At 39.5% G+C, this 71,468-nt stretch overlaps 5 protein-coding genes across 7 annotated transcripts in view; all 5 read left to right on the forward strand.

Moving 5' to 3' along the window:
* The first annotated feature begins 3,381 nt into the window (after positions 1-3,381).
* entpd2b (ectonucleoside triphosphate diphosphohydrolase 2b) lies at positions 3,382-18,217 on the forward strand. Its single transcript, XM_084382806.1, has 9 exons — positions 3,382-4,046; positions 8,092-8,209; positions 10,058-10,208; positions 12,118-12,277; positions 12,741-12,968; positions 14,277-14,546; positions 15,426-15,545; positions 16,245-16,379; positions 16,500-18,217. The coding sequence occupies exons 1-9, from the start codon at positions 3,930-3,932 to the stop codon at positions 16,713-16,715; spliced, it is 1,515 nt and encodes a 504-aa protein (XP_084238932.1). The 5' UTR covers positions 3,382-3,929; the 3' UTR covers positions 16,716-18,217.
* A 707-nt stretch (positions 18,218-18,924) lies between these two features.
* On the forward strand, positions 18,925-21,837 carry phpt1 (phosphohistidine phosphatase 1). Its single transcript, XM_084383138.1, has 3 exons — positions 18,925-19,292; positions 20,953-21,080; positions 21,333-21,837. Exons 1-3 carry the CDS (start codon positions 19,127-19,129, stop codon positions 21,423-21,425), a joined length of 387 nt encoding a protein of 128 aa, XP_084239264.1. The 5' UTR covers positions 18,925-19,126; the 3' UTR covers positions 21,426-21,837.
* Positions 21,838-23,352: 1,515 nt separating this feature from the next.
* On the forward strand, positions 23,353-40,811 carry mamdc4 (MAM domain containing 4). 3 transcript variants are annotated; one of them, XM_084382808.1, is made up of 28 exons: positions 23,353-23,740; positions 26,696-26,788; positions 26,920-27,081; positions 28,247-28,372; positions 28,666-28,899; positions 29,038-29,163; positions 29,824-29,979; positions 30,172-30,275; positions 30,523-30,678; positions 31,690-31,780; positions 31,891-32,004; positions 34,098-34,190; positions 34,293-34,430; positions 34,515-34,654; positions 35,035-35,143; positions 35,240-35,344; positions 35,652-35,786; positions 36,037-36,164; positions 36,385-36,601; positions 36,704-36,841; positions 36,911-37,038; positions 37,538-37,628; positions 37,879-38,040; positions 38,282-38,407; positions 38,559-38,686; positions 38,784-38,889; positions 40,000-40,196; positions 40,704-40,811. In XM_084382808.1, exons 1-28 carry the CDS (start codon positions 23,683-23,685, stop codon positions 40,797-40,799), a joined length of 3,657 nt encoding a protein of 1,218 aa, XP_084238934.1. In that variant the 5' UTR covers positions 23,353-23,682; the 3' UTR covers positions 40,800-40,811. The 3 variants fall into 3 exon arrangements, with proteins under 3 accessions (XP_084238934.1, XP_084238935.1, XP_084238936.1); XM_084382809.1 differs by having other exon boundaries at positions 40,707-40,811; XM_084382810.1 differs by lacking the exon at positions 40,704-40,811 and having other exon boundaries at positions 38,797-38,889; positions 40,000-40,084.
* An 8,341-nt stretch (positions 40,812-49,152) lies between these two features.
* Positions 49,153-55,400, forward strand: LOC311274973 (glutamine synthetase-like). The gene is made up of 7 exons (XM_084383055.1): positions 49,153-49,296; positions 50,499-50,673; positions 51,758-51,919; positions 52,022-52,168; positions 53,618-53,745; positions 53,875-54,074; positions 54,617-55,400. Exons 2-7 carry the CDS (start codon positions 50,505-50,507, stop codon positions 54,924-54,926), a joined length of 1,116 nt encoding a protein of 371 aa, XP_084239181.1. The 5' UTR covers positions 49,153-49,296; positions 50,499-50,504; the 3' UTR covers positions 54,927-55,400.
* Positions 55,401-58,902: 3,502 nt separating this feature from the next.
* Positions 58,903-71,468, forward strand: part of arrdc1b (arrestin domain containing 1b) — a 38,658-nt gene continuing 26,092 nt past the window's right edge. Inside the window, exon 1 of the mRNA XM_084383342.1 lies at positions 58,903-59,056. Coding sequence (XP_084239468.1) covers positions 58,939-59,056 — 118 coding nt within the window. The 5' untranslated portion in view covers positions 58,903-58,938. The remainder of the gene's footprint in view (positions 59,057-71,468) is intronic.

The raw sequence follows: 71,468 nt of genomic DNA on the forward strand, positions 1-71,468 counted from the left end.
TCCCCAAACTAGACATGGAGAAGCAGCGTTCAGTTATTATGCGTCACACATCTGGAACAAACTCCCTGAAAACTGCAAGTCTGCTCCAACTCTCACCTCTTTTAAATCAAGGCTGAAGACCTTTCTGTTTGCCACAGCCTTTCACTGAAGCAATTTCACTTTTATTCTTTAGTCCTGTCTCTCTTTAAAGTGCGTGTAAAGCAGCAAAAAAATTGTGTTATGAGTTTGTCACACCACAGTAACATGTATCATTGACCACTGAGCCAAATTTGAAAGATTAAAAAAATTGCTAAGTATATAAAATTAGGTCTCAAAATCATGGAAAAACAAGCACTTCTCTCTGCTGTGAAACGCTGGGGGCGTGTCAGTAAGAGGCGCTGGAACCACGCCCACGCGGGGGAGGGGAGCCCTCTGTGTACTGCACAAGGACTAGCCTAGCAACAATGGAAGCTAGTGCTAGCAGCATTGTCTGAAGGACCCAGCACTACCTGTTTGAGCCATCAGAGCCAGAAACTGACTCTGAGTCCGACACTGATAGTGCTCAGCCTCGTTCCTCACAGTCTCCATCAGAATGGTAATTTATTTCCCAGTAATTTAAACCCCAGTCTACATATAATTCCTTGTCATAGCTATATTGGTGCACATAAAATATTACCTGTGGATTATCATTGTGCTGTCAGATGGACTCGCTCAGGGAATCAGGCCAAATCATGTCATGATTAAATGCAATAACATTTGCTAACATTACATGGGCACGATGTAAAATCACTTTCAGGATTTGCACCTTCAGCAAAATGCATTTATTTAAACGAATACAATATTTATAACATAAGCACACACTTACACTGGCGGGCACGTAATGCCGGTGGCGGAGATGAGAGCACCTACTGTCGGCGGGACAGAGAGGATCGGTGGCGGGCACCATCATGTGCCCGCCACCGATCTTCTCCGTCCCCGGCTTGCATCCTCCCGTCCCGCCGACAGCGGCTGCTACCATCACGGCCACCGGCATTATGTGCCCGCCACCGGAGATGAGAGCACCTGCTGTCGGTGGCGGGCACGTAATGCCGGTGGCCGTGATGGTAGCAGCCGCTGTCGGCAGGAAGGGAGGCTGCAAGCCGGGGACGGAGAAGATCGTGGTGGGCACGTAGTGCCGGTGGCCATGATGGTGGCAGCCGCTGTCGGCAGGACGGGAGGCTGCAAGCCGGGGACGGAGAAGATCGGTGGCGGGCACATGATGGTGCCCGCCACCGATCCTCTCTGGAAATACATTTATAACCTATTTAATGTGTTTAGAAGAAAATGGCTGAATTTGCTTTACCGGCATTACGTGCCCGCCACCGATGCACCAATGTCGGCGGACGGAGAGGCTCGGTGGCGGGCACGTAATGCCGGTGGCCGTGATGGTAGCAGCCGCTGTCGGCGGACGGAGAGGCTTGGTGGCGGGCACATAATGCCGGTGGCCGTGCTGTAACTATCGGGGGTAAAGTGGACACTGCAGAGATGGGTGTTGGTGGTGATTTTGAACTCTCCACAGTAGCTCCTCTTGACAACATCGATCCACCATTTCCTTACGTTGTCTCGGTAGGAGACTTAAATAGGCTAACTGAGCCGTTACCCTGGCCTGCACACTGTGGCATCCAGGAAAGATGCATGAGCTACGTGGAGGAGACATGACTGGTTAGCTAGCTGCAAACTATCATAAGCGATGCTATCCGAGACTCGAGCTAGCGGAAAACCACCGAAGCTAATGCACTGAACGTATTTATACTGCTTCCGCAGCAGGGCGGGGTTTATGCTAATCCGCGGCTATGATTTCTGACCCGCCCATTAAATCCTGAACACAGAAATGTTGAAATACAGTTTGGCAGCCTAGCTCCATAACTAAATTATAAATGGCTGAATGGCTTTTTACATGTTTTAAGGAAATACATTTATAACCTATTTAATGTGTTTAGAAGAAAATGGCTGAATTTGCTTTACACGGACTTTAACCTCTTCTATTTTAGCTTACGTTCCTATTTCTTAACTTGTTTTAATGTTTTGTTTCTTGTCTTCCCACTTGTTTTTAATGTCTTTTAATGTAATTTTATGCCCCTGTAAAGCACTTTGAGTTGCCTCATGTCTGAATTTTGCTATACAAATAAACTTGCCTTGTCTTGCCTTGCTTAATAATAACAACAGTTTGTGTATCTGCAGATAGGTATTTCCTTTTGCATGAGCACAAAGGAAATACCTCTGCTGGCGACTGAAGTCTTTGCAGCTTTTTGGCCGAGACACCAGAGATGTGAGGTCTTTTTAAAAAAAAAACAACTTTTTATCAAAAGAAAAGAAAAATCTATCTCTTGTCAGTCTCCAAACTACATGCAGTTAACAAGATCAGGCCTTTTAAACTACTTTTAATAGTAGGATTTCTCTCTGCTTAAACAGCGTGGGTCTGTGCTTGGCAACAGACATAACTAAGGAATGGGCCAATTAGCCCACTAATAAAATGATCAAAGGGCCAGAGTGAGATAGTTAAAGGGCCGCATTTGGCCCCCGGGCAGCCAGTTGAAAGGGTCTGAACTAGAGTACCAGTTTAAAAATTGACAGTTTATTCTTGAATCTCTTGAATCTTCTTAAAAAAAAAAGATTAAAAAGGATTCTAATGAAGACCATTTGATATAGGTGTAAGCTCTGGAACAATAAGTCGCCCTTACTCTAGTTGAGATTGTTTTGTTTGCCCCATAGTCATGTCAATTTTATGTATTTCATAAATTCATGGGATCTTTTCATGGCAGGATCTCTTCTATGATCCATGTTTCTCTTATCACTGCTTCCTCTTTTATGCCATTAATCATTAACACTTCCTCCTCTCTGTGAAGTTTACATATAGTCACATTTCCATTGCCAGCTGCTCCCTCACTGTATTTTTGAACCACATGGGAAAGCCAACACCTGAACGACATAAAACATTAACATGTCTGTTGATTCAGTGTAATATCGAATAAATCTGTCAACTCTGTTGACATTCAGTCATTGGACGTGACATCAGACTGTAATTTATCAGTGTGATGATGACGTTTGTATTGAAGAGCTTCGGCTACTTCACCTCTCTTCCAGAAGGTCTTAGATAGTTATACTAATGGTAATTTATTTATTTAAAACAATAATGAGCATATAATCAATGACACACAAATAAAAAATAGTGCGCTGAGTTACAACATGAACGGCTCACTTGCAATATTCAGACGCTCCTTCAAAATAACTCATTATACATTCTGCTATATTTAGACCTTGTCAGAACAAGATTTCAGCAAGAATAGACATGTACAAAGAAAAGCATAGGCCTTTAGTGAAAACTTCCCTTTCATGTTTTACCCAAGCATTCAAATGAGGGTGACATTTGCAAGTCAGGTTTTAAGCTGCAACCATTCATATGCAAATAGTGAAGAAACAACAAGCAGCTCTGGGTCTCTTCAGTCCAGCACTCTACAATCTGGATCACTGCCAGCTCAGGCAACACCTTGTTTCCTCTCTGATGGTGAATAAGTGAATCATGTGATTTTCCTACTCTCTCTTCTATAGGTGGAGATTAATGAATGAGAACGAGCAGCACCAGCTCTGGCCATAATAAAAACATTTTTCCCTCCATGGCACCAGTAGCCTTGGAGCTGCTCTCATTCATTCAGTGGCCGAGGAGGGAAGGGTTTCAGGCGCATGGAGGGGCTCTGGGCTGCGTCGGGGACATAAATTCAGGTCAGGCTTTGCTAGCTCAAGTGAAATGTAAAACAGGAGGCAGGCAGCAGGTGAAGCGTGAACCACAGGCGGGTTGTGATAACGCCCGGCCAGCGGGAAGCCGTCAGCCACTTCTCCCACTTGGCCGCTATTAGGTCGACGCTCAGATATCCAGCGGGCTGCAGACAGACTGAGCTTCTCGCTTTCACTTCATGGCTCAGCGCGCCGCTCATCCTGTCGTCCCCATCGCGCTGCTGGTGTTCGGACTTGTTGCCATCCTGCTCCTGACTGTCCCCACTGAAGACGTCCAGGAGGCTCCGGGGTTCATGGTAAGGTCGGTTACGCAGGGTATTTTTGGATCCGTGTTTGCCAGCGCGTTAAGACGGTGTAACCAAAGCTCTGCCGTGCACGGCCCAGAAAAGGTGTTACGCACAGCAATCTGTGGCGCTAAGACTAGAGGAGTGTGTGACAGGAGCACTTAACTCTGGCTGCTGGTCTTAGTTTGTTCTTAGGTTTAACATCTGTAGCATGTCCTGGTGATAGAGTTAGTTTAATAGTCTCTGCTCAGCTGGTGAACTTTAGTCGATGGAAGTCCAGGAGTGCCAATGTTAAATAAAAAAATTAACAAATAAAATGATTAATTTTATTGTTTAATTTTGTCTTTTATATGTCAATTACTACAGAGTCCAGAGGTAAAAACAAACAAACAAAAAACTTAATTAATTTATGTTCACGATTTAATAATTTCTGGTCTGATTTAGCATCATTTGTCAACATCATGCTATCATGTCTTTATACTTCCTCTATGGATTAGGGCTGCACAGTTTCAAATATCTTCAAAATCGCAATATGACCAAGTGTAATATCCAAAAGACGCTTCAATTGTCTGATAAAGGTTAAAATGCTGCAGCGCTGCAGGGTGTCCTGGACCATAAAGCTCTCTAATTGTTTTCTAATTGCTTTTCAGTGACAAAAGGAACATTTTGATTCAAAAAATGATCATTACCACTAATCATAAATCATATCACAGTCGTAATATAGCAATATGATTTAAAAACTTTTTTTTTCTTTACCATAGCGTGCAGACCGTTTTTGTTACCATAAGACTACGTATGCCAATCAGAAGCTTGCCAAACAAAGGAGAAAAACCCTGGTTTTCCTGTCTACACCTAAACACTGAAAACTAAGCCTGAAACGCTGTTTACGTGTGTACGGAAGGCCAAAATGCATAGAAAAGGCTTTGTTTTAAGAAATACCCATGTGCATGTGTTCAGGGCCTAAGAAATGTGGATATAAACAACCTAGAGGTATTTGCTATTAAAGGTACAATTCACCCAAAATGAAAATATGTACATCTACTCTCTTCCATGCCAATTTAAAGTCATGTTAAGTTCTGTAGTCCACAAAACATTTTTGGAGAAACTTAGCAGAAAATGTTGCAGCATTCTCCTAAACAACTGAAGCAGATGAAGCTTGTTTTAAAATATAAACCATAAAATGGCTCCATACAGCTAGTTTGGCGTACGTGTCCGGAAGCCCCAAGATCCCAAATTGATTTGAAAATCCTTTATTTACACCCTTGACGGGTGGTTAAAAACATGCATCCACTTCATCTGGGCTGTGCTTTCAGTTCAGCGGCCACAGTGAAAACTTTGGCTTCTGTTTTTGTAGTTTATTGTGAATGTTTGGTTCTCGCTCACTGCTTTAATGCGACTCATCCCTCTGTTGATGAAGATCAGCTGAGGACAGTGTGTTGTTTGCTTATCACAAGGCTATAAGCAGTAAGATTATGATCAATATGCACCCAGGTGACCTTGTGACTAAAATACTGATAAACTGTATAGTTTAATTCTCTCATTCGGTGAAAGACTCTACCTGTGGAGCACTGTGTTGATTAAAGAGACTACCTTTCAGTCAGAGCAGAGATCACAGGTTTAAAGATGGAGAAAGACAGTTGATTTGTTTTCTACTGTTGAGTTTTGTTGTGTATTACTTATATAATCTTATATCTAAAACTTGCAAAATAACCCAGCTGAAACACATAAAAGACTTGAAACTGTAGCGCAGCACTGTTTTGGCATTTAGATCAGGATTACTGCACGGGTTAACTGAACCTTCTGTTCCCTCTGCTCTCTCGTTTTTGTGTTACCAGCTAAATACCCCATGGTTCCTTTTTTGGTATAAAGTAGCCACCCTTTCACTCAGTAACAATGCCGTCGAAAAAAGGAGATGGGTGCAACAGTTCTGCCAGTTTATCAAATGAAAGGACAAAGCAGGTCATTACAGATCCTCTGTGCTTTTGGCAAGTGTTGGAGCGAGTCCTCACAACTGACTGCACAGCAGTAATGAGAAAATATTACGAGTGAACGCTAACACATGATGTTACTGTTGAACCTGCTGTACTGATATGAGAAGTTGTGTGTTTTTGAAATACCTCAGCTCGGCAGGATGAGCATGTGTATCTATTTCTGCACATTAATGTCGTCTGTGTGTGTGTGTGTGGTCCTTGTCCTTTTGCTCGTCACCCACATACCTTCTTGCATGGTTGGATTTATACACATTCTGAGTGTTTCCTTTCAGACATCAAAGTTGCTCTAACATAATATTCTACATTGCAGTGAAAGTGGAAGCCCTATCAGGGCCACAGTATTTTCATCAGAGCGAGCGGACCGTGTCATTTGAGGAAGTTTCTATATGCTTCAGTTACGCTGAATTGTGGGAAATTATCTCTAGGATATAAAGCTCTCCATTCAGTTATGACTGTTATCTTCATAAAACGTTAAGGAATAAGTACCATCTCTTATCATTCTTCTTTTAATGCCTCTGTACATTCAACATTCGACAATCTTGTCTCCAAATCATGACAAAAAAGTAGAAATAGAGCTAAATGTCCTATGATTTGTAGGAAAAGGGTTGTCGAAGCTGTCTTCCTCTCTGTAATGGGTTACAGTGATGTGATATATAGGCATGTCTCTGCCTCCACCCTTGGATGCATTATCATTTAACTCTTAGGTTTATTTAGCTTGCACGAAAACATTTGGTGGTCTTCTCTGTCTGTGAGACGTGATATGCATCTGTATTTGATTACCCAGAAGATCCATATTGAGAAGTTGCAGTCCTCAAACTCATCGCCCACTCAATTCCCTCAAGTTGTAGGCCTACTGAATTTGGAAAATCTGCTTTTATTTGTATTGACTTGAATGGCAGGATGATGTTATGCAGCTGTGTTGCAGGTCGTATAAATGTAGGGAATCGACAAATTGTTATAATTTCATCACATACCAGTCGACGACTGACGAGTTGAAAATCTGGAGGGAAATTAGGCCATATTTTGAGGTAAAACAACACATTTGATATGCTAACATTAGCATTCAACCATTTCCTAGCTAACATTACCATTTGATTACATCCAGTAATCATCCACTTGGGTTGATATATTAGAAGTAATTCATGCCTTTACTTTCGTATCATGTAACACTATCAAACAGTAATGCTAGCTAGGAAGTGGTTGAACGCTAATGTTAGCAGTTGTATAACAGAAGATAATGGGTTATCAAATATGATGTTTTAGCTTGAAAAATGGCCGATGTCCCTCCGAATTTTCACTATCCATTGTTTTGTCAGTTGCTGATCAATGTCGACGCAGTGAAATGATGACGATTTGTCAGATTGCCTACATTTGTACAGCCTGCAGTTGAGCTTTGGCAAAAAATTAAGATGAGAATGGGGCCTAAATCAAATAGTTTAGCCTCTGCAAATTAGCCCTTTACGGACTTAGCAAAACATTGCTAGAATTTCTTGTCAACTTTATCAACCTAGCTGTTTTTAATTTAGCTATACTTCGCAATAATTCATATTGCGGCTGCCACATACATACTGTTTAAAGGAAGTCACTGTGTGTAAGTTAAATTCCTTTAACATGTTCTTGTACACCCCCAAAAAGCCATAGCCATAACAATTATATTTGGATAATAACATTTTGTCCCTTATTTTCTTATTTCTTCTTTTTGTTTCTCATAAGTCAATTTATAAAACACAAAGATGAAGGTGTAAAATGATGTTATGTCTAACAGTCCACAGTGTTTATAGACGGAGTAAGAATGCAGTGCAATCAGCATCTGGCCACCACATATTATATGTGTCTTGTGTAATATAACACCCAGAAGGCTGTCTTTGAAGACTGACATTAAGAGTTAACCTAATTTTACAGCCGAAGGCCTTACAGAAGCCAATTCAGGTCACTAAGCCTGGTCTTTTATGTTCTTATCGGTCATTAACCTGTTTTACCCTGCTTAGCTGTCTCTTCTCTCAACCCCCTTCACGGTTTTATTTTACCTCTTTTGGTTTTACTTTTCTGCCTTTTGCTCTCTGTAGTATGGGATTGTTCTGGATGCTGGATCTTCACACACAGCTTTGTATATATACAAGTGGCAAGCAGATAAACAGAATGGCACAGGCGTGGTCACCCAGCACACTGAATGTCATGTTAAGGGTAAGTATCAGCACCTTCTCCACCCTAAAACTATGTGTTGAGATGTGGTTCTGAAAGGTTAATAAATTGCTCTTGTCAGAGGACAGCAGCTGTAGTCAGCTCGGATTCACAACAGGTACAACACGCTCCAAAAAGATTCACAGTAAAAGGTATAAACAGAAATGTGGATATGAAATAAAATTGTATTTTTAACTAAATATGGAGAGATCAACCTGCAGAGCCATAGCCCCCACAGAAACACGGGTTTATAAACAGTACAGTATATGCATGCAGACCAACTGTTTCAAGCAGGAGACATGCTTCCTTTTTAACCATGCTTTTGTATAGATAACGTGACGGCGCAGTTGGCTGGTGTGCCAGGCTGCTCAGTGGACCCTGTGGACTCTTCCATGGTGAATCTTATCTCTCTGGCCCTCTCTCAAAACAACCGCACCCTGCTGCTGCAGAAATCAAACAGTCCTGGCTGCATCTATCATTCCTCACCAAACTTCCCATTACTCTCATGTTGCTTTCATCGTACGGAAATGTTCAATCAGTCTACGAACTAAAAAAGTCGAAAAATGTCAGAACAAATTGATTACAGACTAACGTTTTTATCAAAAGAAAAGCACCAGTTTTTCATCCCAACGTAGCAATGAATGAATAAAATCTTTTACACTATGTCTTTAGTCAGTGCCGGCCCTGACCAATTTGGTGCCTTAGGCAAGATTTTAGCTGGCGCCCCCTTGCATCGCAGTCAATTTCACAATCAATTTTCACACACTCACACAGACGTTAACTTTCCAAATGTCCCTGATGAATTTGAGGTGGAGAAACATCGACTCTAGCTATTTACTGATTATTAAACAATGCTACTATCGTCCGAAGTCAGCTTGCGAGTTAACACTGTGCTCCAACAACGGTAACTGCGATGCATTAAACTATTAGTTTAATTCACTTCATCACATTGACGTTACTGTACCACTTTCTTTTTCACGTTTTTCTCCCTCTTCTTTCCTTCTTTTCCTTCCCTGGCCACCGGATGGTTTCAATCTTTTGGACATTGTGGTTCCGCTACAGTATCAGTAAATCTCTCTCTTGGTCTTGGGGTCACGGTCCGGTCAGATTCAGGCAGCTCGCCTCTCGACCCCGCCCCCCACCCTCACAGAGGGCAGGTACAGTGCAACAAGCCAGCCAGGAACCCAGAAAAAAGGCCTCTCCGTTATTTAATAGGCTTTGCTATGTAGTTATGTTGCTGTGGGCTTTTATGTACTTTATAATGTTCTGTTTCTTGTTGTATTCACCAGTGGGTTGGATGTTAAATAATGCCAGCTGTTTCCTGCTAATGGATTACATGTCGCAGCACAGCATGGCGAGTCAAGCAATCTTTGTCTCAGGCAATGAGAGTTGACCCCTCTGCTTTGCCACCCCTGTCCTGCTAAAGGGTTTTTATGTGTCTTGACTTAGATAAACACTTCTTTTCTCATTTAGTCATGGACGTGGTGTTTACATTGTCATGTTTCATAATCGTAAAAATGTCCTGGTCAGAGCTGAACTTTGATCCCTTGTTTATGCGGTCTATTATCAGGGACATCTGGTAACAGTAAGAAATAATGTGTTGCTTTTCGTTTTGATTTTTCAGTTTGGGTTGAGAAAAGTAACATAATACATTCACCTACAGTTGTTGGTAGATTGTCAAGCAGTTTTTTCCAGGTAGCTGGGTAATTCCTGGATGGGATCAGTTCGAATAATCATACATTTTTATCAGCTAACACTGTTTTTTGCGAACTTGAGAACAAGACTGTACGTGTCTATACTACTGCATAATCCTGATGTTTGACCTTTTTATCCTGTTCTTGTCTCACTGAGGAGGAGGAATATCCAGCTATGCAGGCCAACCAGGAGCAGCAGGGAAGAGCCTCGAGGCTTGTCTCAATCAGGCAGTAAAGGACATCCCCAAAGAAAGACACCAGTCTACACCTGTGTACCTGGGAGCTACAGCTGGCATGAGACTTCTGCAGTGAGTCAGTGTGTGTATGAGTGTGAGTTAAGGGTAGAGTCCCTACCCTTTGGAAAGGAATGTTGCATTATTTTAAGAGTTGACCCTGGATCTGCCTTGTTATTGTTACCAGTTAGTACTCTAAGAGGGAAAAAACACTGCATTTCTTTTGTTAACTACAATGTGTGTACCAAAACTGGAAAAAAAAATACAAGTCATTGTCATTATTGTCCCTGAATTTGCATATTGGTGCATTTTTGATATAGCAACAGTTTATATCTTTGACATTGTGAATATTGTTTTTTATATTATTTAGGTAAATCTAATGATATAAGCCTTTTTGTGGTTTTATTCATCCCTATATACAGTTCAATCTACTTATGTCCCCTGTTTGATTATAAGTCTCACATATTCCTGAGTAGTCAACTCGCTATATCTATATCTGACTGACATTACCAAAAAACAGCTACCCAGCTACAAAATGAACTTGCTAATTGAAGTAAATAATATCACCAGTTAAATCTCTTTATATAGGCAGGGTTTGTTTGTGTAGTGCTGTGAAAGAAATAATATTTTCAGACATCTGGACTGGGCTCAGTGATCTCACACTGACATATTTTGAATACAGAGCTGTCTGTGGACTCTGCCTATTAAGATACAAGTCCTATAGTGTTCATCCTTTATTTATTTATTTAAATGAGGGAATACAAACATATTGCCTGTTAACGTGTTTAAGCTGGTACCTCTTGATTTTCCTGACTTATTAGTCATGTGCAGAGTTTACTCTTTTGGCACTGTTGTTACCGATATGATTGATTAGCAAGTGACACCGTGTCATTGTGCGTGAAGCTTTGAGAGGACAGGCGACCTTTTACTTAATGCAAATGTGTAGCAGAAAACAGCTGCCCAGACACTCAGTAAGAGGTGAATAAGTAAATCATTTGCTGAGTGTAAAAGTGTCCAAAACCTACAATTTGAGTAAGAGGCGGCAGCAGCCTATTTTTATCTGTACATTCAAAGCATTCCTTTGTGCGCAGAAAATTTTGGCGCTGATGTAACTCCATACATACATTGTAAATGAACTAATTTAAATGCAGATAACACTCTTTCCAGTGCTGGTTGCAGCATAGGGTCTGTTCTTACACTTCTAAATGAGAAATAAGTCTTTCCCTTGTACCTTGTATCTGAAAGAAATGTTAATAGGATTTAGGCATGAAATTGGGGATTTTGCTAGATAAACATTTGAATTGCTGCATGCAAAGGATGATTTGGATTAAATATTTTAACAGCTAACAACAGAAACTATTCAAAAGAGTCCAGAAGCTACAATATGAGTGAGAGGCAAGGGCCTGCCTATTTTATTTATCTGTGCATTCAAAACACTTCTTAGCAATCATAGAATTTTGGCACGAATATCTCTCCATACAATGTAAATTAGCTAGTTTGGCTGTTGATAACATTCGCTCCATCATTTCCTTAAGTGCCGGTTGTAGCTCTGCTCTTTTTCTTACACTGAACCTAATAGCTGCACACAAGTGATTGCATTAAACATTTAACAGTTGCAGACTTTTTGCAGATCAAAAGATTAAGTTAAAAAGAAAAGGAACAAAAATTATTTACATAACTTACATAAGATTCTGTCCTCAAATGTCTCGCTGGTTGGTGCATCTGGTCCAGCTGACAAACTTGTCGAACGGATTTCATGCTGGCGTCTCTGTGTCACTTAAACCTTTATAGTTTTAGAGGTCAGGAGTCAAACCTGCAGCTTGAAGGCAATAAAACAGCGAGAAAAAAAAGCAAGGTTACCGCTAATGATGACCATCAAACAAAGCATTTTATTCATGTATCCTCTGAATGAGGGTCCATGAAAGTTCACTGCTGCAGCTGTAACTTGTAAGAGTTTTGTCAAATTCTTGTTTCGTCCAAACAGTATGTCCAGCCAGGAGCAGTCGGATCAGATACTGCAGGAGGTGGGCCACAAAATCCAGTCCTACCCTTTCAGCTACCAGGGGGCGGCCATACTGAGCGGTCAAGAGGAGGGGGCGTACGGCTGGGTCACCGTCAACTATCTGTTAGAGAACTTCATAAAGGTACTTCATAGAGGCTGCCAGTAGATACCACAGAGTCAAACTATGATTCATTTGGAAGTTTTTGTTCAATGCACAGCAACAGCAGACTAATGAGGACAACTGTACATTTTGTGAAGTTGGTGCGCGCTCTGAAGCAGCTTGCATTCAATTCAAACATTTGTCCAGCTTTTGCACTTCATTGTCGCAAAGATGACGGTGTTTGGCTATTTAAAGCCTATTCAGAAGGCTGACTGATGACATCTCGTAGCATAATGATCGTACAGTCCATCACTGTGGCCTCTGATGTTGAATCTCTGGGTCAATTGTCCTGGGGAAATTTGGATAATCAGACTGAGCTTATAAAGTCCTTCCTCCTCTTACTAAGCTATGTTTTAGAGATGAACAACAACAACAACTCTTAAGATGATGAACGGGAAATAGCTCATTATCCTCTGCTTCCCTTTCCCTCATTATGTCTTTGCAGTATGGTTTCGTGGGGCACTGGCTCAGCCCCGGCAGGCCCACAGTTGGAGCACTTGATTTTGGTGGGGCGTCTACCCAGATAACATTTGCGACTCCGGATGAAGTAGAGGACGAACACGACATGATGAAGCTGCGTCTTTACGGCCAGGAGTACTCTCTGTACACACACAGCTTCCTGTGCTACGGGAGGGACCAGGTCCTCAAGAGACTGCTGGCTCATATAGTTACGGTAGTGTAACATATTGTATCACACTCATTCAAACCAAAATGAAACAACCTATTATTATAAGCCAATTCCAAAAAAGTTGGGACACTGTGCAAAATGTAAATAAAACAGGACACCATCGGCTTCATGAAGTGTTCCTGAGCCCATGTGGTAATATGTTCTTTGCTTTTAAACAAGTCTTTTGCGGACGCCCATTTCACACCCAGTCATCATACTATCACCTGTTACCAATTAACCCATTTACCTGTGGAACATTCCACAGCTGTCAGTCTTTTGTTGCTCCTGTCGCAACTTGTTCGGAGCATGTTGCTGGCATCAAATTCAGAATAAGCTGATATTTTCAAACATCAATGAAGTTGATTGGGAAAACATTAAATATATATCGTCTTCTTTGTACTGTTTTCACTGAATATATGTCAGAAAGGATTAGGAAATTATTCTGTTTTATTTCTGTTTTATACAGAGTCATAACTTTTCTATTTTGTAGTTAAATGCTATTTTTAAACATACGAAGCTTTGTGGAATTAAAGCAGCAAACACATAGAACAAATCTCATCTCAGTGAAAGCTGCTGTAGAGCCCGACCAATTCAAAGAATTGTGTCCAACATATTTACTTTACTTCGTAGGACATTTTACAGTTTACAGTGCTCTCTGGTGGAGAAATGTATGTTTACTGCAGTAACGTGTTACTAGACCAACATAGACCAACCTATTAGGCCACACTGATACATCTGTGATAAAATAAAAACTCCCAATAAAATCAGCCATGTCAATTTTGAAAATCACATTCATTGATTGTTAATCTATAGTCTCATATACTGTATGTATTAGGGCTGCAACTCACAATTATTTTCAATTAATCTACTGATTATTTTCACATTTAATCAATCAAATGTTTAGTCTATAAAATGCCAAATAATTCAGATAAGTACTTATCACAATTTCCCAGAGCCCAAAGTGTCGACTTCAGATGACTTTTTTTGTCCAAACCAACTTCCTAAACCCAAAGATTCTTCATTAATTATCATAAATGTCAAAGAAAAGTAGCAAATCGTTATGTTTAAGAAGCTGCAGCCAGTACATTTTGACACTTTTGCTTGAAAAATAAATGAAAAGATTTGTCGATTGTCAAAATAGTTGCCATTTAATTTTCTTAGGGTCAACTAATCGTTGCAGCGCTAATATATATTCAGTTATAAGTACATAATTATCCATGTGCATAAAGAATATGAGGAATATTTCTTATAGTATTTTTAATGGGTTGTTTAGGAAATGTATCATATCACTCTGTCTGTCTCTCTCTGTCTCAGTCTCAGAGTGACTCTGAGTCAGTCACGCACCCCTGCTATCCTGCGGGCCACAGTAGATCTGTAAAGCTGGACACCATATTCAACTCTCCGTGTACGACAAAGCACAAACCCAGCTCCTACGACTCCCAGGCCTCTCTGACAGTACAAGGCAGCGGACACTATGAACACTGTCTGGGCAACGTGTCTGAGATCTTCTCCTTCGACAGCTGCCCCTTCTCCCATTGCTCCTTTGATAAGGTCTTCCAGCCAAATGTCACCGGTAGCTTCGTGGTAAGAATGGCTGGATGATACAGAGGGGGGTGGTATTATATACTAAAGGTCAGACCGTACACAAGGGGCAAAGACACAGTGTTAGTGATGCTTTTTAAGTTCATTATTGTTTAACATTTTCAGAACCACAGACAGACAAACAGTATTCTGTATGTCAAGGATTATTTACATAGCTAACATTACCATATATCACACAAACACAAATACAAAATAAGCATTTGGATCTAAAATTGCATACTCTACATAGAAACCTGTGAGCACATGTGACATCTTTCCTTCAGTGAAAGTAGCAACACCTCAATATAAAAAATATTCCATTACAAATAGATATCTTGCATAAAAAAATATATACGAATAATACATATTTTCAGCCGAAATGAGTATCACTATCAAAATAAAACTATGGAATGGCCCCCTCAGTCCCCTTTTACCCTGTAAATCAAAGTGTTTAATCACAACTATTATCCAAAATATAATCAATCTAAATTAAAAAATGTTTGATATACTGTTGAGTTCATACATGTATCAGTTCATTATTTTTATTAACGTCATGTTTTCCAGGCAAATTACAAAGTACAGATTAAAATGAGAATGTGGTGATTTATTTATTAGCCCAGCTCTGTAACGGTTAAAGAATTACTGTCACTAAAGAGCAGAATAGCACAAAATACCTGCACAGAAGTTTGTGGTGTGACTTTGAACAGACGTATGGACAACGAGCAGATTTTCACTGCAGGCTGCACACAGGAATAAGCACAATATGGCCTCAAAGTGCTAAGAACAAAGAAACAAATGCTGTAGATATGTAATTTATCTTTCCATGTACTACTAATTAACCCAGTCTGTGTTTTATGTTTTGTCCTCTTTCTGTGTTGTCAGGCGTTCTCTGCATTCTTCTACACTCACTCCTTCCTGCAGCAAATCACTGGTATCCCTGTGAGGACTCCTGCAGAGCTGGAGGAGGCGGCCAGAACTGTGTGCAGTATGACTTTCAGTCAAGTAATGTTCTTTTGTTCTATTTATGTATCATATCTCATTTGTGTCTGTGGCCGTGTCCATATAGTCCACGTTTGTTTTTATTTGACATCAGAACATCAGGGCAAGGAGGATGTGGGTGCATGACAGAGTAGAGGACAAATATACAGTGAATATTATCGCCTAGGCCAGGAAAAATAAAAATAATGACAGTGATGTGATAGAAAAAACATTTTTAAAAGGCTTCTTATTCATTCCATTTGCAAATATGTATATCTTCTTTCCACAAGCAGGTCAAAACTTCACTTATCCAATGAAATATATTCACATCCACTAGATTGATTGGATAGAATTTGGATGAATTGTAATAACTTTGGTGATCCTTTAACTTTAATCTGACATCATCAGGCCACATTTTAAATGTGGCCAATACTTTGTTTTATGACTAAGAATCTTAAACTTATGACATTCCCATCAGTTTCAGTTTTGCTTTGTGTTAACTGCTAATCAGCTATGCTCGCGTGCTAATACACTAAACGATGGTGAACATGATAAACATTAAACCTGATAAATATCATGCTACCATTGTCATTGTGAGCATGTTAGCCTGCTCCTGTTAGCATAACCCCACATAGTACATTTGGGCAGATGAGCATCATTTTTAATTCGACTTCTTCATTATATTCTAACATTTTAACATTTAACTCTTTGTTTTTGTTGCAGATGCAGGTTCTTGCTCCAGAGCAAGAGTCCCGCTTGCAGGATTACTGTGCCACCTCTGTGTTTATTAAGATTCTCATGTTGAGAGGATACAGCTTCGATGAGACGTCATTCCCACGCATTTCCTTCCAGAAGAAGGTGAGAACGTCATCATCACTCTACAGAAAAATGTATCACTTAATGTGCATTTTCAAATGTAAAAAAAATAAAGACACATTTCCACTAACTTGCTGTAATCATGTGTTGCTGATCCTCCAGGCAGGGGACACCTCGGTGGGGTGGGCTCTGGGCTACATGCTCAGTTTGAGCAATTTGCTGCCTGCAGAGACGGCAGGGCACAGGAAGGCCTTGACTCGGGGAGCATGGGGGATGCTTATCTTTCTCTTTGCCCTCTTGCTGGCAGCAGTCCTGGTCTTCATCTTACTCCGAATGCGTGACCGTAAGAAGAAAGGAGGCGGTGAAAACAATACCTAGATACTGAAATCAGAAAACAGCAAGACAGTGATAGGTATTTGTTGTGTGGGCCCTTTACTATAGCACATTGGATCTGAATTAAAGCTTTATTTAACACTGTTTACATTATAATAGGTGGACAGTGTAGGGACTGTTTCTGTTTTTATACGTATTCCCGCAATTTTAGGTTAATGTAGCATTTCACTTTGATTGTACTGTATAATTATGTTGACTTTATGTGGCGTTATATTAACTTGTCCAATTAATCTCTGTCTCCTAAATTTGTGGGACTGTGTATAAAAATGTGGATGCAAGCACCCTTAAATTAAAGCTTAAAAGTCAGGACTTTTACTTAATAGTAGAACAATCCAATGTACTAGATCACAGAGCCAACACAACAAAAGATGTGTCACAGTCCAAATTCTGTCTGGCTGCCCTGTCAGTTTTAAACAGCACTCCCATGGTGGAATTGACACTGACCGGGAGGTCTGAATGTAACTTTCATTCTTGAAAAGTCAAAGCAATTTTTTATGGAATGTAAGAAATTCCAGCTTTATTGTTTTGTATAGAAAGTTTGACTGCACTGACTGAAGAACTGCTACAATAAAATGAAGCATGCTGTGGAGATAACTACCCGTTTAATATGCAAAGAATCACTGTTTTTAATTTTTTTTTTGTATTCAAGATGTTTTTCAGGTGGAAGTTTTATTCACATTTTAGTCTGCCTAAATTAACTTTGAATAATCTATAACATACAGATTTGGTGCTGTTTGGATCTCTCTCTTAAGAAACTGCCATTGTGAGGCAGACATGTTGTGTCACACAGAGGGTGTTATCAACTCATTTTGGCACACATGAATCACTGCACAGCAAAAAGAGCAAAAGAGTTTTAGTCAGTATGGACAGAAAAAAATTAGCATTTGGTCTTTCAACAAAGGGTTATTGGTCAAACCTGACAGTATTGTTGTACTGCATGCAGGAGGACGGTTAAAAAATTAAAAAATAATATTTATTTATTTTTGGATTGGATTACTCATTACATGTGTTGCATTTATTGTACCCTCTCTGCCTTACCGGCTGAAGTGAAAGATGAAAACAACTGAAAAATATTTGCTTGAAAACATGGTCAACAAATATGATTTTATTTGAAAAGGTTCATCAATGGTCATAAACATTATCATTTACAATTTGCAAGATAAAGACATTCCAGTATGTACCAGGTGTGTTGTGTATATTTTAGAATTTTTCAAATTACTCGTATAGGTTTTGCTTGTAAAAAGAAAAAGAAAATTACACAATCCTAGTAAACATTGGTGCAGGTTACTGTGTGTGTCAATAGATTGAAGATATATTATAGATTTAATACATTTTATACCTTGCAGACATTTTTAATGTAATTATCCACATCAAATGCTTTGTTAATATGGAGTCATTGTGAATTTTGAATTATCATGACATTTCATTGCTCCCTGTGTGTTCACACTGGATGTTACCCCAGATAACAAAATAAATGTTTTCTATTGTTTTGTGTTTTCCTTTGTACAAGGAGCCTGCTGAGTCCTCTCCATTCAGCTAATTAGGTTAATTTCCTGTCATGGTCTGCTCTGAACTGCAACTACCAGATGCTGTGCTTTACGGAAGAAGGCGGCTTGCTCTGATTGCCTTCAGAATAAAAGCAGGGTTTTTGTTTTATTTTAGGTAATTTTACAGTAATGTGACTTGCTGTTTAATCATTATATCTAGGTGAATGCAGAGCTCAGTAATTGGGGTGGGGAAAGTAATTAAAATAACGTAATATGTAACAAATAACAGAAAATGCTATAAAGTAGCTATAGTTTATTTGATCTAACAGCTTGTACAATGTAAATGGTAAAGGACATACAATGCTATGATTAATAAGTGCAGGGGGAGGGAAGCAAGAAGTTTGTTTAAATGTCTCCATAAAAAATACAGAATTAAAAATCAATTTTAAAAAATCTACATTTCAATCAATTGTAATCATAAATATCAGGTTAAAAAAAAGACAAAACAAAGAAAAATAAGGGCCAGTAAAAGTAAAATTAATTCGGAAAAATGTTATGAAAGATTGAAATATATGCTTATTATTATTATTATTTTTATTATTATCATTATGTGCTTAGTTGCGTTCTGTTAACGCTGACATGACGACCAAGTACTTTTTAATCGCTTTTATTTTGAAAGCTGTGACCGGAAGTCATATTGTTGTCGCTGCATGGCGGAACTGGCGTGACGGCGGATGAATTGTTCTCTGTTGTTACAAGTTCATGTTGCTCCATTCACGTTTACATGAAAATAGAAAGGTCCTTGAAGCTGTAAAGCTTTGTGTGTAGACAGACACGGAGACTGTTAAGAAAATTCAAACATTTTGTGTGCTAGCTTGTTTGCTAGCGTTGCCGCTGAGCAGTTCGGACATGTGCACACAGACGAAGGCTGCGGCTCTGATGGCCAACATACCGCAGGCTGACATCGACCCGGCCGGCGTGTTTAAGTACGTCCTCATCAGAGTTCACAGCAGAGAGGAGGGAGACGACTCGGAGGTGGATATAGTCCGAGGATACGGCTGGGCTGAGTACCACGGTGAGTCAGGAGGAGGACCAGATATTAGAAACACCCATCCATCTAGTTGAATCTACACTGTCAGCTTCAGTCGGACAGACCTGCCAGTTTTAGAGTAAAAGCAGGTTTCACTGTTGTGTTTTGGATCTCTGTTGTAGTCTAGTTTACATTTAAATCGCAGATTATGCCTTTAATTGTAACACACTATCATGGTTAGGTGTGGTAAAATATGAATGAAAAATTCACAAACTAATGTGAATACAATAGTACTGCATTGCATTAAGTACTGGCAGAACTATGCTGCCCTCTGCTGGTCAAGACTGAAATGTAAATACAGCTCTTCACTCTGTTTTCGTTTTTAAGATTTGACTATAAAGGAGCACTATGTAGTTTTGGGGAAGACATTTTAATCAGAAGATCTTCATTTACTGCCTAAACAAACTAAATAAACAAGCTCTGTTTTCATGACTGAATAAACCAATTAAACAAACTGATCTTAAAGGACAACACAGCTTCATACTGTTTTACTTTGTTTATATGTGGCGGACCCTGCCACCTTTCCAGCTTCGAACAGTGTTCTGGGGACCTCAGTTTCCTCTAAGAACAGCTTGTTTATTTAGTTATGGAAAAAATAAATATTTCTCAGTTTTTAGTATTACCTCATTAATATTGTAAACATTACAATTTTGAATTTGAATTTCTTCTCCAAAACTACATAGTGCCCCTTTAACTTGGAATGGAAAATTCATGTCACAACCAAAAACAGTTCAGTTAGTAAAAACAAAACATTAAGTACTTCAGTCATTAAATGCAAATATGATTCATGCTTGTATCCTTTTGCAATCCGATTGTCTCCAGGCGATTTAATTTGTTTTTATATTTATATACATTTTAAATGTACATTGCTACACAACATGTGTATATTCCAACTATGGGTGCAAATTATCATGTGCAGTTGTCCCCCTCTGTCAAACCTGTAACTGAAAGGCAAATAGTTAATAGTGTATATAGTCTTATTATTATATTGCATTTTTATTTTATTCTATGTTTTGTCTTGTTTTATTCTGTTTTAAATGTATAGCTATCATTCAGTTACTGTTTTCTCTCGGTTTATGACTTAAGCTGTTGTAAACAAGGGAATTTCCCCACTGACGGATCAATAAAGTCTTCTTATCTTATCTTACCTTATGTTATCTTAACATAAAATTAAACTCACTTCTTTTCGTTGTTTAATTTGTATCTTCCATAGAAACGGCTCAGACCCGTAGTAGTTACAGTTTATTTAAGTATATTCATTTCCACACATTATGTTGTGTCTGAAGTACAGAATATGATCTAACAAGTCATCAGCCTTGTCAGAGACACCAGATGGAGGCAGTCCATCTGCAACGCAAGATTTCTGATGATCCATAAACATATTTTATGGACAGTTGGTGACTCAAACACTCGAGGCTTCATTCACATGTTGTCACATTTACTACCAACAAATGTTGTGTTGTTTACTGCTATTTATAAAACTATATGTTTGTTGATGCAAAAATCCATAATTCAAATTATTCCTCTATCAAATTATGATATAATTATAATGCCAAACATACTGTATTTTTATATTTACAGATTACATATAGTAGAAAGCACATTGTTAATGCATTGCTCACTTGTCATACACTCTTTCCTGCAGCTGATATCTATGAAAAGGTTGCTGAGGAGCTGGAAAAGGACGGTCACCTGGACTGTGAGTGTATTGGAGGAGGGAGGATCAGAAATGATGCCCAGGACAAGAAGATCCACGTCTATGGATACTCAATGGTGAGAGAGTCCTGCTGAATTAAAAAAAAAACAATGAGATTATGTATAAAATGACAGTTCATAGAGTAAATGTAACCAAAACTATGAGCTAAGAGAGGCTTAAAAGCTTTACATTGCTTCAGAGACGGCTGAGACTAAATGACAGCAATCTCTTTCATATTCTCCTGAAATCAGTCTTAATATTGACTCTGTGTAAGTAAATGTTTAGTTTCTAACTCTAATGAAACACTGATGTGTTTTTATTCTTTACAGGGATATGGAAGAGCAAACCACGCAGTCACTACTGAGAAACTGAAGGCTCGGTATCCAGACTATGAGGTGACTTGGGACAATGAGGGATACTGAACTGAACTCAAATCAGTCGTTGCTGGACACCTTTTTCCTGGACTAATATAGCACTTATCTGCAGGACTGACAGACGGCAACAAGTCATTAGAAGAACTTTTTTCTGAGTTATTATTATGTAACAATTTAAGAAAAGAAATAGTAAACAATGTTGTTTTTCACATTTTGTTTTACAAAATTTGGGTCTAAAACAAATACTTGATTATCTAAGTGAAGTTTCATTAGTGTAAAACTTAATCTGGAGTTATGAATAAAAACCTGGTCATGACAGTTTTGCAGAGTGACATACAGTCACTCACTGACTTGTTTTAGAGTCACATAGCCTCATCAGTTTAACCTAATCAGTATGATAATTGGAAAGCGAACCACAAATGCTTTGTCATGATGTTTGTTTAATAAATGTTTCCTGAAATATGCTTTTTTTTTTGTTGCCCATTAGAAAAATGAAAATGCCCTCCATCTTAGCTTATCATACTATTGGCCAAGAGCAGTTGTGTTCCTGTCAGCCACCGGACTGTAAACTGAATGTCGTGGCCTTAATTTAACGTGGGTAGATAAGACCAAATGAACCTGATGATCTTTCAAGATTACCAGCGTGCTGAAGTATTGTGAAATCATGATATATACATTTATATGCTGGTGGTGCTGCCAGTGACAGGACACTAGATATGCTGTTGACTTAGTACATATCGATCATAGATGCCTTAAAGAGGCAAGAGCTAAAACAGAGCATCTCAGACAGAGGGTAAATACAGAGCTGCAGCACTGGACAGTGTGAGAAACACTGATGTGTTTATTGAGCATTAAAGCATAAAAACCTATTCAAGAAGTAACCAAAACTAAAATGATGAACCTGAAAATGAGCATAACATGTCTCCTTTAAGTTTGGGCCACTTTGGCAGTCCTAATCAAGTCAGTAAACCTGCTTTTTTCCATTAGCAGTTAGTGCAACAAGCTGCAAACACAACAGTGACATACAGTATAAAGTTTATGTTTTAGCTAGTCGCCAGCATGTTAATATTCATTCATTCATTCATTCATTCATTCACTCGACATGTCCAGTATTTACTCCTTTTAGCCTTTTTAGTATCCAACTAGATCTTTTTAGCTCTTAGATGCTCTGCTTTCTTTTTCTGTCTGCTGGTCAGGTAGTGTACAGTAGGTTTACTTGAGATTTTGTGCTAAAAATAACTATGCAAATGTGTGACATGGGGACGTAGTGTGACGTCACAAAGTCTACTTTGTAGACTACTGACGAGGCATTTAAGGAGCAGTGTTTTCTGTTGGAGAGAGGAGCTTCTGTCGGTGCGGACTTTCACCTTTTTAACTTTCAAGATCTTTTACATGCACAAGAACCGATATACTGTAATACGCTGAAGGAAAGACAGAAATGAAAGGCGTAAGTGTTTCATGAGTGAGTTTCATTCACAGTACAGTTACACAACTCAAATATTCAGTCTCACTGAACAGGACCTTTGTGCTCCGTCAATTTGTCCAGCAGTGGGTTTTTTAAGAAATAGCTTGTTTTCTAAAATCTAAATGTCAATGTCTTACATTTAGATTAATGCATGTGTCAAATACACATAAATCAATTGTAAATCCAGACAGCTGTGGAGTGTGGGTGTGTGTATTCTCACTTGGAGTTATAGGCTTGTAGTTGCATCTGTGGGATTTATGGAAATCAAGTGTAGTTCAGTCAGCTTAATTTAGTTATTCATGTAAGGAGGCAGCAGTGGTTTAAGTGGCTATCAGACATCTCTGGCTGCTTGGTTACCTCCGTCTTGGCAAAAAAGAACTAAGTGGCAAAATGGATGCAAGCACATTGTCACTGATATGAAAGTGAATGTTAACACAAATCCAGTCCATTAAGCTAATTACAAAGGATCTATAAACCATTATGTAACACGGTAAAAATGGCTGATTTTAAAATCCATTTGTCATCCAGAAAACTGTGAGCCAAACTGAGTTTCCTTAAGCAAGGCACTTTACCTTCAACCTCCTGCTCTTGTGAAACAAACACCATGAACTCAGTTACCAACTGTGTCTTCTTCAGTTATTGTGAAATATACGGATGTATGTGCTGCGGAAATCTGCCATTCAGAGGAAATTGTTTTATGATGGTTTATTGCAGTTGCATGCTGGGAGAATTTAAAGTCCAGGTGTTATCTCTGAGAAACGGAGAAGAGTTCAGAGTCAACTAGCGAAGACTGTCCAGATTGTGTTCAGACCTTCAGACTGAGCAGGTGGAGCAGGAGAAATGAAGATGTTGCAGTTGAGGAGCTCAGCCCTCGTGCTGCTGGTGATTCTGCAGTTTGGTAAGAGCACACTCAGCCATACTCCGTTCAAACTGTGTGCCTTTTTAGTGTGGAGAAGTAATCCTGCTGCTGGACAGACTAAATGTAGCTTATTGTATTGATTCATTCATAAAGAGAAATATGAAGTACACAGCTGTTAAAGTAAGCTTCTAACGAGCCTTAGAAGTCGGACAAATCTTGAGGTCCACTCAGTTTTTTTTTTTTTCTTCAGAAAACTTTCAACCAATTTAAAACACTAATGTTGAACTAAACTATTAAACCTACAGTTTCTGAGGTCAAGAATGAACATTTATGCTCAAGCAGTAGTTTTTCTCTGTTGATGGTGATAAATTTCACCTGTTGTCTTCAGTCTCTCGAACACATGGCTGCAGACACTGGTCAGGACACTGGGGTCGAGTCTTTTGTCTCTTTTTGAGGGATTTGGGGGGTTAGCAGCCTGCAGACGGTATATGCAACAAAAAGCTTACGTGTGGTTATGTAACAGGCTTATTACAGAAATAGATTCAATAGAATACATGTAGTACATATACATTTGACTAAATGTGTCAACTTTAACCCCAGTTGTTGCAGTGATCATAATTCACTTTAGAGACACAATGAGTTCTTGCATAGCAGAGTATCACAGCAGTTTGTCAAATGGTCACGAAATATAATCTACAGAATTGGTGTACCATGAACACAACTTTATATTGTTTTCGTAACACTCAGCACAACTGTCTTTGTGCCTGCACCACGTTTCTTTGACTGACTCAAACAGCACATGTATGAACCACACTAGAGTTGCAGGGAGCTGGTCGCAGTAGATGCTGAGCATACAAAGTCCAGAACTGTCACAGCAGAATCCAGGGTTCAGATCCAGTCTGTGGTCAGGTTTAGGCGAGAAAAGCACTTTGGTTAAACTTGTGAAAAGATATTTTCATATGGAATTTTGTCTTTACATTTAAAACTTGTGTTGAGTGTCATGATAAAAGTCTACAGTTCATGCCCATTCATGCTCAGTATCTGATGAATTTGCGTGATACTGGGTTGCCATTCAATGTTCATTTCTACTTTTATGAAATAAAGATGAATAATTTTTACTTATTTACCAAACAAATGACAAAACCAGTTACATTTTCTCTCAAATGTAACCATGCACCTTTTATATAGTGTGTATGTGTATAAACATTATACTTGACACTTTATTACAAGAATGCACAAGTTCAATTTTAGATTGTTTTCATTCGATGATCTTTTTTTTTTTGTTTCACAAGGAAAGAAAACAACATTTAAAAAATTATTTGTCACGATTGCCATATACATGTTAAAAAAAGATATCACCGAGACATAAAGCGGTATCACTTTATATTAACCATCAATAACAGATGGTAAATTGATAGTTAATCAAATTTTATTTAACAGTTATTGGCAGACATTGAAATGCTTTATAAGACATTTATAAAGCAGTTGTGAAGGTTTAAAAACAATAGTTGCAACTTTATAATGGCCATCCAAGTAATGTTTATAGATGAACCACACAGTATTTATTAACCATTTACAAAGTATTATAAAATCACTTGTAACGATACAATTAACAATTGCTTAATAAGTGGTTTGTAAAGCAGTTTGTTAACAGTGAAATAAATATTAACTATTAAGTTTGAGTAGCTATGAAACCATTTATTAATGGTGGTTATTATAAATGTGTTACCCAATAATCACAATAAACGTATTGATTAAAGTTAATGCAAAATATGTTTTTAACAACGTTCTCATTTATTTCATTAATGTCAGCTGACCTCAGTGTCCTAGAGTTATCAGACTGTTATGTCAGTGCTGTAACGACATGCTCTGTGTGTGATAACACTGTGAAACGTGCAGTGTGCATGTACCTGTGTTGTGTCTTAATCAGAGACCTTTGGATGAACGGATGGCATTTTGCTGGCGTTAACCTGATTACTTCCCTCTGGCCTTTGAGCCTGTTGGCATTAGTTGTGTAATAAATCGTTGACAGTAATGAGTCCTGATAAGACAGTTGGAGTCATATGTGAGATTTGATACAGCCTTCAAACAGAAGCAAAGATGGAAAGTAATTATCTAAATGCACTTGTGCTGTTCTGATATCGCAGGTATTTCCATTAGGGAAGCTATAGGCCCACTTTTCTTCTACTTCATTTCAGAGGAACACACACTCTCTGTGCTTGTATTACATTTATCTGACAACTGGAGTTACCCTTTACTCTTCACAAGTGGAGCTGAAGTTCACAAAGCAGTATCCACTCCAGGTCCACTTGTTCTTGTTCTGGCGTTTTTGACTGTGTCACACAAACTTTATCAGCAGGTAGAATATTATTAAGTCACCGTGGAGCTTAAGATGTTTTATCTGTTATTCTGAGCACTTTAAGGACTACGCCTGCATGTTGGCTTAAACGTTTGATTTATTGAGTTCATTCTAATGTTTCATGTCCTGGATCTTTCGACTTTATCACTCAGTCATCATCATTTGATGTGTTTGTGTAGTTTTTATTGTGATTTTAATATGCACTGTTCAGAGACTAGCTCTGAGCTATTAGAGATTCAATGAAACAAAAATATGGATGAAAAAGTCCTCAAAGTGCTCAGAATAATGGAAAGTGAGGCTGAATGAAGACTGTGTGACACGGTCCACAGCTTCAGAACATGTGGACCTTGAGTGAAGATACAGCAAAAAGTTTAATGTATTAATTTGTGGAAGGTTTATCCACTTCACTGGATTGTAATGTTTTTTGATTGAATTCTATAAGCTTCCTTGGAGATATTTATGTATGTTTTACACATTTTTTTAGGTTTATAAAATGTATCAAATATTATTTCTAAAGGACTAAAGAACTTTTTCTGAAATCAGTTACTTGAAGAAATGGACATTGGCTAATATTTGGATGAAAGTATTTCAGAAAACAGTTTGAGGTGACTTTGATGTTTTATCTTGTTGCACAGTGGCCGGTTCTCTGGCTCATCCATGTGAGAGTCCTGGTGTGAGATGTGACTTTGTGTGCGACTGTTCTGACTGCAGCGATGAGCGTTACTGTGGTAAGTTTAAACATGTTCTTTGAATATGGCTTCGGATGCTAGGACCCTGCTCTGAATTCTCTGTCTTTTAACATTATTTGCATTTGATGTGTATTCAAAAGTTAACTGTTATTTCTGTGACACCTCTCAAGGCCACAATGGGAAAGAGTTTAAGTGTGACTTTGAGGATGCAATGTGTGGATGGACTGACCAGTCCATCAATGCACCAGTGTACAAATGGGATAGATTTCAAAGAGGGGACACTCTGCCCGACAGCGGGCCGTCCTCTGACTACACCACCGGGACAGCTACAGGTACACTTGAATACACAGTCACTTATCCCTTTATTTTGTTTTGTCTTTTTGTCATTTAAAGTATCAAGCACCTTTAAATGAATTTATACAGTATCTAATTTATACTAGTAGAGTACATCAGCACAATAAGCAATAAGCAGTCTCAGACTGTATTATGAGGTGCAAATAGGACTACTGTAGACAAGTTATTTAGTTATATGTCTGTGATTCATTCATACAGAGTTGTTCTGTGCAAAAAAAGCTCTAAAAACCCACCGTGCTTTTACCTGCTCTGCACCAAATGGCAGAAGGACAACGTTGGCGACTAGCTGGTGAACATAGTGAAACTTTAAGCAGCTAAAAAGCCACAAATTTCCATCAAGGGGTGGTGAAGACAAAAAAAGAGCTAAAGGAAGAATGAATATTGGACAGAAACAAAGCTCCTAATGAATGCTAATGTTGCTTTGTCACTGCTACATGTTGTATGCTAAGAAGTTTAGCAATTCAGTGTTCTGTCACTGTCAGTAGTGGAAAGAGTACTGAAAGTCTGTAGTCAAGTCCGAGTACATTTACATTACTGAAATATTACTCAATTACAAGTAAAACTACTGGTGATAAAATAATACTTAAGTAAAAGTACAAAGTATTCTTCTCAAACACTACTCAGAGTATTAGTTACTCTTTAACCGTTGATGTTTAATGCATTATAAATAGCTGACAGTCAATCAGAGGGTTTCTGTTTCTCCAAATCTTCAGTCTGAATCATTGCCTACAAAAATGCGGACAAGAGGTTTAGATATTAATTTTAATTGTACTCAGTTATGATTTTAGGCTGTATTATATATACTAGTGATATATAAAGTTGGAGTAAAATTATAAACTTGAAAACAATATTCATAAAAGGACAAGTATCCCAAAAAATGACTGAATTACAGTAATTTGAGTAGCTATAATTCGTCACTTCCACCCTGGTCACTATAAGCCACTCCTGTCACAGTCCAGGTAATCATGTGATCTATAAGTGCCGCTTTAAAATGTTTCATATCCTCTGTAGCAATAATGATAGGTTGCTTTGGATAAAACTAGCTCTGTTATTGTTCGGTAACAAAAATGGCAATTGAGTCTAATAATGAGCAGGATAACAACAGTACCCTGCACTAAACTTTGAATGTGGCCCTTCACACAGGTTGGTTTATGGGTGTGACTGCAGTGAACATGGACTCTGTCAACGGAGCAGTTTTAACCTCTCCAGATATGCAGCAGTCTTCACCAACCTGCCGCCTTCGTCTCAGATATTTTCTGTGGGACTCAGGTAACGAGCAGTAATGACTACAGCTCATACATTCAATCTGCCTACAGTGTTAAAGACAGGGCTTCATGTCATTTTGTACTACTTTTACTACTTCTATTAGTATATTTTTATTTGTTGTTTGTAATCTGTTATGTAATTGTTTCTCATAACTCTAATTGAGTTGATTTGATAGCTGTATCTATTGTAAACATAATCATAATTATAAGATGTTTGTATTGTCGTGTACACAGTAATAAGATCTAATTTCCACTGCAGCTGCAGTACTAATAAAGTATTTGTAATGTAACCTGTAGGTCACGCAGGCCTGGGCACCACACCTTTGTGGGCGTCTGTCCATCACCAGGACGCACGAGAGGCTGTAGTGTGGCGTCCCGAGCCCACCAGTGTACGTGGCTGGAGGGAGGCGACCATCTACCTTGGCCGTATTCCTGGACCATTCCAAATCCGTCTTCACTCGCAGCGCTCCCAGGGGGGGAAAGGAGATATGGCGGTGGACCAGCTGGAGTTTCTGGACTGTGCTCTGCCCTGTGAGTCCATCAAAGTCATCCAATTAATAAACAGCCTTCCCATGGAGTCTTGTGTCAAACACGCAATTAATCACAATAAATGACTATCAGTGAATCACTTTAATAGGTTTTGTTGTTTTACTCTCGTTACGTCATCAGTACCACTGCCTGGTCCAGAGTGTCCAACAAACATGATAGAGTGTGCCCGTGAGGGCTGCGTGGATCAGCGGCAGGTCTGTGACGGCACCGACGACTGTGGTGACAGGACTGATGAGCAGAACTGTGGTGAGAATTCAGTGACACAAAAAAACAGCATATGTTCTTTCTTACATGATGTCATATTGACAGACCTCACTTCTAATGAAGATATAGTCCCTATGAAAACTGTTGACAGGGGTAACCATAGAAATCAGAATATTTTTTAAAGCAAGAGACGTTGCTGTTAATTTTTTCAAATGTAATTTCTCAAGTTTTTCTTGCATGTCTTTTGGACAGAGCCAGGCCAGCTGTTTCCACCTGCTTTAGGGGACATATGAGTGGTATTGAACTCCTCATCTAACTCTGAGCAAGAAAGCAAATTAGCTTATTTCCCAAAATTTCAAATGAGTACTTTAAAAGAGCCCAGTGGTGAGTGTTGGTGTGGGGTGGGATGTGAACAGCCTGTCAGCCACCTCTGCCACGTACTGCCTCTCAGAGAGAAGTCGTCACATACACAATCACAAGAGATGATTTCTCAGAAAAGCTTACACGGGAATTGTTTCAGCAAACACACAATTCTGTCCTTTCTCTGCTGACGACTGCCTTAAAATTCCTTCACATGACTCTGTCTTGCTCTATGATGTATTCTGGACTATTCATGTGAAGTAGACCTTTTGCAAAATTCCCCACAAAATTGATCAGATGTTCTATCCGTTCTATCTGTAATTTATTTTATTGTGTCTCCAGGAGACTTCAGGCTCTGTGACTTTGAGGAGGGCCTGTGTGACTGGGATCTGTCTTCAATCTCCAATCTGAAATGGTTCAGGACAAACCAGCAGAACCTCTCCATCACGGATCCTCTGAAAGGACCAGGCAGGGATCATTCCAGCAACAGTGTGACAGGTATAACAATTCCTTTACCCTTATGTTTTTATCATTTTGGAAATCATAACGTTGTTCTCAGTCTGGGGGTTCTTCAATTTCAACAGAGGGGATGGTCCAATCGGAGTCCTCACACTCTCTTAAGAATTTTAAGTAACTTTGTTTTTAGCATAACAACATACATAAATAATAGTAATAGATACATTATTGCAGGTCACTTCCTGTATGTCACTGTGCCTGATGGTGGTCTCAAAATGGACTGGGCTGCTTTCCAAAGTCCCCGTCTTGAACCCACCAACAGCACACACCCATGCAAGGTGAGTTTCAAGCTGATTTCTTCTTCTATCAGAGAGGCTTTTAATTAACTCTTACGCTTCAGTTTAACAGTAATGTACTAATTGTTAGACTTAACTGAAAAAAAGTGAAATACAATGAAATAACAATGGAGGAAATTAAAGAAAAAAAGGCTCCATTGAATAAACTATCAGTTCATGTTTCATTTTTTTGATTGATGATGTTCAGAGATATTTCTAAAGATAATTTGAACTGAATGTTTGTGTCTAGATGGTGATGTACACTCACCAGTTTGGGCCGAGGTCCGGCGGTCTGACGGTGCTGGTGGCAGATCAAAAGATCTACCCTGTGTGGGAGAGAGCCGGAGCTCTAGGTGATGTTTGGGTGAAGGCCGAGGTGGAGATCGTCACCAACGCCACTTTCCAAGTGAGTACCTCACCTGAGTTTGTAGCCATAGGAACAGTGTAGCCTTGGAAATCTGTAAAACTGAGATATTCATACTGAAGATTCATAAATAAAGATGAGTCACAGCAAAATGATCGGACATGGTAAAAAAAAAACTATTTATTTATATTCATTTTCTTACAATGTAAATGTGGACTTAATGTACACAGACGGATTACAGTTGTCACAAGAATCTGCAAGTAGAGCCCGACACCGGATTTTTAAGTTCAGCACTGATATTGAATATTTGACAGTTCAGTCTAAAGAGGATATATCAGCTAATATTTACTTTTTAAAATAAACACGGAAAGTGATCCGTGCAAACCTGCTTACATGCAGACAGGTGCATAGAATAATAATAAGATCATAATAATAATATATGTGTATATAAATATATATGATATTTATTTGATATTTTGAAAATACAATATTGAACATTTTACTTATTAAAATGGTTAAAAACAACTAGACTGTACTAACATAATGGATTTATATGTTCAAACCCAGTTAAATCCATAATTTTACTTGAATAAATGTTATGTAATAACTTCAAACATCAGAGGATATGTCAGAGAGTGATGAAGGATGTTGCAGACATGTCATCGTGTAGCATAAAACTTTAAAACATTACCTTGTCTGTAAACCTGATTTCTGCCTGAGTCACATCAGATAGATTTCATCATCAAACTATGTCTTTGGTTTTGATTGTTTTAACTGAGAGACAACCTAGTGGCAGAAATTACATACTGAGTGTTTAAAAGAAAGGATGAGGATTGAGAGCAGACCATTTTTGACTCCAGTGAAAAAATCCTGATCACCACAAGAACTAGATTCCTTTACATTTTAGATATATATTAAATAAATCAAATAGTAGGGTTGCACAGCACTTAGTAAATGAATGATCTACAGCTTTTTGTGTTTGGATGAAATTGTCCTGCTGTCACAAATTCACCCCTTTTTTTCCTTCCTCTGTTGAATTTTCCATCATCATAGATTGTAATAATGGCAGCAATCAGGGACTTAGCATATGGAGGTATCGCCATCGACAGCATCGTGTTGTCTCCTGAATGCAGATTATCACTTGGTAATCCTTTTAGCGGTCTTTTAACACATGACATCACATCTGCAGAGAATGAGAGTAAATGCCTTCTGTGGGGTGATAAATCTGCAATCTCACATTCTCTTCTTGAACAGTGAATGATACCTGGGCAGCATTCCCTGACCATCCTAAAGAGCCGTGTACCGAACCGGGCAAGATGTGCGATTTTCATGGTGACTGTCCAGATAAAGAGGATGAAGCCAAATGCGGTGAGTCTCCTGTTTCCTCAGTTTAAACTCATCAACAAGTCTGCAAAGGTTTAAAGAATGAAAAGGAGTTGAGTTCTTTATAAGAGTCAGCAGAAGCATAATGAGGCTGCATCAGGCCTTGGGGGGCCACCAGGGGGCGACCTAAATAAGCAAATCAGGTGAAAACCTTATATTTAAAAAATGTTGACGCTTTAGGAGTCTTCAAGAAAAAGCAGACTTGTTTCACGAGTTTTTTTAAATGGGTTTTATGAGCCTGTGGGCGTAAAAATATCAACCCAAGGAGGAGCAGACTGTCCACACCAGGAACATCTACAGAAAATCTTTTGCTTAGACACAAAAACACAACTTTTTTTCCTTGACACACCATGTCTTAAGGCCATTTCAATCAGGAGACTTCTTAAGTACTGACGTGCACAATAAAGATGAAAAAAGTGAATTAGATCCCATCATTACATCATCATACCCCCGATGGAGTCTAACCAGTGGTGAGGGTGGTGCGGGTGATTGGATGAAGAGAAATGCCGAGATCTGAATTGAAGGGTTGAGGAGGAGTGGGCTTCTGATGAGCTCGGACTCAAGTGCTGGAAGAGAATAGAGTGGAGAAGGGTCATGATGTTTTGCACTGAAAGCAACAGATAGGAGAGCAGACTTAAAGTTTGGCTGAAAGAGTAAACACCCATAGTCAGCTGATAATGACAGACGCGAGATAGAAGGAGATAGAGGAGAGAGACAAATGTCAGTGATGAGCAGCATAAAGATGGTCTTCCTGATTGAAGCTACGCTAAGCTAGCATTTGTCTGAGAAGTGGAGGAGGAAGTAGAGAAGAAAATACTCATATTAATTATTTTTGTAACTGTAACAAACAATATTGCCCATTTCATACCCAGAAAAAAACTGGAGGTTCTATGTTTCTATTTGAAAGCAATTAGTCCTCTGTTTGTTTTACATTTAGTTTGTTTTAATGTGCTATTGTGTATCGTTTTGATACCTGCAATAAAAAGGGAATAATACGACGGAGTATTAGGGCCACATTGAGGGGGAAAAAAAATCACAAACTTCGAGAATAAAGTCGTAATTTATGAGAATAAAGTAGTAATTTATGAGAATAAAGTCGTAATTTACGAGAATAAAGTCGTAATATTACGAGAATAAAGTCGTAATTTATGAGAATAAAGTCATAATATTCTAACCTGTTGTTTTAGAGGAAGACATTTTGTGGAGTTGTACTTTAGGATAGGTTTCACAAACAAGGAGATACTTAATCTTTTGGCACATCAGCATCATATCATCATAAGTATTAGGACTTTAAAAAGACTATGCAAGAAAATGCATCTTTTCCAGAGACATATCTTTTAATAACTTCACAAGTAAGTAAACAGTCAGAATAAAATCTCTTCATACAAAGATCTGCAAGTGACCTCAAGAAATCCAATGTCTTTGGCTTACTTTTGTAATCCATGACAACTTGATCACAAATGATCAACACATATGTTCTGTAAACAATAATAACCTTGCTTTGATCACAACACATCAATACATTTTTCTGTAAACAATAAGCAACCTGTCAAGATCAACATACTTCTGTAAACAATCTGATCACCTGTTTGTCACAACCATTCAATCGACCTACTTCCGTTTTAAGTACTTCGACTTTTTTCTCATAAATTATGACTTTATTCTCATAAATTAAGACTTTATTCTCGTAATATTATGACTTTATTCTCATAAATTACGACTTTATTCTCGTAATATTACGACTTTATTCTCATAAATTATGACTTTATTCTCGTAAATTACGACTTTATTCTCATAAATTACGTCTTTATTCTCATAAATTACTACTTTATTCTCATAAATTACGTCTTTATTCTCATAAATTACGACTTTATTCTCGAAGTTTGTGATTTTTTTTTTCCCTCAATGTGGCCCTAATACTCCGTCGTAGAATAAAGCAGGTAGATTATCTGTCTATTACTTTTAAATCAATATGCATGGGTCAGACATTTTAATTTTAGGTTTGTTTTTGAATACCAAAACCTGTCTCAGTTTCTGTCTTATTATGAGTGAGAAGTCTCCATGAATCTGTCCTGCAGGGGATTTCTCATACACTGAGGGCAGCTCCGGCTGGACTGACACCAGCATTGGGAATCAAGGCTGGGTGCTCTTTGAAAATTCCACATCCAAAGGTACAAAAAAGCTCTGTCAACTATTGATAACGACCCATTACTGGATTCACTAATCTTCAATGATTAAAAAAAAACCCACAATATTTCTTTTGTATTTCTTAGAGGAGTACCTGTCTGTAGATGTGGTGCCAGGCCAGCAGCTGACTGAGGCCCAGACACGGACCCCCCTCCTTGGCCCCTCCGGCCCAGCCTGCACCCTGAGTTTTGATTTTGCACTAACTGGGAATCCAGGACACATCGGTAACTAAGTTTACTTTGACTTCTTACTTTTTCCCTGGACCTTAGATCTTTTAACATCACTCTGTGCACGCGTCTGTGCTGCAGGTGAGCTCTCCGTCAGGGTGATTGACAGCATGCTAGGAGTACAGCCTAAACTGTGGGAGTTCAGTGGGAAGACGGGAGCAGACGAGGAGTCGTGGCAGGAAGCCAACTTGAATATTGGAGCCAGAAAACATCGCTTCCAGGTCTGACATGTTCACAATTTTTTCAGTTGAAATTTTTGCACTGATGATGAAAAATGAAATTTTTGGAATGATCTGTGGCAAAATTCGCTTTTTTTTTTTTCTTTCAGCCAAATAACCAATCAATATTTTTATGTTATGTTGTAACGAAAATGTCTGCTTTGATGATGACAGTTGAGTCACAGATATGAGCCGCAAAATTAAACAGGAAGTCAAACTTTGGCACAACAAGCAGGTTAACTAGAGTTGCCAAAAACTGCAGTTCCTCAAATGGCCACTTGAAGTTGGCTCCAAAATCGAGTCATTCCCCAAAATGTGATGAGTTCAGTGAAAGTCTTTTCACTCATGAGGCTCTTTTGTTTTCCTAATTTTATCTCTGCCAGCTGGTGTTTGAAGCTCGTCGGGTGAAAATCTGTCCATGCACGAAGATCAAAGTGAGGAACGTCCGCTTCGCCAGCTGTCATGCTGAATATTTCCCATCCTCTGCAACAGGTAACTCTCATCACTTGTTACAGTTTACACACAATATTGAGACAGTTTATAGTTTTTTTAAATGTCTCAATGCTTTGATTTTTTTTTTTTTGCCAGCCCTCTCATGCAACTTTGAAGATGGACTGTGTGGATGGTATCAGGACAACAGTGATAACTTTGACTGGGCAGTGCTCAGTGGGATGGACCACACCATCGGGATAGGTAAGCTCATTTAAAACAAAAACATAAATAAAAACATTGCCTCTACCTTTCTTTAGCCTTCCGCAAGCATGTAACATCAAGTTTTGCACTTGTCATATCGAGTAGAGAATCCATAAGAGGATATTTAATCATTCCATGTATTCATTTAAGAGTAACATTTAACTCATATGCTCATAGTTTAATATAAAGAGTATTTATATTGATATTGTTCAGTTTTGTGAGAAAATGTAACAATCAAACCAACAAAAACCTCAAGTCTTAATTAATTGCATCACTCATACCCCCTCACCCTTCTGTTGATGTCCAGGCAGAAGCCTTGCTGTGGACATGTGGAGTCCTTCTCTGCGCGGTGCGTTCGGGCGCTTAATTTCATTCACACAGGCACCAGGTTCTTCAGCTCAGTGCCTGACCTTCTTCTTCAAAATCTATGGGCCGAACACAGGTGAGGATGAGACTGAATGGAAAGCAGTAAAGAGTGAGATAAAGATAATAAAGTTTCTCTATGTGTGTTTTAAGGGGAAAAAATTAGTCATATTCTGTCTGTTGTAAGTGTTTTTAAATGAGTAACTGTCTGAAAATGAAATGAAATATTACCTTCTTACCTGATAGAGGCTGGAAATAATGAGAAAATTGAATCATTTCTTTGCCCTCTCACTCCTGCTGGTCCATCCTCACCCACTGATCCCGTCCAGGTGTTCTGAATGTGAAGCTGTTAAACAAGGACGGTTCTGAGAGTGTCCTCTGGACCCGCAGTGGAGCTCATGGCAACATGTGGCATGAAGCACACTGCCCGGTGCCACACCAGCTTGCAAACTTCCAGGTATGGAATAACGGCAGTCAGCCTAAAATTAATACACAATATCTCAAAATTCATTCTTCATTAAAAAAATTATGACAAAAGGGGGAAGATGGAGTAAAAGAGGGTTAAATTGGGTTTTTGTGTGCCAGTTATTGAAACCAGATGGATAAAGAGATAATGCCAGGATGATTGATGTCTGTCTTGTCATACTCACCCTTTCTGACCTTTGACCTACCACCAGCTGATGTTTGAAGCAGTTCGCTCCGGTTTTGACGGGCGCATTGCCATCGACGATGTGGCGTTCACGGACCGTCCGTGCACAGTGCCAAGGATGTGTTCCTTTGAAGGCCAGCAGTGTGGCTACAGCAGCTCTGGTAAAGTTAACTGGCTGTACCGCAACGGATACACCACCACGATGACTGGACCCAAAACTGACCACACTCTGAAGACTGAACTGGGTGAGACAGAATCCCATTAAAGAAAAGTCATATTTTAATAAATGTTGCAGAAACTGTAAGACTGTGAATTGGGATTTTTCCTCTGCTCGGTTGGTTGCTCAGGCTTCTACATGATGGCTAACACTGCAGCGAACATCCTTAATTTGGGTGATACGACAGCCCTCACCTCGCCTGTTCGCCAAGGAACCGCTGTGACCGAGTGCGTCCATTTCTGGTATCAGATGGGAGGAGAGGATCCTGGTGAGACACCTGCACACACACAAACTATTAACCCAAAGAAACACAATATGACTGTTTGTACTTCTTCAGGTTCTCTGACACTGTATATGAAGCCGGTGAAGGGAGAGAGAGTGAAGATCTTCTCTGACAGTCTGGAACAGGGAGACATCTGGCGCCATGGCAACGGCAACATCTCGAGTGGCCTTGTGGACTGGCAGGTACAGTGTGGAGGATCAATGATAGAATTTTCAACACAATGAATGAATAAACTGTATATCAGCAGTGTTGTGAAATGAACCCAGAAGTCATGCTTGAGTCAGAGTAAAGACATAATATATATAATGGATCTGTTTAGATCTGTTGACCCACTGAATACAGTATGTACTCAAGTACTCTTCCTATACGTGACTTTCACTTTAACCAGTATAATATTTTAACATGATGTCTTTTCTTTACTCAAGTATGACTTTTAGATACTTGTTCCTGTCCCATTTACAGCTTCTGTTTTGTAGATTTAAAGGTGGCTGTCTAATTCAGAGATGTCTTCAGATGCCTTTAAAAATCCACACTCAGACTGTAGCAGCATGTTAAATTTTCCCTCTCGAGCAGAATTTGACACAGTAACTTTAGAGTACTTTCATTAGTGAACTTTTATGTGAAGGACATTGTGTTTGTCTTTTAAGCCAAGCTGATGTGGTGCTTTATTCTGCTCTGCAGCTGGAGTTTGAGGTGGCCGGAACCGGAGGCAAAAACACTTTCGTTGCAGTTGACGACATCTTTATTTCGGCTCACCCGTGTCAAGATCTAGGTTTGTATCAGCCTCAGCAAAATAAAGGAGAAACACACAACAGACTGAGACTAGTGTGAAGGTTCATCAAAAAACGTTTTTTTAGGTCATTTTAGACCAGCACCTGTGAGAGATTGTCTTTGTTTTTACTCCTATTAGTTTGTTGTCTTTTTGTTTTTATTTTTTTATCTTCCTGCCACGTTTAGATGCAACTACCTACTTTATTTCTTACACCTCCAATTAATTAGTTTATTGAAATTGAATATCTCAGGTTCGAAGTGCACACTGGAGAGAGGACTGTGTAGCTGGACTAACACTCACAACAGACAAAAAGGACTCGAAATGGACCAACTGGACTGGGAGCTGACCAATCAGGAGGCAGAGAGGCACTTCTCCACCCCGCCTCACGACCACACTCTGGGCACAGAGAGGGGTGAGCCCGATAGAAGATAATCAGGGATTGAGCTACTTTGACTGTAGATATTGTAGAAAAAGCAACATGTGCTCATGCAAATCATGTGTTTCACTCATCATCAAAAATATCTGCACACTGACAGTCAGGAAGAGAACAACACTGTAATGTTTTTAAGCACAAATATCACTTAATCTATGTGCGTCTCTCATCATTGATATGTAACAAAATGTAAAATAGACTTCCCTGTCTTTTCCTCTAGGTCACTTCCTGTTCCTTCCAAGCAGCAACCGGACGGCAGCCATGCAAAGCGCTTACTTGCTGAGCCCTCACCTGCCCCCGACCAAGGGCACCTGCCTGAAATTCTGGGCCTACAAGCTGTACTCATGTAAGGATCAGTGTTCTGAATCATCTGTGCTTTGTTCATCAGACACATTAAATTTCCTGTAGCCACATGTTAATCTCAGAAAAAAAGAAGTGTGTGATGCACTTCCTGTTTGATATTTTGTGTCACAATCCACTTTTTTTCATGTGTGCAGCGGACACTGCGGAGCTGAAGGTGTGGATGCTGGTTGAAGGCCTGCTGGACCAGCTGGTGGTTGTGAGTGAACTGGAAGCACCGTGGAGACGCTTTGACGTCAACATCACATCTGTTATAGAATATCAGGTCAGACTCTCACTGTATAAACTAACAAGCCTACGTAGTGTTCTGCATGTAAGCCATGCGACGATGTCAGCTGTGGTCTTGTTTTTGTCATCAACAGATCGTGTTTGAAGGAATCAAAGGAACGTCAGGTGCTGTCGCTCTGGATGACATTGAGTATACTGTCGGAATCAACTGCGCCGGCGAAGTCAAAGATCCAGTCTTAAGTACGATGTGCGAGCGATTTTACATGTTTTTCAACTTTTTAACTGCTAACATCAAATCTACAAAGCTTGTTTTTCAGTTTTTTTACCGACTTTCTCAGAAAATATGTTCTGATTGACCAAAACCTGGATAAGGGCTTTGTAGCTGCCATGTCTTAACATGGTCCTGGGTATTTCTTCTCCCAGTGGTGATGTGTACATACTGGTGGAATTAAGTAAGACTTTTCTGAGGTCACCTTACCTTGTTTAACCGTAGACTTGTGTTCTGTCTGCCCTGAAGACGGTGCACCTGTCAAGTGCAATAGCTTGATGTTGTGATGGAGCCAGACCTGTGGGCGAAACAGTCTCTGCTTTCTCGTTGCTGAGTTAGCCAGCATCTTATTTTATCAATCAGCCAGAAGTAGCCAAGCTGGGCCAGCTCAGTTCTTATCCCCTCTTCCCTTCCTTCAATCGCACCAGTGGTCTGGTTGGTTGGTAAGAAGATGCTGTGGGCAGTGATCATCTTCATCATCATCAAGTCCCCTGCACTTGATCCATTTTGTTGGCTTTCTTTTTGAACCATGATGGGTATATTTCCCCACAAGTAGTACGAGCTTCAGTAAAAAATAACTAAATGAAACAAAAATGTAGCAAAGTTTGAGGAAGCCTCTGCATCTGCATGCGCCTCTGTCACCATGGTAATAGTAATATGCTCATTCGCTTCGTGGCTTAGAGCAGACTGAGAAAATTGATACCACTCTGTCTGTCTTGACATTAAATATCCAGGCGTAGTGATTTTGCATAATTGCTTCCATTTACTTCACTACAATATATAAATAATATTGCAATCTTGTACATTGTACTTGAGATTGGTAATGTAGCACAGTCACCTCTACTTTTTCCAAGTTATGCTAGCATGTTGTTAGCATGTTCATGCTCTCACATCCTGTATTTCCCAGTTAGCTGCTAAAGAGCGATTATTTTAACTTACATTTTTCATTAATGTTGATAGCATAACAAAATCAATGTATTTTAATGGCTACAGTGCAGCCCTTACTGTGATGTAATGCTGTGTATCTGTCTTCAGCACAATCTCTGGTAAATGGAAACTAATGTTTTCCATCTTCCCCGTAGCCTCACTAAAGCACGACAACGCAGGAGGGATAGCAGCGTCCGTCATCGTGATGCTCCTGCTGGTCGGCACTTTGATCGCCCTGCTGGTTTACTACCTTCGAACCCAGCCTGAAGTCACGTCTGGGACCGGTCCATCATCATCATCTTCCTCAGCTCATGGTGGCTTCAGTAATGACATATATGAACCAGACCTCACAGTGAGTTATTCTGACATTAAAACCTTTAAAAACACTGAAGAATCAGCTTGTGAAATTAATGCCATGAGTATTAAAGGATAATTCTGGCTATCACACCTTTGATTTTTATGTTTGCACGTTGGGCCATCATGCCAAAGAGTGATATTAAAGTTCCAGTGATGTCGTCTTGCTAGGCGAGAAGCTGAACTAGGAGTTAAATTAACCAGGCAGCAACAATGGCTGGCAACAAAGACTATTTAAAAAATGAAAGGTAGTAAATCTTATATGATGTAGACTAAGCACAGAGAGAAAAGCAGAGCATATAAGAATAATGAAAAATGAAAAATGAAAATAACCAACAAATACAGTGAATATACTGGCCAAATATCTATCCACAATCCACAGTGCAGCTGACAAAAGAAAATCACAGATTTTTTAAATGAGGAGTGGAGTCTATCCTTAATGTAGCAGCTGCAGCATCTTTTCTTTGCTGTGTCTAGTTAAAGATTAATCACATGTTCTCTTCAGCAGGACCGTGTGGCTGTTCCATCAACACAAAACCATCCGATGGCAGCCGGCTTCAATGATGTCTATGAAGATGTCAGGGTGATGGAGGTGGCGTGAGGCGTGAGGAGCAGGGTGGTCGTGCCACCTCATGGTGGCTTTGTGAATTTAAGGCGATATCACAGCAGGAGAACTGTTTGTGTCGCCCTTACATGACACGCACACACACACACACACACACACACACATAACACATGCACAGCACACATACTGAAACACTGATGAAGGCCTAATCGATGCAGCTGCCTCAGATCTGGTGGAGCCCTCGAGGGTCGCAGCTGTCTGCCTGTGGACGGACAGAAGCAAGTCAGAAGGAGAAGAAGAAGACATGGATGGAATTTATGAAAATCGAGATGGGCATAACCCCTGGCTGACACGGTTGAATGGAGTTTTATGATCCATTTTGGATCTGTAAGGGAGTTTCAACAGTTTTAGGTGAAGAGAAACACTGAATCATGTTTGTTTGGTTAAAAAAGAACTCATTTCTTTATGGCTTAAAGGGGCGCCCCTTTGATTTTAAGTCATTAACTCAACAACAAAAGTGCCGCTCGGCCTGTGAAATCTGTTGTATAATGTCTTCTATGGCTCTCTGGGTGAGCTTTGCTAAGTTGGAGAAAAGAATTCACTTAACAACTCCTTACCTCCTACCTCAGAGGCACATTTATAACAGAGAGCCTGAGCTGTGGCCGTTTGATAGACATGAGTTTACAAGGGAAGGGGGTCTAACGAAAGACATTACCGAGTTGCACTGTGGGAATAGATCTCCACTCACATTTAGGACTATCAGAATCTCTCCGCCTCTAATCTGTCGCTATGGAAAGTTGCGGAGTGCCCCTTTAAAGAGAAAGGAGGAAGAAAGGAATGACTTCAGACAGACAGACGGATTAAACTAGAGAGAAGATCACAAGGTTGTAGAGGAAGTTGACATGTAGTGCAACTGTTTGGAAAAAGACTGTAGGACGGATGTGTTCTGTTGGATGTGCTGGAGGGTTAACTTTACTCTGCTTTACAAGATATAATTAATCTCTGATGATAAATGAATTAAAGTTGAGCATTGCAACGCTGGTGTCACTGTGCTTTTTCACTTTGAGAGTAAATTGGTCCACTGGGAAATTACATTTGTTCAAAGTCTGAGAAAAGAAAAAAATAAATGTACATTCTTTACATCAGTTGGTTCAGTTTGAAGAAAGGATTTCTCTCAAATCGTCTCTGCTAGCTAGCTGTGTAAACACCAACACTCCCAAGGTAGTCCAGCTGGCTTTACAGCTAACTGAGCTAACAAGCTCACAGTAGCTACAGTCACAGATGTCTAAACATGAACACAGTCAGCAGCAGTTAGTCTGGTGATATGCCTCCCCCTGTTTGTTAGGAGTATGAATCAACATGTTGCAAATTTTTACATACTGAACCTTTAAGTCTGTAACAATCACATGAGGTCATAGTAACTTCATTATTTGTCCATGGTGGGCAACAGGACTCCATGATACATCCTGCATTCAGTCGCCATGAGTCGTGCATCAGTTAAAGGAGCATTATGTAGTTTTGCAGAAGATATTTTAATCAGAAGAGAAAGATCTTCATTGACTGATTTCATCTTTGTTTTCGTGACTGAATAAACTGAACAAACAAAGTGACCTTAAAGGACAACACAACTTCATACTGTTTTACTTTGTTTATATGTGGCGGACCCTGCCTCCTTTCTAGCTTCAAACAGTGTTCTGGGGACCTTATTTTTCTCTGAGAGCAGCTTGTGTAGTCAGTTACAGTGTTTGTATCGTTACCTCATTAACATTTTAAATATTAAAATTCTGAGTTTGAATTTCTTCTCCAAACCTACTTAGTGCTCCTTTAAGCATGGGCTACTTTTATGATTTGTACGTTTATTTCAAAGTTTTACAGTTGTTTGTCTTGTGTGTGTTATTGTCAGTCTCTTTGCCTGGATGACAGTGTTGTATTATGGGTTGTATCCCTGTAAAGCCCTAACCAGGAACAAGGCTGCCCATTAGCTAAAGCTAGGAGTTCTGTGTTGGACTGGCTGCATATTATTTAAGTAGAACAATGCCTACACGTGTTGTGCTGTCAGATAAAAGAGTGAATGGTAGCTCTTGCTCTTGATTGCTCCCTGCACGTGATGGTCAGATGCTTCGTTCATCTTTAGGAAGAGGGGATGACGACATCCTGTCCTTAGCAACGGTCGCGTCTCTACGGCAACATCCTCCGGTGTCCCCTCGCAGCTGCTGTCACCGTGACTCTCAGCTGCTGTCAGGGAGACAAACAGAGAATCACCGGTTTCACGCGGGTGAACGGATTATTTTGGAGGATGTTGCGGTGTCATGGGTGGAGTGCGGGCGATCACCGCAGCGGCCGTTTGTGTCTCGCGACCTGAGCGCTTAAAGTTGAACGCGGGGCAACTTGGGCACGAGGACCCTCTTCTCCTCTCCTCATCCTCATCATCACCATCGTCACCGATCATCACGCATCCTGCAGCAGACCGCCGGCCCGGAGCTGTGCACCCGCATCTGGACCGTTTTTATTCGCGCCACCGGGGTCTCATCCAGCGGCGCGTGCGGCTGAATGGATCCCGCCGTGCTCATCTTCCTGCTGTACGTGATGATCGCGCACGAGCTGGTGTGCGGCTGGATGCAGTACCGGAGACAGAGCGCCAAGCCCCGCAAACCAACAGCTGGACCGCTGCTGCGCTCCAGGTGTGTGTGTGTGTGTGTGTGTGTGTGTGTGTGTGCGTGCGTGTGCGTGTGTGTGTCTGACAGAAATTTTGAGATTTAACATTTTATTTACATTGAAAATCCCATACCTATACACCTTGTATCTATAAGGTCTGCACAATGTCAGTACTGCACCATAACAAATGGACAGATGATCATCCTCTGTTTCTCATTTACTTTGTTTGTCAAACCAAAACATTCAATTCACATTAGATTGTTTAAAAGAATCATGTTGATTCAACACAGGATTTTGCAGTTACCGTAATACCAGTTTATTTTGACTTTTCGACTCCAACTTGATTTCTTAATTCAAATATTATTCAGTGATATTCAAGTTACCGTTTTTCCAGTTGTGTAGCATACACTAAATGCCTACTTGTAAACTGAACCACCCACCATTCCCCTTAGGCTATTGAAAGTGCTGTAAAGGAAATCATTAGACTCCACTGTGGACATTCATTGGTTAATAGTCGTCATACACATTTATGTTGCGGAATTAGACTTTTTAGTCAAACGATTTCTCAGCAACATCACTGACTTGTTTTCCTCATGAACTCCCATTGTGAAACATAAATTCATGTTAAAGGGAAAATGCTTGGAGTCCTTTGTTAGAGCGATCAACAGCAGATGCTCTCGTAAAGGTCAGCAAAATGAAATTGAAAAGACAATTACTGTGAATTAAGTTAAAGTGGTCAGGTGGTCCTCTGATTGAAATGAATGAATTAGGCATTATAAGGTTACATGAAGCTGTACATCTGGGTAATAGGATTTTATCCTCAAGAATATTTCAAGTGAAATTTCAGAAACTTCCCTTTCAAATTTGATCTGGTTAAAGGGATCCTGCTGTAGATTCATTAACCCTTTATTGTTTAATAATAACTCATGTCTGCCAGGAACAAGTATAGTCTACAATCTGATCAAAAAAATCTAATGAATAAAATGTAATTGTGTGCAAATTATGGAGCAATCAATAAAAAATAACATACAGTAGATAATGAGAAAACAAAGCATAAACTCTTTCAGCAGCGGGAGAAACCACAGATGTAAGTGATCACATTAGAAATGACTGCATGTACACTGAGGTCAGGTTGATCCAGGGTCCTGGTATTGTGCCTGCTGTCTGTCCTGACTGACAGGACTCTTGATGGATGTGTGCCATTATTGACAAAGTGTGTTTCACCTGTGCTTTTCCTGCTATTCAAGAAAATCTGCCTGCCAAGGAAAAGGCCTCTTACACACTGATGAGAGTACTGTGAGTGATAATGAGTCCTAAAACCTAGAAATCAGTTAGCATGTTCACACTTCCGATTCCCTCGTCTCAAAGTCATTGAGTTTTTTGAATGGGTTTTCAGTTAAATGCCTGAAATAAGATCTGTGGTTACCACAGGATTAAGATATTTACATTTAGTTTTGTTCTACGACGTTAAATACATCATTAAATGTCCCACTGTTCAATTATGAAGCAGTTAGTGTCTCGAAAATGGCGGTTGCTAACAAGTGGCTAAATGAGACTACAGAAGTTGTCACAGACTTTAAACGTCATAATGCCGTACATGGAGGCTCATCTACTCACTGGTCCGTCTTTACAGGCCGACTTTACAACTTGTAGGTTTATCAGTTTATAGAAAACATGTTTAGTAATTGTGTAGTATACAAAAGCTACTACAGTAAAAGCCATCAAGTCAACCTTGATATAGACTACTTTATCTAAGAGTTGGAATACTACAAGAACAAAATTAGGATTTAAATCAGAGATGTTAACAAAAACTGATCAAGTATTTGGAACGTTTTTAACAGTTATGTACAATCCTTACATTTTGCACTTTGCAGGTTTTGAGGTTCAAAACTCCAGTCCTACACTTTAGTCACCTATGTGTAAATCACTTTGTGTTTTAGTCAATCACATTTGGGTAGAGGTGTTAAGTCATGCAGGTGCAGTTGAACTTAGTTCCAATACACATAATGTAACTGATCTGCTGCACAGAGAGTTTATAGCTGTTGCTAATTTTCAACTCTTGTCCCTAGCTGTGCTTTTACATGAAAAACATAATTGAAACATAAAGCTTTCAATGGTCTGTATCATAAAACCACAATACCATAAAACACACATACCAAAACACACATACCACACTACATCATCAGTACAATGTGCTAAAAACAGCTTTGGTTGGCTTTTAGCCAGCCCTTAATCTTTGTTATAAAAGATTTTATATGTGGAATTAGTTTGATTTCAGATTTCTGATTAAAAAAGGTTTCAGAGACTTAGGGAAACTGCATGAGTGAGACCTGGCTCGCAGTCAGTGTTCAGTTCATCCTCCAGGTGTTGGATGGGGTTCAGGTCAGGGCTCTGTCCAGTCCAGTCAAGTTCTTCCACATCAATTTGGGAAAACTATTTCTTTAAGCAGCTGGCTTTTTGCTCCAGGACATTGTTAGTTACTTCCCTTTATTGAAGCCAATTTAAAAATAACCCAGGTTGGTATGAAGGAATGGAGACGGGGTTGAAAAAGTGCACCTCAGGCAGCATTCCTGAAATCTTCTTTGACCTTACAGTAATTGACGCTGCCTCAGGGTAAGTGAGGATGTGGGTTTCTGCAGCGGGCTGTCAATTTTGAGACATTGCTTTGAACTTTTTTATTCACCATAGACATTTTAAAAACTAACCTCCTGATAAACCAATTATGAAGTCACACCTTAAATGCTCAGAATAAAAGTCGGATGTTGGTCGCTTGCAGGAAAAGTGACTCAACTTTGTAATGTTATGAACAGAAGTCATGTGCTTTGTAGCACAGTCTCTAATCATGTAATCATGGGTTCTTCCTCCTCAGCGCCCGGGTGTGTCAAGGTGCCTGGAGGGCAAGCATCCATTCGGTCAGGAGCAACAGAGGAGGGAGGGACCTGAGGAAGAGCGGACGCATTGTGAGAAAGGCCTGATGAAGACAGAAGCCGGACATGGAGGGACACTTGTTGAAGAATAACTTCGACTTCATCTCCAAGTGGCTTCTGATACAGTTCACCTTGCCTTTGAACAGTTTATTACTGTGGTTATTTCTGTAACATATGAGCCATTTAGCATCTTTACCAAAGGGATTTTAAGTCTGATATAAATCAAGATGCAGAGGGCCAAACTGCTGAGAGGATAAGACTGAAGAAAGGGCCAAAAATGCAGCATTTGTATTCAAAAATACAAGGCATGTCAGTCTAGTGATCTTCATGACCGTCATCAGATCAGTATCTTAGCGTCTGTCAAACTGTGTACTGTTGAGCTGCACGTTTCTCAAACATTGTTCCAAGTACAGTTTTTTTTTCGGTTATGTTGCTAAAACAGGAGGATCAGACATTCCCTTCAGTTATTATCTGTCTGAGATGCACCGTGTTAGCACCATGTTCCCAGTTTGACCTTTGACATTTTCCTTGTATGTTCTCTGTCTGTCAGAGCAGTCAACTATCAAATAAATAAAAAAGGCCATAAAAAGTGCCAGAAACCATTCCAGCCAATCCAACATTTTTTTTTTCGAGTTGATGGACATGATGAACCTCAATTTCCAAAAAAAGGGACAGGTATAATGAACACTATGTCAGACTGAGTAACACAGGGAAGACAAAATGTAAATTATTCTGTATATTAGCTCAGATATTAGTCATTTAAGGACCCTGACACACCAGACTGACTGAAATAACCAGTAGCAATGAAGACGGAATGTTGCATCACCTCGTCGCCTGTGTCTTGTCAAGCTGCACTTGAACACACTGCAACAGGCCACAGACACTTACCAACGATAAGTCAAGGTATGCCAGCATCTGCTTATTGCACTACACTCCAAGTACAGCTGAGGCTGACAGGCATGTCATCTGTTTTATTGGTATTTGGTCATGAACAAATAATTTTAGTTCGGACCAAATAAACTGGTCTGACCTCTTTGCTAGCATGGGTGATGTTTATGTAAAGGCAGCAAACAGAGGGGAGATTCGCATTTTACATATTACACGATGTAACGTCTTGGTGCAGAGTATCCTGTTTCTTTTGTACTCATATTTCCATAAAGGGTCGGTGTCACTTTGACTCTCTTGGACTCACCTCTTGCAGTTGCATTGGATTGCAGTCCAGGCATGTTGCATGACAAGTTTATTGTTCTCGACGACTGTGACTCAAAGAGTTTGTGACGTCTAAAAAGAAATTCCATGCATCACATAAAGTGCTGTTGATTACTTCAATTACAATTATCTAAGGGAGGGAACAGAGGGTGTAGCTGATGTGTATCCTGTTCATCCAGTCACTCCAGTCCTCAAATGCTCACAATTCTTTACCCAACATGCTAACCGCAGACCTCATCCAGGTGTTTGATCTGTTTTTATGTTGTGTGTTAATGAACTCTCCCACTGATACCGCGCTCATCTACCATGGCACATACACCCACACTACACAAAATTTTGTATTCATGCTCTGAACTTCATGAACCAAAAGCTTATCCTTGCTTGTGCTCTCACTTAATACAGTATATCTTCAGTTTTCAATAACACAAACAACACTGAGCAACAACACTTTCAGTGGAGTACGAATGTGACATTTCACACTGAATCTAATTTTGTTATAATCCTATTTTAGTCACAGAACCTCATTACTTCAATTCTGAGAAAACTTAAAATACATTTTAAGCAGTATGCAGCTGTCAGTCACACCATACTTTAATTCTATTGTTGAAAACCTTGCACAGTTAATAAACGTTTGTGTCTAATTCCATTGGACAATATGTCTTATCCCCAAAACTGTTTTTTACATCCAGTGAATACCCATATTTCCAGTTTTTGGGATTGCCAGTTTTCAAATATTTTGAAGTTTAGGCTACTTCCTCTTCAACCGAGTCGGAATGTTGTTGCAATATCTAACTCTGGACCAAAGTCGTGGACCGACCAACAGACTGACAGTGCTATCCATAGAGCTACACCGATAGCATGGCTCAAATACATTAAGAAAATAAGGTCAGACATACTGCAAAACTTTCTAGAAACCCTTCAGAATGTATTTCTTATCAAGTTAAAACAAGAATCCAATTATTGTCAGTTCTTCCAAGGCTCATGTTTCTGGATACAGCAGCACTTTGTCATTTGGTTGTTTAGGGGCCCCTGGAGGCCCTGTGTGGCCCAGCTGTGTGCGCACTTAAACACACCATCACAGCGTCCCATGTGACCGGTGCCATTTCTGTAGGAGTTGTTAAATTTCTGCCCTCCTGCCTGATCTCAGGACAGCTAACCTGACGGAAAGTGAACGTATGAGCAGCCTCTGGTCTCTAATTGTGTTCACTGAGCCGCACGACTCTCAGCTCAGCAAACAGCAGTCAGACACTATCAGCAGATGGCCTCTCTGGCACAGGTGGGTGTTCATTACTATTTCTCACGGGAGTTTATGTCCATCTCAGCTATGACCGTGCAATTTAACTGATTTATTGTTTTTTGTTTGTTTTTCTGTTTTAACATATAGAGGACAGAGGGCTGATTGTTGAGGGTAATTGAAAATGTAAGACGTTGACTGCATGGATTTTTTTTTTCTAAACAGAGAGAAGCAAGTCGTTTTTCAAACATTGTCACAGATTTGTTTTTTGCCTGAGGATTAGATTTTGTCGAATGAAAACATCATGCTCTATGTAATGGAAACAAAAATCAAACACACACCTACAGTTACATAAGGGAAAGCCATTGGATGTCCTGTTACGTTCAGGACACGTGACCCTGTGTCAGCAGCGTGGTAATTTGCATTCCAGTTAAATACACCAAACAGGTTTGGACAGAACACACACTGAGTTGGCTTGTCGGTTGCACCTGAAGTCATCTGTAAGACAGTGAGTATTTATCTATGTCTTATCTATATCTATTTATTCTGTAACACAGCAGTGTGTAATCTGATAAATACAGCTTCTATTCTGAGTTATCTATGGATCAAATCTCTTGTGATCAAAAGTGATGCAGAGTCTGATGCAATTAGATGGACTACTTTGCTCATTCTTTAACTTTGAGCTGTCTGGACTAACAGTTTGTAAAACACATAAGTAGGATTAAAAAATTACATTGTTAAATGAACAAAAGTAAAACAAAGATTGACACAAAAAGTTTTTTGTTTCTGTGAAAGTATAATGGAATAAAAAAAGATAATATTATAATATGATAAAGATGTGATAACAAAATCACTTAGAATTAATGATGGTGCAAATGAAAAACTCCATAGATGTGCGCTTTGTTTAAAGTAAATAATACAGAAGTAGAGTATATATTTGACTCACTTTAGTAAAATTTACTGACACCGTGCGCACAAGTGAAAATTACATCTCCGGTGAGTCAGAGCCTCGTCAGGTGTTCACTACCATTCCCATCAATGTGTTCAGTGTGTGAGTGTCATCATGGAGAAATGTTTTCTTGGCAACTCCTTTTGAAGCGGGAACTAAAACACAAGTGACTTCAAGTATTTTGTCATGTATTATTCTGCCAGGAGTTTATATTTCTGTCGGCCTGTCTGTGAGCATCACAACAGTGCAGGACTCAGCACAGTATGACAACATTCATGTGATGGAATGTAACATAGTAAATTTACTCATGTACTGTACAATTTTGAGGTACTTGTACTTTACTTGAGTATTTTGACTTTCACTCCATTACAATTTGGAGGCAAATGTTGTACTTTTCACTCACTACATTTATTTGACAACTTTATTTGACAAGTTACTTTTCAGGTTAGATAAAGCAATTTTATCAGCAATCATATTAAAAATAAAGAAAGAAGTTTCACTTTACCATAGTATCAGTTGTGACTGAAAAATTCTTTATTTGCACGTCTTTCAAGTCCTGCAGGTTTCTGTCCTGACCAAACATAAATGCAGCTGACAAAGGAAAAAAAACTAATATAAAGTAGAAAGTTGGACTAGTGACCCTTAGTAGGAGTCTGGTCTTGTGCAGGTGAATGAATAGAAAAGCTTGTAGAGCTGACGTGTCACATAATGTATTAAAAAATAAATTACCTTTGCATTATATTCTGCCTCTCTGATTAAAGGTGAGCATGGCATCGGTATCGTGCAGCTCCAGCCTCAACAAGGCTGTGCGCCAACAGTACATGAGCCTGCCTCAGGGGGGGAAGTGCCAGGTCACATACATCTGGATCGACGGCACAGGAGAGGGACTTCGCAACAAGACCCGAACTCTGGACAGTGAGCCAAAAAGCCTAGAAGGTAAACTGCCTCTTTTGTTCGGTTTATTGCTTTTGGGATGAGTAGCAGCTGGTTTAAAATGAAACATTTTAGTTAACTGCCAAATACAGAGTCATTTTAACCCTTTATTTCTATGCCTCTTACACTTTTCATATCATGATAAAGGTAAAATATGCATGTGATAAGTTTGTTTAACCTTCATCCTAACAAAATGTTTAACACAGAGGGACCACTAAGAATAAGCCATCATTGCAAAATGTTAACTTATTTCTTAATATCATCTGAAATCAGATTTGATTATTGAGGACAGCTACAGGTTTTTTAGGAACGTTGGGAAGCTTATTGTGCTATTATTTCTGCTGTGGCAGAAATATGCTGCCATAAATTTGTAATTTAGTTTGCAGTTATTTCAAGTTATAAGTGTTATTAGAAATGTGTGCTATTTTTATATTGTAAAACCAACCAGGGTCATGATGACTCCCTCCAAAAAAGTGAATTAAACTCACAGTTATGTTAAGTTCAACACTTTTAAATCTTTGTCTCCTTCAGCATGACTGACACACTTCCCCTCGTCCCCATGTGACACCCATGACTAACATGTGCTCAATAAATACTTCTATACAATAAAGCTGCATAGCTTGAATTGTATGCTTTTGACAGCACCCCCATACATTTGTATTTTTAAAACTGGATACTAAAAACAGACACAGAAAGCAATGATATGAAGACACTGGGAACAAATTGAACAACCAAGTCAGGAAACATTGTAATGATAGAATAACGCACCAATGAGACGGGACAAAAAGTACACACAAGTGCACAATTAAATCTGATCCTTCACTGTGCTCTTAATTCAACAATTAAGGCCTTCTATAGTTTGATTAGAGGGCGTTATAAGCTGCATGTCACCCAACCTTGCAAATGATAGAACATAAAGCGATTGCTGGGTGTGTGCATTGATTCCATAATGAAAGCATTTGACAGGTATACATATGAGGAAAAGCTGTGAAGAGGTGTATCTTGTTTAACCTGACCGTTCTGTCAGTTCCTTCTACACAACACAAGTATAAGAGCATGTTTTGATGATGATCTTTTTTCTCGCCAGATATTCCCGAGTGGAACTTTGATGGCTCGAGCACGTACCAGGCCGAAGGCTCCAACAGTGACATGTACCTCAAACCAGTCCGCATCTTCAGGGATCCGTTCACACTCGATCCAAACAAACTGGTCCTCTGCGAGGTCCTAAAATACAACCGCTTACCTGCAGGTACATTGTTCACATTTCTGTCCATGGCCATGTCCTGTTTGTCATAATAACATTCAGGAAGTTCAAGACAAACCAGCTGATATGGTTTTCTGTCTCGACTAGAAACTAACCTTCGACAGAGCTGCAACGAGGTGATGGAGCAGGTTAAAGAGCACTGCATCTGGTTTGGCATGGAGCAGGAGTACACACTCTTTGGAATAGATGGGCATCCTTACAGTTGGCCCGTTAATGGATTCCCAGCACCCCAAGGTGAATCAGCAGTCATTTTTCACTCCTGTTTGTTCACTTCATTCTTGTGGAAATTTAAATTGAATAAAAGTTACTGCTGTTTGATGAGACATGTTTATAAAGGGTTTATAAGTTGTAAATAACGGTTGATTGTCAGTAAGTATTACTTAAATGCACTATGGGTCTCTTAATCAAAACAAGACAGAAGACGTAAGAAGTGAAGGATCATGGGAGTTGTTATCTTCATTTTTTTAACAACCACCATTGCCTATTAAAATCTATCTGCGTGACTCAGGCAGAAAAGTTCAGGGATGAGGTTACTAAACAGATCCTTCAGAATTTATACGTGGAAAACCGTCTGTCAGGCTCTTCATCACACTCCCGCCCGAAAAACAGCCTCTCTTCCCGCCAGTGAAAGCCAGGCAGCTCCTGCAGTCGACTGGCAATGATTAAATGATTTAGTGATTCCAAGAAAAAAACTGTCACTCACCATGTCTATGTCGCCTTACACTATTGTGATTACTGTCTCTGGCAACTTATATTGGGGGAAAAAAATCACCAAATTTACTGAGGAAAAGTCACCACGACGGTCAGCCCTCCTGACTGAGACTTCAGAAAACTTTCCTCCGGAAAAACAGCATCCGTCTCCACAAGTGAAAGCCAGACAGGGTCTATTTACTGATGCTGATTATGTGATGTAATTTAGAGCAAAGACTTTTCTTTGTCACTTAGAGCGTAGAGGCGAGCCTTCGTTGCAGCGATAATGCAGAGTCTCTGTGTGAAAAGGGCTAAAGAGGGAAGTAGGGATGACTTGTAAAACCAGCAGAGTTATGATACAATGGTAAAAAGTCAATAAAACCACTAAGATCAATCACGATTGTAGGATTAAAAACATTAAAAATATATCTTAAAGGATTAAAGCGGATGTGACATCAGTTAAGAACAGATCCCAACAAAATACAAAATACTACAGAACAAAGGTCTGGTCAGTTTAGACACTTACAGTAAATGCAAAAACGTTACATATTATATCTTTAACAGATACACTTGAAGGAAAGGTTGTGAGAAATTCCCGGTCCATGATCTGGATCATGTGCTGCAGAGCATCCAGAACAAGAACTATTAAACTAACGTTTTCCTCACAAATACTTTATCACATATCAGGTCTTCCTGTTGAGTAAAAGAGTGAGAAAAGACTAAATAAATTAAGCAAAAAATCCTACATACCAGCACCACACGTTTACCCATGCTCAGAGGACACTGATTGGTTGAACCAGTTGGGCCACAAGCGCGTGGCTTAAAGCCTCGCAAGGTGCATTTTTAACTAACCACCACAACTCACAAACCCTTTATGAGTACTATAAAAATAAAAATATTTTGCGATTGTCAATTATTAACAGACATGATGAATTTTTTGGTACAGGCTGTATTTTGCCTTAACAAGCTTCCCATCATGTCATCCACTTTAAGGACCTTACTACTGTGGCGTGGGGGCCCAGAATGCATATGGACGGGACATTGTGGAGTGCCACTACAAGGCCTGCCTCTATGCAGGGATAGAAATCTATGGCACCAACGCTGAAGTTATGCCATCTCAGGTAAGTGCCACCGTTATTGTAAGTCACAGTGGAGAGAAAACACTTTCATGTTGACACAACTATGCATTTTGGCCCTCAGCGGTGTCTTTATTTGCCTCTTTTCTTTGCCATTGCTTCTTCTGACTCCAGTGGGAGTTCCAGGTGGGTCCTTGTGAGGGCATTGAGATGGCCGACCAGCTATGGGTTGCACGCTTCCTGCTGCATCGTGTGTGTGAAGATTTTGGCGTTGTCGCCACACTGGACCCAAAGCCAATGACGGGCAACTGGAACGGTGCTGGCTGCCACACGAATGTCAGCACCAAGGAGATGAGGAAAGAGAACGGACTGATGTGAGTGAACAGTTCCTTTGAAACTTGCAACAACAGTAATTCATCAATGTAAATGCAAACACCCTGACTAATTTAGGACTGATTATTGTACAAATTAGTTTTTTAAATTAAATCCTGCTCGTATTGATTCTTTTGTCGTCAGGAAATGAAATATACCCAAGAAGATGTTACTGTCGATTAGGTCCTTGAGCTGTGTATTTCGGGCTGAAGTTGATCAAAAAAAGATAAATGTTCTGGAAAATTGTCTCACTCAAGAGACATTGCTCAAACATTGTGCTAATGTATGATCAAAAAATCTCTCTATGGACTAATTCACTTTAAAGTGTTGATATGATTCACCAACATTGCTGTTTTTGATTCAGTCTGAGCAGAATATAATTTCAGAACAATACGATTTGAAAATGCTCAGTGACATGAAGAGACCTCTAAGTGTTTATTTTCCAAAATGGTACACGCAGGCACATGCAGAATTCCTCTGAAAACCGACGGTCACTGCACCAACCTTCTATATCTCAACTGTCTATGTTTTCCTCTGATTACAGATACATTGAGAAGGCCATCAAACGGCTGAGCAAAAAACAGGACGAGCATATCGCTGTGTATGACCCACGCGGAGGGCAGGACAACATGAGGCGTCTCACAGGTCTCCATGAAACTGCCAACATCAAAGAATTCTCTGCCGGAGTGGCCAACCGAGGCGCCAGCATCCGCATCCCTCGCCAGGTAGGCCAAGAGAAGAAAGGCTACTTCGAGGACCGCCGGCCTGCAGCAAACTGCGACCCGTACGCTGTGACGAAGGCCATCGCGAACACCTGCCTGCTTGATCCAGAAGATGAAGAAAAAAGCGAATAGGAGAAGGGAACCTGCTGTGTGGCAATTAAAGCTGCAGCGGTTAGTTGACTAGTCGATCAAAGAAAATTAATTACCGACTGCTTTGATAATTTATTCAACCTTTGCTGATTCCAGCTTCTTAAATGTATTTTGTGTTTTTTTGACATCTTATTGACTAAACAGTAATATGAAAATAATTAACCGTGCTTAATCTTGCCTCTGAGTTCACCTGAGCTGAGCACTTGAAAAACATCTCCGTGCAAGATGAAGAAATGTAGATTTAATGTCTCCTGTTATTTCAGTAACTGTCCTTACAAGTGAGAAATTGATAGAATATATATACAGCAGCTTTGTCAGAAGTGGAAATACTGTTACTCACTCTTACACTAGGTATGAACCTACATGCATATTAGCCTATGCTACATTCAAATGGTAATTATTGCGTCTTAAGGTATGTGTTTGGATGAAGTGAAATAAAGTGTCAGTGGTGCTATACTTGTTTGTTGTCTTGTCTATTTGTCTGTGTTGTTTGTTTGTATTGGCAGAGAAAATTTAAAAAATAAGTCAAAATCAAAACAGAATTAACTAAATTTGTGCAATAAATCAATACAATAGCAATACTGCAATACAGGATCAAATAACGGCTGTGATTTGATTGTTTTAAAGGTGCACTATGTGGATTTTGGGAAGAAATGTTAATCAGAAGAGAAAGATCTTCACTGACTGATTTGTTATGCCTAAACAAACTAGTGAATAAACAAACTGACAACACAGTTTCATACTGTTTTACTTTGTTTATATGTGGCGGACCCTGCCACCTTTCTAGCTTCAAACAGTGGGGACTTTATTTTACTCTGAGAACAGCTTGTTTATTCACTTATGGAAAAAGTTTGTATTATTTCCTCATCAATATTGTAAATATTACAATTCTGAGTTTGAATTTCTTCTCCAGACCTACATAGTGCCCCTTTAGTATTGAGATATACTTTAAATATTGTCCTTATCAAGTTTTTAAGGCTATGTTTTAATTGTTTTAACATAAACAACAGTGAATCATTTTGATCATTTGGTCATGATATTCACATTACAAATTATTCTGAACGTGTTCCCTAAAGCACCAGTTGTGACAGCCACATTATTTGGTTACAGTATACAGTGTTTGTCAGTGTGGCACAGTTATTCTATCAGATAATTCCAACAAAATAACTTCAGACAACAATCATGTGGCCAAACCCACTACAGTAGTGTCACAGATGTAAATGGCTTCAGGCAAATGTCCACCAGATGGAGCCACTAGTATAATTCTCATCTCACTGTGTCTCACCTTGACTGTACATTTAAACAATTGTAATTCATCTGTCAGAACCACCTGACAAAATGCCAGTGTCACAACACAGCAGAGCCATCTGTGTAGCACTTAGAGAATGAATGAGTGACACATGCTTTAAAATGGACAACACATAACATGTCTGAAGGCAGAGAACGCATGGATTAGGTTGTCTAGTCACTACACTCTCAGTACTGGCATGGATCCTCCTCAGCCTGATGCTCAGTGTATCTGACATATGGCATTAGCATCTTATCCTGTTACTTCCTGACACACAATCCTCTCACTTTCAGCCTCGCGGTGTCAATATGACTCATTATCCAAGCTGTTTGAGGGGAGGCTTTTGCAACGTGAGTAAACAAAAAAAGGAGGCATTTCTTTAGACCAGATCAGATGCCACCGCATACCAGATTTCCATGGATACAGGCAGTAACTTGGCAACGGTGGTGTTTGTCTGTCGTCATGGAAACATCTGTCTCAGAGCATTTACGAGGAATATTAGCAGCCTGGTGACCTGATGACAGAGAGAGAAGAGAAATAATTAGTGTAATGTCTGTCTCTGTGTGTTTGATTTCCATGTCCTCAGGTAAATGCAGCATGTTAAAGCTCCATGATGGAAACTGTGAGCTTTTTTACTGTGACCTTTTAATGCAACACTATCATTACCATTATAACTGTCACATATGCTCCAGCTGCTGATGCTGCACATTCAGACAGGAAGTACAGTCAGAAACAGGAAGTGTACACAGAGATAGGAGGAGTGTGAGCCATGTAAGCTTGTGAAACGTGCTAATTTATGTTAGTGTCTTCCACAAAATGCCACAATGGGGCTCGTACTAGCTGACTTAACTTCTGGGTGTGGTGTTGATAGACATTTTCGTCCCACAATGCAAAATGAACATAAACGAACTACTCACAGCCAACAGTATCATTTCCTGTTAATAAAAAAATACAGTTTAGTGATTTTTTCTTTTGACTTGTGACTAGTGTCTAAATGCAAAAACATTGCTCTAAACATTAACTAAGTATTACACTGGCTGTCTACATGCAAATGCTACAGTTATGTTAAGCCAGCGTTCCTGTTTTGAAGAGGGGTATTATTGCAATAATGTAAAGTGAGACTGCTGTATGCGTAGAGTTCCCCATTCAACAGAGCTTGATTACCAACTTCCCCAGGAGGCTGGGAATTCTGTGTCAGTATGTCAACTGATAATATGCTCGGATCTTGTGGGGGTCAAAGACCAGTTTTAACACACCTTATATTTACGTTTTATGTTACATGTTGCATAATCCTTAATTAATGGATGTTTAATCAAATGACTTCATAGGAAATCTTGGATCTAGTATTCTAGCACAAAAAAGCTGCACACATTGTACAGAAAGTGGGAGGAATGGGGCCTCCCCAAGCAGGTTAGTCAAGTCAAACAAGGGCTGGAAATGTATCTGTAACGATCATTGTCAGTGGAGAATGTGCCTAATCCGATTTCTCAGAAAAATAAAGTAACTTACTTTCATTATTTCACAAAGTACTGTACAGTCAGGTATGAAACCTGCAGTATATTGAGGAGTAATACAGTACAATGAACCACTATTAGATAGATTAGATACTATACGGCTATGTCCAACTTTTAAATAGATAATAGGACAAAGATTACATTTTGATTGACCTTTCTTTGACATTTTCAAAAAGATTAAAAAAATTAGCGATCTTGAAATAGGTAGCAGCGGTTGCATGCACTTCCTTTGGTTTAGCTGGTATTTGGAGCTCTGTATCCCCCTTTACAAGCTCTTTTTAAAGCAACATTATGTAGAAATTGGCACTTTGTGCGATTTTGCACCCCCTCCCCAATTTGTCAGATGTAATGTAGGTGCTAACTACAAACAAAACTTGTATGTCGAAGTAAACTCGTATGTAACGCTGTGATCCTACCCTCTCACTGAAGTTACATAGTTGCCATTTTTTAAATCATGAGGCTCTGTAGTCTGGTGGTACGGCAGCAGATACTTCTGTATCTTTTGAAATTTAGTCTTGGTAAGTTTAATAGGAAGTAGAGCCTTTATTTTTGTGTTTTTTTAAGCAGGGTGGTGATATGTGATGACCAAGATAGGTCCTCGGTGATAGTATTGCAAGGAACCTATAATTCACCCTATTACAAGACACTGGACCAGAAAAATTATTTTGAAGTTGCTATTTAAGGCAAAGAAGTTACATAATGTTGCTTTAAATAAACGGAGGGATCAACAGTCCTCACAGACAGACAAAACCATTAGCATATTGCAAAATTATAAAGGGTGGGAGACATTCAGTGCAACAAAGTCAATTCCTCAAGTCCCTCAATGAAGTCCATCAAATCTAACTCACTCAGAATAATGACAGCTTAATCCATTTCCTTTATTTCTACCTGATTTTTGTGTCTCTGTGATGCTGAAGAGTTTGAGGGCTGCAACAAAATGTTACAAGCCGGTTTTTACATCCAGTTTAGAAGACTGAGGATTTCACCCCAAACGATCCTGCAACTAAATCATAAGAGTCCATAATCCCCAGGCTGCATCACTGATCCTCCCTCCCCATTACTTTCAATGGGCCGTCAAAGTGACGTCACTGGTCTCTGGGGCGGGGGGGTGGGCTCGCGGCAGCAGGTGAGAGCGCAGCGTAGCCTCCTCGCTGCCTTCAGACGCAGAGCGGCGGAGGAGCGGAGCGGAGCCATGGGCAAGCTTCAAGAATTTGACATTACTTTTGCCAACAACAAGGTGGTTTACGGACCTGGAGAGTCCATTAGCGGAACTGTGAAAATACGAACCGCGCACTCGTTGCAGTACAAAGGTAAGCTTCCTTTTCTAACATGTTTTGAACAGAGGGAGAGGAACATGTCTCTCACCGCCTCCGGGTCAGCGGAGCGCGCCGCCAAGCCCTTGATGTAAATAAACTTTTCCTCCGTGATGGTGGACAGGAGGAAGAACGGAGGGCTGAACGTTCACAGCCGCCTGGTTGTTTCAGCCGCTCGTTCATTGTGTGACCGTGAAAAATGTGGTGCGCAGGCTCCATCACGGATTTTGGTGGTACCGCGCTGGGAGTGGACGGAGCGTTTCCACCCCTCCACATGAGGACGAGCCCGCTGTTGGCTGTGCCATTTCAGGTAGTTGGTGTAAGAAAGCCACATCCTGGACCACGTCCTGCGCGTGACAACATGTTGCTTCCACGTATTGTTTTTGACGAATCATTGAAGTTGTTCGGGGATGTTGTATGAGGCTGACATGCAACCAACAAAGCACAACAACAGGTGTTAAGACACTTTATTGCTTTATGAAGACGAATTTCTTTTCAGGAGCATAGTAATGTTTCACAGTGTGGGAAGACATTTAAAGCTTTTGCTTTCAAGATGTCAGACGAGCCAGTGGGAATAGTTGATAATGGGGGGTAAAGTAGGTTAGCAAGGTGGAGAGCAGCTTTTGGAGTGGCCATGGAAGTACACAAAGAATCTATTGTATGTGGGATCCTTGTGGGGATTCTCGTCTGATAATAGAGGGCTGCTATCAACTTTAACTGGAGCACTTTTTCAAAGGGAGTCTGGCACAGAGGTATGTTAATTAACAAGGGCAGTAAATACTGCAAAGATGGCTTCTGGGAAGTGCAGTGATGCTAAGTTGATTTGTGGCAACAAGAAAGCTGTTTCCTCAAGAGGAAGTCACAAGAAGTGTTTAACAGCAGTGACAGGTTAGTCCAGCATCTGTTAAGTGTATCAAACTGATATTACACTGGATTCCATTTAATTCATTTTAAATGTGTGTGTTCAAGACAACAGATACCTTGGTAGACAGCTGATGGCCTACGGTCTTGTTGATTAAAATAAAAAACACAAATTTTCCTCAGTTCTGTATTTTGAAGACTCTTGTTTTGGTCTAATTGACATGTTAGTGAAGTTATTCAGCAGCACTTCAACCTTTATGTCAGACATAGAGAGATTAATTTTCCATGATGCACAGGCTGACCTGAAGCAGATGGCGTTACAGCAGAGGTCAGAGCTCCCACTGAGCTCTGTTACACCGTAAGGTCGCATGGATGCGGCTCGTCTGTACCTGACACCAGGCGTTATTCCCAAATTAAACCGTGCAGTGGTGGCTGCTGTGGTAAGTGTTGGCTGTCCTTGAAGCATACAGGCAGTGGGAGAGCTTCTTCAAATCAAGTGCAGCTCGGTAAAAGGCTTTGAAGATGCTGAAAAGAGCACGAGGAGAGATTCTGACACCAATAATGGAGGGTTTGGATCAGCTACATGCACATGAATGGAAACCTATTTGTTGAACTTACTGGTTGTCTTTACATCCAGTTTAATGTACCTGTAATAACAGGTTTCACACCTGCAACTAAGTGTGAAACACCATGCAAAAAGTTAACTTCATGTGACGGCTGCTGCTTTTAGGTGTTACTCCTAACACTTTGTCACCCACAACTTTTGAGCTTGTTCCACCCAAATGTTAAAAATGGAGCCTGACCAATATATCAGTTGGCCGATATTATTGGCCTATCACAGATATGTTGGTATTAGATATATTTTTTTCCCTATAAATGATGACATGAAAGTATTTTGGGAGATTATAATACAGAAAAAGATGTTTGTGGTGGTATATAGTCATTAAGAGAAGTTTGCTGTTTCAGTGCATTGGTGTCATTTAAGATGATGGCGTGAAGTGTAAAATATCCTGCAGTCATAACGTGTTTTTGTATCAAGTGTTTGATAACCACATTTGAGGGATCATCGCAAAAAAAACCCCCCAAAAAACGTGTATATTGGCCACTATGTCAATATGGAATGTTTTACTCCCCAGTATTTATCGGCCCCAAAATCCAGTATTGGTCGTAAAATAAAAAAGTAATAGTAATAGACCCTATCAGTAATATTTTTCCAGAATACAGTAGTTCAGTCAAAATGATTGCAAGAATTCTTTTTTAAAATGACTGCAGTGACAAAAGGATGCCAGTCTAATCAATTGATGCTCATTACATGTTTATATTTATGTAACTTTTCATAGTAGCAGCAGTCTTTGCTACGTCTGGCAGTCAGGACGTTGGGAGCTAAAAGGTTAAAACATTTTCAACACATTTTTTGTGAAATTGCACCTTTGGACAAAAACAATAATTATGTCTGTGTTCTAACAACTAAATCCCTTTTGGCAGTAGGAAAAGATGAGATTTCTCTTTGTCTTTCTCGGTCAACAGAACAAAACACTTTTCTCCACCTTCTGCGTTGATAAATGTGTGTTTACTGTCATGCTGTCGAATGCAGACCTCAGTGCAGCATCGGAGAGTGTTTTTCTGCTGTTTGTTGTTGTCAGTTTTTCTATTACAGCATACCAAAGATTGTCTTGTCCCTCACAGAATGTTAAAATACACCAAAGCTTGGCTGTGAAAGTGTGTTTTGAGACGTGATGTTCAAGCTGCTGTTGTATTGTCAGTTTAAGTACCATATTCAGTCTTCCACTGACTTCTGGGAGGAGGTACTCCAACTGAGGAGACTCTCGCTCCATCTCAGGCTTTCAGCGTGTCCATTAATGTACTGTAAATGCCGAGGCTGCATTATATGTCCAGTGACATCACCCCTCTCAACCACGGCCGCAGATGATTCCATGAATCAGATGGCTTGAATCATGCTGAGGCTGGGAAATGTGTGCTTGCAAGCTTTGTGCGAGATTTCCTGTTTTTGTGAAGAGAAAACAGAGGTGTTGTTGTTTTGTAACTGTAAATCTGGACACTTGTTTCCTGAACAGTCAGAGCAGGTTCTTCATTTAACCCATTTCCTGCATTTATTTAATTATGGTTGCCTTATCAAGTAGAATAAGAACATGATGAGTCACAAAGGTAATAATCTAAGAAATCATTTCCACATACATCAAATCACTCAGCCCAGTCACCAGGATAAACTGTTGACAGTTAAAGGTCCAGTTTGAGTCTCGTGCCAAACTCGTCAGATACTTACACTGTGGGATTGTACTGTAGGTCAGTACAATCCCACAGTATTTGACAAATACAAGCATCAGTATTTGACAAGTTGGGAATATATTGACATTTCTACAATATATGTCACATCAGGTTCACATTGAATGTATATGACTTTCTTAGCAGGAGGTGGAGGGCATGGTGGTGGAGTTTTAGGAGAGCATGCTGACAAGCCAGTGACTGCAGTTCGAGACTGTGTTTTAACAGTTGTAAGTGTAAAAACCACTGGACCAGACCATGCACACAGCGTTGTCTCAACATAAAATTGAAAATTGAACATAAAGAAATGTTAAAGTCACCACATAAAGAAATATATGTATGTCCATGGTTTGAATGTATCCAGACAATGGATATCTTTCAATGCAAATGGCAACACATCTTTTTAACTGAAGAGTGTTTTTCCATCCTGCTTGTTTAATGAAGCAGAGCAGCAAATGTTGCCACCAAGCGTTTGCCTTGAACACATGTGGGACTACTGAAGTGCTTAAAGTAGTTAATCAACAGAGTGTTAATCATCCACAATTTGGTCCAGTCAGCTTTAGACTTTCCTCTTTAATGGTCATGAGTCCCTGATGGTCGGTTTTTGAAGCAGCTATTTTCCTGCCAGAAATATGCACAGTGCCAGTGAAAAGTAGAATCCATCCTCAGATATTTTGCCAAAGAGCTGAGCTGGCCAGGAACGTGAAGTTTTGTTTTTTGTCCTTTAAGTGTGTGTGTGTCTGGATATCCATTACATACATATGAACTGTTAGGATTCTTTTTTAGTGTGTTATTTACATTGCGTAGTGATACAGTCACCAAGTCGTATGATGAAATAAATACACAGTGATATTAATAAACAGATCCACGCTCTCTGAGAAGCTGAATATTGTCCAGGCCAAATACTCAGCGTCACTCTATTATTAATGATGGAGACCATTAGACAACAATTCTATTGATTAGCTTCCTTACAGAGACAGTCTTTAAAGCACAGTCATGAATGCTTGAATGAAAAAACATGAATAAACCACTTATACACATTACTTACACATAATGTTGAACATGCACCACGACCCAGTTGAAACTGTTATTACTAGAGGCTATGTTCATATTGCATGATTGACAACAATGAATGGAGTTGGTGGATGGATTGGCAGTGTGTTATTGGCGACTTCAAAGACTAACAACTATTATCTTTATAGCCATGCTAGCAGGATGGCTTTGTGGAGGGTAATGTCTGATTGTTGGTTAGGGGTTGGGAAACAATAGATTCTAAATGCATTGCAGTTCTCTCTTGAAAGAGTACATCTCAATACAGAAAAGTCTCTAATTGGAAATTGAAAACCTGTTTGCCTGAAAGAATTTTGTAAGACTTGGCCAAACGGATGGTGAAATGTAACCAACATAATCGTGTTCCTTGTATTCATGTTCTAAGCTAGGCTATCTCTTGAGTTTTGTTAAGGATAGTCTCCCACAGCCAGTCATATCTCCACAGTGCTGTGTCAGTGCAGGAGAAAGGTCTGGCAGCCCCAATTCTCATCCTGGTCCAGGGAAAAAAAGGCTTTTGTTTGTTTTAGTCGTCTTGGCTGGCACTACACCCCGGATGTAACAATGGTGCCCCTGCAGAACAGTGCCCTGAACACTGGTGGACAGGCATGGTTAGGCGAGCCTTGGTATCAAAATAGCTAAATCCCTGCAAATGAGAAGAGCTGCTAGCTTGTTAAGGTTTGTACTGTTAGCGAGCAGGTTCGGTTAACTTGCCATTTTCAGCATGTAGGTTGCTAGCTTTGAGCATGTTGTTGTTGTTTCCTCTAGTGACACAGATTTCGAAAAAGAGCGTCGTCTGAAGGGGAAACTAAACAGAATTGAATTATGAGGTGTCCAGCAAGGTGGCCTTGCTGTTAAACTTTGTACAGACATCAATGGTTCCCCGTGAATGAAGCCCTATTCCTCTAGTTCCTCTAATTTTATTGTGGTGATCCCTGAACTTTTCAGTTGTGCTTTGGGTTTAGTGGAAATGTTGACATACAAACTCACTAAACTAGAATGATGAAAATGGTAAACAACATTATCTGGTGAACATCAGCATGTTACTGTATCACTTTCATTTTGAGCATGTTGTCATGCACTGCTCTGCCTGAATACAGCCTCGCAAAGGAGCTAGCATAGATGTAAACTCAAGCATTGTTTTAACCAAAGTTTGTCTAAACTCAGCCAGTTGTTTTAGTTTCCTAACCTTAACCACTCCTCATCTATGTTTGATTTCACATATCCACAGTCTTTCTTGAGCTTTAACGGTACTGTGGTTTCTTGATTGTTGGTGTTATCATACAGAGAACTTTTTACTTTTTGCTTTTGACTGCCATTATTTTTAATATTTTTTGTACATGTTAGCGATTTAAAGTGTTTTAAAACGTAATTTTCAAACAACATTTTATGTTATTGATTGGGATATCGAAAGAAAACACCTTCACTGAGAAGCAGGTGCTCTCCCATTCTCTTAATGGCGATGAGTTATAGATCTGAGGTAGTGGTAGCCAGCCTGTCTGTTTAGTCTCCTCTTGTATTCTGCTCAGCTTCCTGGCTCTTCAAAGCATGTATAGTCACATGATACAGGAGATGTTGCTGTTTGGTTTCAGCTTGTATGGACATTTTATCTCACGTGGGACATACCTGTATTGACAGTTTACATCAGGCTCTAACACTTAAACATGAAATGCACAGTCCTGGTGACTGCAGCATGAGACAAGTAGGTTTAGCTGCGAGTTTAACAGGAAATGAATCACTTCGAGTGAAAGTCCACCTGACTTCCTGCCTGTTTGCAGTCTTTTTTTATCTTTTTCTTCACTGTATATATAAGGATCCCCTGGCATGCATAAATGAAATGTTTAGGTGTGCAGTTCCTTTGTATCTCAGATGGCAGTGGAGGTCTCAGTTTACTTTTCAGAACAGCAGAAACACAAACATTCACTGTAACCCAATCATCATCAGTGGTAACACAAACCACCGGCTTTATGTAAACAAGACTAGACATCCCTTAGGTTCACATGAAGCTGGCCACAGGCATGTGTATCCACGCACACACATACACATGCTCGCACACACTTAAAATTGTGTTGTTTTTATCTTGTATTTCGATTTGCAGAAAGTGAATCACATGGTTAGAGTCACTTTTTTAAATGAATCATTTTGACTTTAGCTGCTTTTGTGCATTGTCAGTGAATTACTAACCCATCCTGTTACTTCTTGTTTCACTCGAAATTCTACATAAATTAACCATTTTAATAATAAACATTTTTCTTTATGAATTTTAAATAATGTGGGGATTATTTGGTTGGTGAAAATTACAGATCATACCGGCTGAAATAATGTGATTGAGATTGATAAAGTTACATATCTGACCTACACAGTACATCCGTCGTACACAGCATCTCATCTTTGTTGGAACTCCAGCCTGCACACTACTACTTCAACATTGGAAGATCGGTTTACTTATTGTGAGAAGTACTATTCAGCCTTTGACAACAGCTGTTTAATGTGTTCTGTGGTTGTGGAGGGAGCTCTCTAAAGTCTGAGAAAACAACCCCAGCTATGCCATTAGTAAGGCTAACCCGAATGGTTCGAAGCTTTATAGCTTGTACCGTTGCCATGGTGATGGACATCCAAATCTGTATTTGAACGCTTCAGGGTTTTGTTTTTTGGATTATTTTTTTTTTGAAAGAGAAAGGAGACGTTGCATCAGATGCACCAGAAAAGAGGGAAAAGACACTTCACACAATTCAGAACACTTGATTTTGATCATTACATTTTAAGGTGACATTATTAAGTCCACCATCTTTATTGAAGAGCAGTAAGAAAATCGAAGGAGTACCTCTTTTAACTTGCTTGAGTGTCTTGGTGTTAAGGAACTGATTTTGGAAAGACTACATTTATGTTAGTGAAGCAGTCTCATTAAATAATTTAAAATCAAAACACTTTCTGTAACTTCAAGACCTGCATCTTGTCTATGATTCTGTTATGTCAGTTTTTTTTATTATTTTCTCATTGTAGTTGGTATTTTTTATATATTGTGTATATTGTTACACCTGTTTTGGAGGCTGTCCTGGCAATCTCAGCAGGCAGTTGGCTGATATGGGTGGGTTGTTAGCAGATTAAATTTGCCTTGGCCTTTTCCTTGGGCTATAAAAGCTTGCCCATGTGTACACATGGTGTGTGTCTCTCCCTTCCTACACCTTGCATTTATTGTCTTATGTTAACTTTAGTTTGATAAATTACTTGTCTGAAGTAAAATCTCTTGTCACAATATGTTCAACAAAAGAAATGTTAATGTGTAGATTATGGTTAGCGATGAATGGAGTTAGATGAGAGATTTTTGTGGTCGAGATTACAATCTGGGGGCAATCTCGATCTGTGCAGCAACAGTAGGACCTGACGGGCTGGCGTTGGAGACTCATGGACATCACATGAAACAACTGTTTTCTTTGGAGTAGTGTTTTATTGCTGTTTAAGCCGTTTATTTACCACTGTTGTGACTGATCTCACTATTTATCCAAAGAAAACTGAGGTGAAATGGATACAGCACAGATCAATGGTTGCAGTGTATGAGTATCTCTGTATTCTGGCTCATGAAGACATCACTGCACGCCAGGGTTCCTGTGTGAGTGTCTAGACTCAGGGGCCTGAGTAAATCATGACATCACTGCCCCAAGGGCGAGTGATAAGAGACCTGTCTGAAAAACACAAAAGCTTCATTGAAACCAGAGGACTGACTCATCCTGCGGACAGGTTTTTACACATTAGCCTCCAAATAAGATCATAATATAACATTAATCTATCTGGTTAAATGTATTCATGGCTGATATTAATACTTCTCCTACTGCTACTTTAAATGTGATTACTGATGTTTATACTGGTGGTAACGCTACTTATACATTTTGTTATTTATTGTAGGATATAACAAAACAGACAGACTGCCATGACCTTTATTGTGTTTGATTACATTTTTACTACCCATTTTCTGTCTTCTGTTTCTATTGTCCTCTTAGACTTTTGTGTCATAAAGGATTATTCTGTATGAATAATGAAATTTGACAGAAACAAAAGGGCTTTTAATCCCTCTGACTTTGGTGTCTTTTGTTCTGAAATGAGGAACATAACACATGATTACTGAGTGAGAATAGCAGTGACTAAGATTGACTCCATTCTCTCCGGCTGCCCTTCAGTGTGGGTGGGTGGCATCGATCCACATGTACTTCGTCAGTCACTGAACTGTGCCCATAGAAGTGGCACCGTCAGCTGGAAAATCTTGGCACCAGCTGTTCCCTCTCCCCTTGGACTTAGTCATGTTAATAATAACTATCATTTGACCTCCATAATCAACAGCCAACCTAACCCCTCGGCTGGTTATCTGGGTCTATTATAAGAGGATTCTGTCTCATTGCCCCTGATAAGCACAGACACACCCCTGATCACTCCTCCTCTTCCTCTCTCTGAAAAGCTGCCCCACTTCCTACATTGTGTAAAATGAGTTAGCAGAGACGATGTCATTCGTCAGTGGAAGTGGAACAAAACGTTGATAACTGCCAACAAAGAAGCTAAAGATAGAACACTCAGCTGGGAGATAAGAAGTTAGTTAATGGTTATACTGGTATGTTGTGAAATATTACGCAGTGTGGTCAAGCAGGCCAACATGGTAAACGGATAATCTCATCCAACACTTAATTTAAAGCTGCAATCATTAATATTTTTAAATAACCACACTCAAGACCACATGTAGTGAGAAAGCAATCGCTTGCAGACGAGCCCATACAATTACAACTAACCCTCAAGCTTTAAGCCTTGTCGTTGTCATAGTTTTAGTTTAAGCTATATGTACAATGTGGTTCTCTTAAATGGATCTCATTTCCAGCAGCAGTCAGCTGCTTTTATTTTTTTCCAAGTTGTGGATTATTCTGACCCAAAAGGGCAACAATGATTTATTGCAGCTTTGATTTATCATTAAACCAGATTAATGCAGAGGAGATTTTAAAAGGCAAATGTCATTGTGCAATGTAGACTTTGTAAAGATGGCAGACAAGCAGGATGTGGCTTGGTTGGATGTTTTTTGAGAAACCACACTATATAACTCACTGCAGGACGCACATACAGTATTACATCTTTTATTGCCCATATTTAGAGTTGAACCTGTGTGTGTGTTTGTGTGTTTGGCCCAACTTTTGAGAAGCCATCCATCAGAGGTTTCAATCATCATTCTATCTTGCCCCACAGCCTTGCCTACATTTTGAGACAAAGCTTGTCTTTTGCCATAGTTAATTTGTTCAGTCATTGCTTCTACCTGTGACTGACGCATGCATGTATTTGGCTTTCAGAGCGCTGTCACCTCAGAGGAAAGTTGTTGATGGGATAGTTGTCAGTTTGGTTCACAGAACAGAGGGATGAAGGTGTTAAAAACAACACTTGCCCCTTCATCACAACTAGGGCTGCACGATACGGTAAAAAAAACAACACATTTCGCCATGTCAAGGTTCCCTCCAGCAAGGCATGTAACCTCCAGTGGAACTGTTCTGTGGACAACAGATCAGACTGTTTGTACTGGGCATCTTCCAGATGTAATTGTATGTTTGTGTGAGCAAGATGTGCTCTACTGTTCATATTGTTTTTTAAAAAAGAAAGCACTTTTTGTCAACCTATGATGGTCATAGGAAACTATACATTGCATATGACACACAATATACACAATTGTATTTAAGGCTGGAACAATTACATGATAGATTCAGATGTCAGGAAATGAATCAGCAGCATTGTTTTCATTGATTAATCATCATTTTTAATCAGCAAAGTTCTCCAAAATTCCATAGTTCAGCTTCTCAAATGAAGATTTGTTGCATTTCTGCATTTTATATCATTGTAAATTAAATGTTCTTGTGTTTTGGACTGTTGGTTGAACAAAATAAGAAATTTGAAGTGAAAACAGACGACTCCCAGACGACTCCCATCCTACACCACTCCCTTACCCTGTGAAAGCAGATAGAAATGGTGCCAAGATGCCAGCCTGACTGGATTGCCAGTCAGCCTGGTGGCAGACAAAACAGCATAGTGAAGCAAGGTTCTAGGCAACCAATCTAAACATCGACTGTGCAATCAGCACTTCATAATGAGAAGATAAAGCAAAATAAAAGTGTCTATTGCCATCTTAAAGACGTCTCTTAATGTTTTTTCAGTGGTCCTCAACACTATAAACATTAAGCAATGATGAATTGATTAATCAATAAGGAAAAAAACATTTGTTGTGTACATTTTTAATTGTTATTATTGATATTGTTGTTGTTATTGTCTGGTTTCATCAGGACGTTTGATAGCTCCACGAACATAAAATATCTGCTTTCTCTCAGCGATGTAACTTCCATTTTTCTCAGATCCTGACTTCTGACTCAAACTGGAGTGTTGTGGTTGTGACGCTGTCAGTACTTTAACCAAGATATGGGCGGTCAGCATGCTTGCATGTTACAAGGTTTCTTAGTCGTGGGAAATTGTGTTTGTGGCAGTTTTGAATGACCAATAATTTATGGTTTGAAGGGTTAGGGAACGTGTTTGTTTCTTCTCAGATTTTTAGCTTGTTGGAGACAAGCTAAAAATCAGGTCTGTTGTTCTGAAATGGTTTTGAATAAGCTCTGGGCCATTGGCAGCTGTTATTGTTGACTGAAAAAATGAAAGGTCAACATGCATGAAAACCCTTGGAAATGTGTATGTGTGTTTGCTCCGAGTCAGCCTTCTCTGAAACAGCCGCAGTGGCCATGAAAATGCTTCTTTACAAGGTATAGGCGAGCTCATGATAATGTGTTCCAAAAGTTAGATAAGAGCACATATAGCCTAAGTCTTTGTTTAACACTCATGATTCAGTTATCAATGCTGCAAATAATGAAAACACTGCAGCAGTTTAAACACACCCATATGATAAAAGCAACTGTGATGCTTAGAACCAAAGGGAGTTGGCAGAGGTCTGAAGGTCACTGTTGGGCCTCAGCTGATACTAAATGACTAATCACATCATCAGAACTGATGACTGTAGTTTGGAGCACAGTTAATATCTCTAAATTACAAGTCATTACTTGGATACAAAAGCAGTGCAGCCTGTTTTAACTAAATGATTTCAAAATATCATATAGAGTTGTTGAACTTTCTGACTAAACTTTGGCCTATGATGATTCATCACTGTCATGACTCAGGAAATAACTTCAGAACACCCATTTACAAAAAAATCTAGTTCCTTTTGTCTCCGATCTGTCCAGCCCTTTCTTCAACATCTTCATCTGAAAAAGTGTTTTTTATGCTGCTTTCTATCTGCCTACTGGAAAATGAGATCAGGTCAACTGAGGACACCACTTACTGCTGCAAAGAAGAAGCCAATGCTTAATGTAATTCTCTGCTGACATAGATACCATCAAAAATGACCCTAGGCTGGTGAAGAGGCAGTATTTACACAACTTATTACCAAGCAAGCCTAATACAAATATTGAGACAATGAAATAGAAGAAATACTCAGAGGATTTAAAAATTAATTAACTTTTTGTCATACACATCATACAAAGAAAGCCTTTTGAAAATGGTATATGTTTTGTTGTCCTAATATACAGAGTCAGTGTGTCTCCTCATGTCACAATGTCTGTCTGAATTTGAGGCCAATGCAGTAAAATGTTGTGGACATTTCCTGGCATGATATGTAACGTGCAGAGTACAGATTACACGTCTGCTGGTTGTTTTATGATGTAACTTCTTGCAGGGATAAGCCTCTTACACACACATGCATGCAAACATACGCAGGAGGTGGTGTGTAGTCTGCTTGCAAACATCATTAACTGATCTGACCGGAGTGGGCATAGCTCATCAGCAACCAGTGAAAAGTGGTGAGTGATGAGAACTAGTTTGACATGGCCAACATCATAGATTCTTTGAGTTAACTCAAAGTAAAACTCTACTGCCGGGATAAACACCACTCGTTTAAAAGGTATCTGATGTTTTGGTGATGGTGGTGGAGAGCGTTATCTAACACATGGCTTCAGAATCTCCCATTGGTGCTCAGTTGGGTTGAAGTGTTTGGTTGGATGTATACAGTATTTCTTCTACATTAACTCAGGAGCGATGGACCACAGCAGCTTGATAAAACGGGAAATTAAAAATTGTTATCTAGATAACAAACAAACACTAAAAACAAACCAGAGACCATGACTACTCAGTAATCATTAATACATTATTACGAGACCATACA

This window comes from Pagrus pagrus (genome assembly GCF_965226575.1).
Source record: "Pagrus pagrus genome assembly, chromosome: 19".
NCBI lineage: Eukaryota > Metazoa > Chordata > Actinopteri > Spariformes > Sparidae > Pagrus > Pagrus pagrus.

Coding starts and splice junctions, on each gene's coding strand:
- LOC311274973 (XM_084383055.1), top strand. CDS start 50,505: ATGGCATCGGTATCGTGCAGCTCCAGCCTCAACAAGGCTGTGCGCCAA. Junction 53,746..53,874: donor CTGAAGTTATGCCATCTCAG/GTAAGTGCCACC, acceptor TTCTGACTCCAG/TGGGAGTTCCAGGTGGGTCC. Junction 54,075..54,616: donor AGGAAAGAGAACGGACTGAT/GTGAGTGAACAG, acceptor CTCTGATTACAG/ATACATTGAGAAGGCCATCA.
- mamdc4 (XM_084382808.1), top strand. CDS start 23,683: ATGAAGATGTTGCAGTTGAGGAGCTCAGCCCTCGTGCTGCTGGTGATT. Junction 28,373..28,665: donor ATATTTTCTGTGGGACTCAG/GTAACGAGCAGT, acceptor TGTAACCTGTAG/GTCACGCAGGCCTGGGCACC. Junction 28,900..29,037: donor TCTGGACTGTGCTCTGCCCT/GTGAGTCCATCA, acceptor TTACGTCATCAG/TACCACTGCCTGGTCCAGAG.
- phpt1 (XM_084383138.1), top strand. CDS start 19,127: ATGTGCACACAGACGAAGGCTGCGGCTCTGATGGCCAACATACCGCAG. Junction 19,293..20,952: donor CGGCTGGGCTGAGTACCACG/GTGAGTCAGGAG, acceptor TCTTTCCTGCAG/CTGATATCTATGAAAAGGTT. Junction 21,081..21,332: donor ACGTCTATGGATACTCAATG/GTGAGAGAGTCC, acceptor TATTCTTTACAG/GGATATGGAAGAGCAAACCA.
- entpd2b (XM_084382806.1), top strand. CDS start 3,930: ATGGCTCAGCGCGCCGCTCATCCTGTCGTCCCCATCGCGCTGCTGGTG. Junction 4,047..8,091: donor AGGAGGCTCCGGGGTTCATG/GTAAGGTCGGTT, acceptor TGCTCTCTGTAG/TATGGGATTGTTCTGGATGC. Junction 14,547..15,425: donor ATGTCACCGGTAGCTTCGTG/GTAAGAATGGCT, acceptor CTGTGTTGTCAG/GCGTTCTCTGCATTCTTCTA.